The 62372-nt window shown below is 35.8% G+C and overlaps 1 pseudogene across 1 annotated transcript; it reads left to right on the top strand.

The window, feature by feature from the left end:
* The first annotated feature begins 5424 nt into the window (after nucleotides 1-5424).
* On the top strand, nucleotides 5425-20160 carry LOC103253433 (annotated as a pseudogene). Its single transcript, XR_002481577.1, has 4 exons — nucleotides 5425-7229; nucleotides 9283-9297; nucleotides 15832-15834; nucleotides 20150-20160. The product of XR_002481577.1 is annotated as an S-adenosylmethionine synthase pseudogene (transcript).
* Nucleotides 20161-62372: the final 42212 nt, after the last annotated feature.

Here is a 62372-nt window from a genome sequence, read left to right as displayed (position 1 = left end):
GAGTGAGACTCCAACTCAAAAAAAAAAAAAGTTTCCTAGAAATAAATGAAAATGAAAAAACATCTTACAAAATCCTCTGGGATGTCATGAAAGCAGTACTAAGAGGGGATTTTATATCTCTGTGAACACACATCAAGAAAACAGAAAGAGAACAAGTTGACAGCCTAGAAATCACCTAAGGGAGCTGGAAAGGCAAGATAACTAAAACCCTAACTTCAGCAGAAGAATCCAGATCACCAAAGTAAAAGCTCAAATTTGAGACATAGAAGACAAAAATGCCATAGAAGAAAACAACAAAATAAAAAGTTGGTTCTTTGAACAGATAAACAAGATTGATGAATCCCTAGCCAGAATGACTAAGAAAAAGAGAGAAAAAGTACAAATAAACACAATCAGAAATGTGAATGATCAAGTCACAAATGACCTCAAAGATACACAAAAAGATTATCAGTGATTACTATGCACTCCTATATGGAAACAAACTCAATAACCTAAATGAAATGGAGGACTTTCTACATACAACTTCCCAAGGTTGAAATAAGAAGAAATTGGGATCCTAAATAGACCAATCACAACCTAGTAAATTGACTCTATCATGAGAAAACTAACTACAAAAAAAAAAAAAAAAAAAAAGCCCTGGACCAGATGGATTTCCCGCAGAATTTTATGAAACATACAAGGAGGCAGTGATACCAATCCTATTGAAAGTATTCCAGACAACCAAGAAAGATTGAACTCTTCCCAATTCATTTTCTGAAGCTAACATCACACTGATACCCAAACCAGGAAAAGACCCAACAAAGAAATAACTGCAGGCCAATATCCCTGATGAACATAGATGCAAAAATTCTCAACAAGATTCTAGCAAATCAGTATCAACAACATATCTCAAAACTCATCCAGCATGACCAAGTAGGCTTAAAAGAACCACATGATTTTATCATTAGACACAAAAAGCTTTTGACAAAATCCAGCATCCCTTCTCGATAAAAACCCTTGAACATCTAAGCATAGAGGAAAATACCTCAAAATAGTAAGAGCCATCTATGATAAAACCACAGCCAGCATATTGCCAAATGGACAGAAATTGGAGACATTTCCCTTGAAAACTGGAACAAGACAAGACTGCCCACTCTTACCCTTCTTTCAACATAGTGTTGGTAATCCTAGCAAGTGCAATCTGACAAGAGCAGGAAATCAGGGATATCCAAATAGGAAAACTGGAAGGTAAGCTATCCCCCTTTGCTGATGATATGATCCTATACCTGGAAAACCCAAAGGAATCTGTCAAAAATCTTTTTGCACTGATAAAGAACTTTGACAAAGTCTTAGGGCACAAAACCAATGCGCAAAAGACAACTGTATTTTTATACACCAACAATAAACAGGCAGAAAAACAAGTAAAAAGTACAATCCCATTCACAATAGCTGCCCCCCCCCAAAAAAAAGAGGAAAGAAAGAAAGAAAAAGAAGAGAAATGCCTTGGCTTCTTTCTAACCAGAGAAGTGAAAGACCTTTACAATGAAAACTACAAAACACTGCTCAAAGAAATCAAAGAAGACACATATTCCATGCTCATGAATTAGAAGAATCAACATTGATAAGATGTTCATCCTATCAAAGAATCCACAGATTCAATGCAATACCCCTTAAATTACCAACATCATTCTTCTCAGACCTGGAAATGACAATAAAAAATTCATATGGAAACGTAAATGACCATGAATAGTCAAAACAATCCTTAGCAAAATAAACAAAGTGGGAGGTATTATATTTCCAGACTTTAAATTTTATTACAAGGCTACAATAACCAAAACAGCCTGGTATTGGTACAAGAAAAAGCATATAGACCAATGGAACAGGATAGAGATTCTGGAAGCAAAACCTCAATTTCTCAACCAACTCCTCCACCAACAACCACTGGGGAGAGAAGAACCTATTCTGGTAATGGTGCTGGGAAAACTGACTGACCACATGCAGAAGAATTAAACAGGACTCCTACCTATCACCATACACAAAAATAATCTCTAAAAGGATCAAAGACCTAAATATAAAACCTTGAACTATAAAAATCTCAGAAAACACAGGAGACATCCTTATAGATATGGGAATAAGCAACCAATTCCTGATCATAACCCCAAAAGATCATGACATAAGAGATAAGATAGACAAGTGGGACCTCATCAAACTGAAAAGCTTTTGCAAAGCAAAAGAAACCATCAAGAGAGTGGAGAGACAGCTCACAGAATGGGAAATAATATTTGCCAATGGTATATATGACAAAGGTCTAACATCTAAGATTTAAAAGACTCTTAAACATGCCAAAAGGAAAAAAATCAACAGCAGCATTAAAAGTGATTAAAAGACATAAATAGACACTTCTCAAAAGAAGATATGGGTAGCCAACAAACACATGAAAAAGTGCTCAACCTCATTAATCAACAGAGAAATGCTTATTAAAACCACACTGAGATACCATCTAACTCTAGTCAGGATGGCCATCATTAATAACCCAAAACCAACAGATGCTGTGAGGAGGAGAGGATGTGAAGAAAGGGGAATGCTTCTACACTATTGGTAAGAGTGTAAATAAGTACATCCTCTGTGGAAAACAGTATGGTGATTTCTAAAAGATCTAGAAATTTTCCTTTCATATGCTCCAGAAAACCCCCTTCTGGGAATATACCTGGAGGAACTCAAATCATTTTTTAAAATGATACCTGCGTACACAGGTTTATTGCAGTACTATTCACAAGCATGGAACCAACTGTGCTGCCCATTGAAACTGGACTGGATTAAAAACAATTTGGTACATCTAAACAATGGACTATTATGCAGCCAGGAAGAAGGACAAAATTATGAACTTCACAGAAACTTGAATGTTTTTAGAGTCTATCATACTCAGAGATCTATCACAGAAACAAAGAACAGAGTACCACATATTCTCACTCATAAGTGGACCCTGAAAATTTATCAAAATACTACAAGAAAGGGATTGGCAGTAGTGGGACACTGCTAGGGGAGGGAGTAACATAACAGCAATGCGGGTACCTGATCTTAAGCCAGGTGAAATGAGAACTAATGGAAGACTCAAACTTCACCTGGACGATGACCACTTATGTACCTAATCCTGACTTGTACCCTACATCTTTAAAATAAAATAAAAAAAAAATAAATGTTTACAACTTTTCCTATTCAAAGAGAGTAACAGACATTTAGAGTCAGTTACATGAGTTGAAACTATATTTCCTCTAAGAAAGCAAAGCAATCAAGGCACTGAGTGATGTCTGTTGTCATCAGTGATGCCAATTCTTCCTCCAACTCTATTTCTGCTTCTCTTCCTTATTCTTAACCTCTTTTACTAGGCCCATTGAAAGGAAAAATATAAAAAAAACAAGGCAGGCATGTGGGCTCACGCCTGTAATCTCAGCACTTTGGGAGGCACAGGTGAGAGAATCGTCTGAGTCTGGGGATTGGAGACCAATGTGGGTGACTTGGTGAGACCTCCTTTCCACAATAAATAAAAAAATTAGCCAGGTATGGTGGCACCAGCCTGTAATTCTAGCTACTTGGAAGGCTGAGGTGGAAGGATAGTCTGAGCCCAGCAGGTCAATGCTCCATTGGCCGTGAGATTGCCACTGCATTCCAGCCCGGGTGACAGAGTAAGACTCCGACTCAAAAAAAAAAGAACCCAGCAGAATCATCTTTCCTGTGTACATGAAATTTTGGACAGTTATAATTTCTGAGTCAAAATGTAGAAAATCAGGCATTACATATTTAAGATACAACAAATATGTCCATAATTAGAGTCTCTGAAAGTTTAATAAGTGCCAAGACCTTTCTATATTCAAAGCTCTCCAGAGAGTTAAAAAGTTAAGAAATGCTAAATAGCATTTGAAATATTGTGAGCCGTTAAAAGTAAAAATTACAAGGTAAATATCTCTCACCAAATTTTCAGTGTGTGTCTAGGCTTCTCTGGTTATATCTCTGAATATTTTGTTAATATTAAAATCTAAACGTGAGGCACTTCTGGGCCCCTGGCTTTCTCTACACATACACACACACACACACACACACACACACACACACACACACACACACGCACATACACACACACACACACACCCCAACCACAACATACTTACACAACCCTTAAGGGCTCTGCCTACAATGGCACATTTCTAGATAACAGCAATAAAGCTTTTTTTTTTTTCTGTTGTCTCCTTTACTATAGAGCATCTAAATTTTACACCAACTTTATTGAGGCTTTCAGGCTGATTGAGAATACAAAAACAGTCATATATTCCTATATAAGGAAAAATGTGTTGTTTCATAGACAAAGAGAATACAAAAACAATCATATATTCCTATATAAGGAAAAATGTGTTGTTTCATAGACAAAGTTCATTTACCATTGGATTTTGGTGTTCAAATCTAGCCAAAGAGGGAAAAAAATATATATGATGAGGAGAGATATAATTATCTTTGGAAAGTATAAAACTGATTGCAAAAGTTTCTCTGTCAAGAAACAATGACTCCCACAGGTGGGTACAGAGACAGACAGAATTCATTTTTTCCCACTGTGCACCCAACCCTTCATTAAAGAACAAAGCCATGCTTATTACTATGATTACTATGGGAAGCTATGATAAATTACAAGTGCATCCATACCTTCTTTGCCCTTTAATTTGCCAGCACAATCATTGTGAAAAAGGCATTATATGAAAAAGAGTTTACATGTGTGCCTACTGACTTTGAAATCTTGAACAGATTAACCAATTTGGAAATGATTCAGAATCGCCTCTGGTAATAGTCATATTATTAGTTTATTTTCTCTCTTGTTTCTTTGTATTAAGGCAACAACTTGGCAGAAAATCTTGACCAGACATGCAACTGCAAACTATTTCTTTTAGATTACATGTACAGCTTGGGTTGATTCTAATGAAATGGGTGGAGAAGGAAAAATCCAAGAAATATTGTATCTGTGTTTACTTCCTCAGGATAAAATGGAAAACAAGTGAAATAGCTTATAATGACATGCCTCTCTTTATTTATGAAGCAATTGGGCCTACGCCCGATTCTCATCAAGAACATCCAGGCATTTAACGACTAGGCTGCCCAATACTTTTAAAATATGCTCCCAAAATCTGGTTGTAGTCTTATTTGAAATGAAGCTGCAAAGCCATCAGTTGCATTGACCAACTTTAAAATTAAGACTTATAGAATATAACTAGATCAGGGTGATAATGAAAGATTTCATTAAAATATGGCACTGGTGAATGTGGGACTTCATGTAGGTAATTTTAGGGACCTCTCATAATACACCTTTTACTGTGATTCTATCCCGCCCCGAGTGGAACGCAGTCCCCGCTGTCGCGTCTCGCCGCTGCCGCCCTTCCTCCCGCACTGCCCGCCGCCACCAGCATGCACGGCCAGCTCAACGGCTTCCACGAGGCGTTCATCGAGGCGGGCACCTTCCTCTTCACCTCCAAGTTCATGGAGGAAGGCCACCCAAATAAGATCTGTGACCAGATCAGCGATCTGTCCTTGATGCCCACCTTCAGCAGGATCCTGATGCCAAATGGCTTGCGAAACTGTTGCTAAGACCGGAATGATCCTTCTTGCTGGAGAAATTACATCCAGAGCTGCTGTTGACTACCAGAAAGTGGTTCGTGAAGCCATTCAACACATTGGATATGATGATTCATCCAAAGGGTTTGACTACAAGACTTGTAATGTGTTGGTGGCCCTGGAGCAGCAGTCACCAGATATTGCCCAAGGTGTTCATCTTGACCAGAATGAAGAAGACATTGGCGCTGGAGACCAGGGCTTGATGTTTGGCTATACCACTGATGAAACTGAGGAATGTATGCCTTTAACCATTGTCTTGGCACACATGCTCAATGTCAAACTGGCAGAACTGCGCCGCAATGGCACTTTGCCTTGGTTACGCCCTGATTCGAAAACTCAAGTGACCGTGCAGTATATGCAGGATCGAGGTGCTGTGCTTCCTATTAGAGTCCACACAATTGTTATATCTGTTCAGCATGATGAAGAAGTTTGTCTCGATGAGATGAGGGATGCCCTAAAGGAAAGGGTCATCAAAGCTGTGGTGCCTGCAAAATATCTCGATGAGGACACAATCTACCATCTGTAGCCTAGTGGCAGATTTATTATTGGTGGGCCTCAGGGTGATGCTGGTTTGGCCAGAAAATCACTGTGGACACTTATGGCGGCTGGGGAGCTCATAGAGGAGGTGCCTTTTCGGAAAAGGATTATACCAAGGTGGACCTTTTCGCTGCTTATGCTGCTCGTTGGGTGGCAAAGTCCCTTGTTAAAGAGGTCTGTGCAGGAGGGTTCTTGTTCAGGTCTCTTATGCTATTGGAGTTTCTCATCCATTGTCTATCTCCATTTTCCATTATGGTACAGAAGAGTGAGAGAGAGCTATTATGAAGAAGAATTTTGATCTCCACCCTGGGGTCATTGTCAGGGATCTGGATCTGAAGAAGCCAATTTATCAGAGGACTGCAACCTATGGCCACTTTGGTAGGGACAGCTTCCCATGGGAATTGCCCCAAAAGCTTAAATATTGAAAGTGTTAGCCTTTTTCCCTCAGACTTGTTGGCGTAGGCTACAGAGAAGCCTTTAAGCTCTGAGGGAAGGGGCCCTTCTTGTTAAATTTTCCTGTTCTCTTTCAGCTCCTGATCAGTTGCAGTCACTCTAGTCAATGACATGAATTTTAGCTTTCGTGAGGGACAGTAAGTTGGGCTTGCTATTCTGTCCCTAGGTGTTTTGTTCACCATTATGATGAATTTAGTGAGCATAGGTGATCCATGTAACTGCCTAGAAACAAACAACACTGTAGTAAGTGATGCTTTGAGATTGAACCTTTGTGCCCTATCACCCAATACACCAAAGTCCTAATTACATTGACTTTCCCACCAATGCTGAAAAAATGTCCTTGTAACGTGCATGTAAAGTACTTGTAGTTCCACTATAGCCTGCCTGGCAATGCCACAGCCCTGTCAGCATGAGTTTGTAATGTCTTGAGCTCTATTATGAATGTGAAGCCCTCCCCTTATGCTCCCTGTAACTTGACCCCATTTCTAATTATGTAGCTTTGTCAGGGAGTGTTCCCTATCCAATCAGTCTTGCATGTAGCACAAGTTTCCAGTTGGAGCTCTAGCCTGACATCAAAAAAAGGCAGTTACCATCAAACCACCTCCCTGGTGTTTATGCTCTTAATTACCACCTCTTCAACAGCACCAAATCAATCTCCATTTCCGCTGTCTTTTGGAGGACGTACGTAATAAGGTTTTTATTTAGTAAACCAGTCCTATGCATGGTTTCAGCACTAGCCAAACCTTGCCAACTCCTAGCTCTAGACAAACAGGCACTTGGCACCTTGTGATGTCATACAGAGAAGTCACAGGGCAGTACCTGAGGGTCTGTAGGTTGCACACTTTGGTACCAGATAACTTTTTTTTCCTTATAAGAAAGCATAAGTACTCCACGCTGCACAATAACTCCTCTCAGGGTCTTAACTTTGTTTTATTTTCAAAACCAAGTCCAATGAGCTTTCTGAACAGCTGGTGTAGCTACAGAGAAACCAGCTTCCTTCAGAGAGCAGCGCTTTTGGCGGGGAGGAGAAAACCCCTTCATACTTGAATGTTTTCTAATTGCTTATTTATTGTAATCTGGGGTATGGCGTAAGTACAGAGAAGCCGTCACCTCAGATGGCAGCTTTTAAAAGATTTCTTTTCTCTCAAAACCATGATTCCTTTAATAACATGCTTCCAGCATTCCCAGGTAGGTCAAGGTGTCCTACAGAAAAGTCTTGGGTTAGACCTACTGGGGGTCTGGCTGGTGTTCACAGAAGGGAGGGTAGAGTGGGTGTGGCTGACCGTGGAGAAAGCTGACTTGGCTGGTGTAGTACAGAGAAGCCAGCTTGTTTACACGCTTATTCCATGACTGCTCACCCTACGCAGAAAGTGCCTTTCAGGATCTATTTTTGGAGGTTTATTACGTATGTCTGGTTCTCACTTCCAACGGTTTAATGAAGATCTAAATAAAATGCTAGGTCTACCTTAAAAAAAAAAAATACAACTCAACCGGGCTCGGTGGCTCAGCCTGTAATCCCGTGCTTTGGGAGGCTGAGGTGAGCGGATTGTCTGAGCCCGCAGGTTTGAGACCTGCCCGGGCAACTTGGCGATACCTCATCTCTACAATAAATCAAAAATTAGCCGGGCGTGGTAGTGCGCACCTGTAATTCCAGGTACTCGGAAGACTGAGGTGGAAGGATCGCCGGAGCCCGGCAGGTCGAGGCTGCCGGGTCGAGGCTGCGGTGGCCAGGAGCGGCCACTTCACTCCAGTCTGGGCGACAGAGTGAGACTCCAACTCAAAAAAAAAAAAAAAAGAAAAAGAAAAAATACAACTCGGAGGTCTAACGAATAAAGAGAGTTTTAAAAAAGCTAGTAGGGCAGACTCTAGCAGACTGAATTTCCTCAAACTTCCCATTTCCCAAGCTTCTTCTACATCCTAACCACTTTCAGAGAAACTCCATGACGCTGTGAAGTGGGTCCAAAAAGGCACAAATCTCTGCAATTTAAAGATGAAAGAACTATGAGAGTGTCTTCAAAATTTTCAGATCATACATTTTTTATCAGTAAAAACATTATGAGTATATATTCCAAAGTATATCTATATACTACTAATATAGTATGCTGTTATAAAACATATATGCAAAATAATATGTACACAAAAGTGTATAATGATTTGAAAATAATGAAGTTATGTTTTTCTCTCCTACCCCAATAGATCATCTTGTGTACCTTATATTCTCCATATGAAGAGCACAACCCAGATATTGGGGACTGACATCCTTAAACCCCATGACTGATTGCAGTAAAACTAGGGTGCAGAATGTGGTCATCTGCTTAGTGGCCCAATGTTCTTCTTACTCTACAAATGTTCACTCCAGTTCAGAGCCTAATGCTCTAGTTTTGAGTAAAGCATAACTTTCTTTATATAACAACATTTAAATGTCTTACTCTTCTGGTTCTTATTAAAAAAAAAAAAGAAACCAAAAGCTAATTCACAAATAAAATATAATACAAATTGAATAAACCGCAAAGGTGCCAGAGTGAATTGATTGAGATAGATCTTGTGCTTTGATGAAATTGATTTACTAATTGAATCATCCAGGAATGATTTCACATGTATATAATAGCAAACAAGATTTACAAGGGTTTAGAAAAATAGTGCTTTATTTTTCACTCATAGCGCTATGATCTGAATGTGACCCTCCAAAATTCATGTTGAAAGCTTATCTCCATTGTGGTGGCATTAAGAGGTGGGGTTTTTTGGGAAGTGATTAAGTCATGGAAGCTCTCCTTTCATGAATGGCATTAATGCCATTTATGAAAGCAGTTAAAGGGAGCTGCCTTGACCCTTTCACCATGTGAAGACACAGTGCTTCCCCCATCCATCTTGTGAGGGTGCAGTGAGAAAAGCACCATCTCTGAAGCAGAGAGTGAGCTCTTTACAGACACCAGATCTGCCAGTGCTTTGATCTTGGACTTCCTGGCCTTCAGAACTGTGAGAAATAAATTTCTATTGTTTATATGGGGGAAATTCCCCCAAACTTGTAATTTATTTATAAAAAAGTGTGTGTTCTTATATGTTTCAACTTCAGTCTCCATCAAAGTACTCTACATTTGATGTAATACACCTATCAAGATGCTTTTTCCACTGCTCAAAACAATTTTTGAATTTGTCAATTTTGATGCCTTTTAGTGCTTCTGCTGTTTTTTTGTTTTACCTCTTCCACACTGAAAAAGGTTTCCTTTTGAGGATTTTTTCATCCTGGGAAACAAAACAAAACAAAACAAAACTCAGCACAGTGTGGGAAGGTTGTTCTTGTAAATCACCCATTATGAAGTGGGCAAATACATTGAAAGAATCTCCAAATCAAAAAAATTAACTGAAACCAAATGCAACCACTCAGAACAATGCTAGCTGGTACACTGAAGCTGATGGGTTCCTAGAAAACATACCTAGCAGGGAAAGCCTGTACTACGGGAGGGCTGCCCTCCAAAAAATAATTCTGGTTTTTTTTGGAATCCTTCCTTGTAAATTACCCAGTCTAAGGTGTTTTGTTATAGCAGCCTAATAAACTAAGACACAAATAGTCACAAGTCTGTAGATAGACAATTACTGGCATTAGTGCATTAGTTTAGGGGTTCAGCAACATCAAAGCTGCTGAATCTAGAAAATCTTACGGATCTTTTCTTCACAGTTGTAAAGTAACTAATGTAGTCACTTCTTGCTTTTAATAGCATATTTAAATGATTGACTGATTAAGGAGTTATTCAATATAATAATATACAATACATTGCAAAACCAGAAAAATTAAAATTCTGTTTTAAAAAGAAGTTTTTTTAAAAAAATGTATTTACAACTATCTTTTCTGATCATTGATTCAAGCTGATGCATCTAGGTAGCCACCACTGACATTTTCATTATGTCCAATCAGTGACCACATTTATTACTCAAATCTGAGCGCCTGAGGAATGAGATTGTTGACAGTAACATTAAAGAGCATTGCATACACAATTCTCCTGGTGCACAATGTGCTGTTGGTAATATCCCAGTTTAGGATTCATTATTGTTAAGTGTCTTTGCAGGGTCAATAGACACCTGGTGTTATCTTCACATGTTAGTAGCAATTAAATGAATATTTAGAAAGCACTGCATAATTGTTTATGGATGGGTTGGACTGTCATTGGAAAGAGGGAAAGAAAGCATTCAGGCTCAAGGAAGAACATGTACAAGTGCCTAAGATGAAAGGTGCAGGAAGCGACCAGAGGGGCGGCTCCCAAAATGGTGCCGACACACCTGACAACAAAGGCCCTGGGTCCTGGCCTTTGCTAGCACAATTCCCCGAGCACGCACACACACACACACACACACACACACACTCTCTCTCTCTCTCTCTCTCTCTCTCTCTCTCTCTCTCTCGGTCTCTCTCTCTCTCTCTGTCTCTATTTCTCTCTCTCGGTTTCTTCTTGTCTCTCTCTTGGTCTCTGTTTCTCTCTCTTGGTCTCTGTTTCTCTCTCTTTTTCTTTTTTCCCGTTACAGCTTTAATAAATCTCTTGGTCCTGGCCGGGTGTGGAGTCATGGGACAGGATCATTTCAAACTCATGAGCAATTTTAAAGACTTTGAATTTTATTGTCAGTGGAATGAAGAGTCTTTGAAGGGTTTTTAATAGGGTAGGTGACATGACCTGAAATAGATTTGGAGAATTTACCTAAATTTCCCAGGGTGAAACTGCTTATAAGTGGTGAATAAGTGATTCAAACCCAGGCTTTTTCTCCTCCAAAGACTGAGTTTGTAACAATCTGTACTTCTCAGTATTGCCTTACTTCTGATATTACCCCAATCAAATTCTAAACTCAAAGTTTGAATTTGTATCAAAGTTTACTTAAAGAGAGTCTGTTATATCAGTAATGACATATTTTCACTCTCTGAAATATATTATGAAATATGAAGACACAGAAAAGAGATGTAATGAAAAACAACCCTGTACTGAAAAAAATGGGAAAACTTTACTATATTGAAAACATTTAGCAAAATAACATGACAGAGTAATACAGACAGTGATTTATGTTAGTTACATTTATACACTGTGATTTACAATGTGAATTATTACATCAAAATAATCTTTGTTTTAAAAATTTTGTATAAAATAGAAATTGAACTGAGCATACTATGTACATAAATTCTTTATGAATTTTTCATGTTTCTTCTCTTCTAGATTGCCAACAGATATATGATTAGATATGTTGAAATCCATGAGAAAAGCTCGTGTTATATTTTCTTCCTGATTGGAAGAAAACTCATGAGAGAAACTATTCCCTATTCCTGCACAATTTGCAGTCTCAAGAAGATTGGGTAGTTCAAAGTAAGGCTTCATTCTGTTTTGAAATTCTTCTAGTATTTATTTATTCTGAAGTCATATTGTTGCATTCTTCTTTTTATTTTTCTTCTGAGGGTGCTCAGACAGGGCGGTTTTATGGAAAAAAGGATCTCCTAACAAAATTGCACATTTATTTATTCAACCAAATGATTTTTGTATTGATGATCCCTAATTTCCTGTGCTTCTTTATTCTTCTATGGAGCAATAAAAATCAAACTTCCAAACTGGGTCTGCTAATACATTAGAGCTGCACAGATTATTAGTTTGTTTTATGTTGCCTTTTTGAAAAGTTCACAAATTAGCTCAATAACTGCCAAGTTTATTCTTTCTTGTGATCCAGACCTGCATTTGTCCCCTATTTTATGAAAGCTATATTTTGTCATGAGAACCATGCCATTCTGAGATTTAAAACATGATATTTTATCGTCAAATGCTTTCTTCCTTTAATATATTGAGGCCAATTATTCATGCCAATAGATAAACTTCTAAGTATTATAATTTTTACCAAATTCAAAATATTTTACTGTGTGAACATACTAAAATCCATTTAAATAAATAAACATTGTATAGTTGGGCTATTTTACATTTTTCATTATTGTAAACATTACTGTAAGAACATAATATAATAATCCATTCTTTTAATAAATACTTCAGGATCTACTTTCCTCCACACAGTTGAATTGATCTTTTTAAAAGACATTTCTGTCCAAACTAAAATCTTTTAAGTTTTTTTTTTTTTTTTCATTAATCAGTATTTTTTATTATGGTTTTGTGGGGTACAGTTAAGGGTTAGGTGTACAATGACGTTTCATTCAGGCACCCTGTAGATAAGAAGTGTTTTCCCATCCCCCGACAGATATTTGCTACTGTTAATTCTTTTAAGTTTTTAAAAGAAAAATTAGTATTTGAGAATAAGAAAAAAACTCTGAAAAAAAAAAAGAAGAAAAGAAAAAAGAAATTGAACTCTGGTACTTTCTTATGCCTCCTGTCTCATCGCATATCACATTTTTCCTTTCACTGCTATTCTAGTCACAATGGTCTCCTGTCAGATTCTTATACCCATCATGGTTCTTCCCACCTTAAAAACTTTGCATATACCACATCTCTGCTTAAAAACTGCTTTCTCCCCTCTTCTGGTTAGTTCCTGTCCATCATTCAGCTTTCAGCCCTTCCTGAGTTATTTTTGATCTCTTTGACCATGCTAACTCCTCTATTAAAGGTGTGATCACATGGCACTCCCTTACACATGGCACTTGTCAAGTTATTCCATGTTTATATGATTTTTAATACATCTTCATGACTAAACTGTGAGCAGACTTTTTTGTGAGCAGAGACTTGTCATCATTTTATACCCAGCACCTAGCACACTGACTGACACAAGTACCTGCATGGTGTGTGTGTGTGTATGTATAAACAATTATCAAGTACATACTATGTGCTAAGCACTATGCTAATTGATGTATCCATGTGAATTTTATTAAGTATGTTCTCAGGATATGTTTCTAGAAGTGGAAGCAATTTAGTCAAAGGATATACATATTTTTGTGTTTTTAATACACTTGATTGATTTGCTTTCAAGAAATGTTGAACCTACTTAAAATCCCAAGAGCAGTGTACAAAGGTAACAACATTTTCCCCTGAACCCCTTCAATACTAATAATTATCACCTGCTCTAATTTTCATTTTTTTGCTACCTAGTGAGAAAAAATAATTATATTTATCGGTCATTTGTATATATTACATAAATTATTCTTATTGCATAAAATCCTCTAGTGACATGTTACAAATAGAAATTCATAGATTTCTGAGGTTCCAAAAATTTCTCCTTAGAGGTCTACAATACTTTTCAAATATTATGCTTTCATTTTGGTAAAATTATACTAAATAAATTAATACAGGCATATTCTGGCCATCTGGAAAACCATCATAAAATCAAGGTCTTCTAAATGATTTTAGTGCCAACATTTTCACTATAGTAAAAAAGAAACCACATAACACAAATTTACTCATCAATAATGAGAAAGGAACAAAGACAGATTTAATAATGAAGCAATGTTTTCATACCAAATGAAGGCCAAAGATGCCACGCTGTGCTCTATGAAAATAAAGCTGCTATTTATTATTTATTTATTTACTTATTTGCCCTAGAGATAGGTCTTGCTCTGTTACCCAGACTGGAGTACAGTGGTGCCATCAGAGCTCACTGTATCTTCAAAGTCTTGAAATCAAAGACTTCTCCTGCCTCAGTTTCCTGAATAGCTTGGACTACCTGCTGTCTAATTAAAAAAAAAAAAAAAAAGATTTATAGAGATAGGGTTCGCTATATTACCCAGACTGGGTTTGAACTCCTGACCTCAAGCATTTCTCCTGCCTCAGCCTTTCAAAGTGCTGGGATTACAGGTATGAACTACTGGATCCAACCATCGTGGTTATTTAAAAACAGATAGTGACCAGGCATGGTGGCTTAGTCTGTAATCCCAGCACTTTGGGAGGCCAAGGTAAGAGAATTGTCTAAGCCCCAGAGGTTCAAGATCAGCCTGGACAGCTTGTTGAGACTTCGTCTTTACAATAAATGGCAAAAAACTAGTGGGGCATGGTGGCAAGCTTCTGTAGCTCCAGCTACTTGGAAAGCTGAGGCAGAAGTATCGCCTGAGCTCAGCAGGTCAAGGTTGCGGTGGCCGTGAGTGTGCCACTGCACTCCAGCCTGGGCAACAAAGTGAAAGACTCCAACTCAAAAAAAAAAGACAATAGTTTCTGGGAAAACCAAGCAAAACTGCCTAAGTAGTATAGTTATATTCTGAAAAGATATTTAATTTCTGCAAAACATCATCATTTTTCATATTAAATCATTATTGTTACATTAAATTTTATGCTTTTGTAGGGCTTTTTAACATTTAATTTTAAAACATGTCTTTGTTATATGGTTAATAAGACTTTTTTATTGAATTTCATATTTGTTTCCGTTTGCCAATATATAATTAATTTTAATGAACATTAGGAGCACTTAAGAATACTTATTCTTTAAAAATGACTTTTTTTATTCAACTGTGTGTGACACAATCATAGAACAATGTTGTGTCAATTAACATAAACAGCTGGCACTAAAATAGTGAAACTGTGGATAAATATCTACTATTTATAACACAGCCATAAAAGTCGTTGCTCAAACCCCCAGTACACTTTAGAAAGTGAAAAGGAGTGCTATTAATAATTATTCCAGGACAATAGTTATAAACCTTAACAGACCTGTTCAAACTGTTGTTTGGTGACCTATGTATATATTTGGCTTTGTAGCAACTTTTGTCATATAATAAACAGGACAGAGAGAAATGAGGCTTTAGCTAGTCCAGTAGTAGGGTACTCAGTACTGGGCACAATAGTTGCATAATTTGGGACCTCGAGATTTGACTCAGTGAATTTAAAAAAGACAAGCAGTAGGAGTAATTGTGGAAGAACTATATCTAGAAGTGAGTAGAAAGTACTAAATGAGTCACAATGTACAAAACCAAGTAAGGTGAGAAAAAAGCAGATAAAACTCGTTGAGAATTTTTTAAGTAATTAGAAAGCAAGCACAACTTACTGATTCCATTTAAACACAAAGCAGACTTAAGCAATGTCCTTTCAAGTTGGTTTTTTTAAAAAAATTTTATTTTAGATTTATTTATTTATTTGAACTCTCATTCTGTCGCCTAGCTAAAATGCAGTGCACAATCATGGCTACTACAGTTTAACCTGCAGGACTCAGGTGATCCCTCTACCTCAGCCTTCCAAGTAGCTGGGACTACAGGCATACCACCACATCCGGCTAATTTTTTGGTTTATTTTAGTGATGAAGTCTCACCATATTGCCCAGGCAGTCCTCTCACTTCAGCCTCCAAAAGTGCTGGTATTGCAAGTTTGAGCCATTGTGCCCGGCTCAAGATGGTTTCAAATGCTATCTGTAATGACTTATGACTACCACACTTGTAATAGACCCAACTCTTCCCTGAACTCCAGAATCATACACTCAACTTTCTACTTAATGTATAGAAGACACCTCAAACTGGGTGCAGTGGCTCATGCCCGTAATCCCAGTACTTTGGAAGGTAGAGGTGAGAGGATTGCATGAGTCCAGGGGTATAAGAGCAGCCTGGGCAACTTGGTCAGACCTCGTCTCCACAATAAATAAAAAAAGTGGATTGTCATAGTGGTGCATGCCTGTAGTTTTAGCTACTTGGAAGACTGAGGTAGAAGGATCGTCTGAGCCCAGCAGGTTGAAGCTCCAGTGGCTGTGAGCATTCCACTGAACTCCAGTTTGGGCAAGAGTGAAACTCTGACTCAAAAAAAAAAAAAAAAAAAAAAAAGATACCTCAAATTTAACATATGTTGTATTAGTTTACTTAGGCTCCTATAACAAAATGCCATAGACTCGGTGGCTTAAATAATAGAAATGTATTTTCTCACAGTTTTAAATGTGGGAAGTCCAAGATTAAAGTGTTGGTTGATTCAGTTCCCAGAAAGGACTCTCTTCCTCGTTTATAGACAGCTACCTACTTGTGTCCTCTCACAGTGGAGTGGGGGTATCAGAACACAGCTCTCTGTTGTTTTTTTTCTTATAAGAGCACAAATCTTTTCCTGCGGGCCCCATCCTTATGACTTCATCTAACCCTAATTACCTACTAAAGACCCCATGTCCAAATACCATCACATTGAGGATATGGCTTCAATATATGAATTTGTAAGAGACAAACATTCAGGCTATAATATACACCAAATTTCTTTTACATAACCCTCAATCTAAACTGGTTTATCTCCTAGGTTTCCTCATTTTAGTAAGTGGCACTCCATTCAAAATTGTCTAAACCAAACATTTGCGGTCATTTTTTATCTCTCTTTTTTCTCCCATTCCTAACAAACTAAAAATTCTTTTAGCTCTTATAGCAAAGTAATGCCTTCACTAGATTACAAGAACCTCTGAGATCTGGCTAACTCTTTGATTTTCTCTATGTTTTTGGTTAAGAGTAATCACATTTTATCCTACAATCAAAATGTTCATAATTGTTTAGCTTTATTTCTGTATTTTAGTGAATTCAATATTCATTTCCAATTTTTTTTCTTGTTTTCTCTAGTCAACTATCAAGAGGTCAAATGTCATTGTCCTGATAGTATCATTATTGTTGTGCGTTCTTGTATATTTGAAACTATTTTCTTTTTACCTTTATTCTTAAGCAATGACTTGATTTAATATAAAATTATTGAATCTTATTTTCATTGCTGGATTCTTGTTTAACAGTGCATTACCATCTTCTAATAATGAATGTTGATATTGAAAAGTTCAAAAGCAGCTTCATTTTTAGGCTCCGTATGTAGCTTTGAAAAAAAAATTGGATTTTTAAAAAATTCAAATCTCAGGAATTTTACAAATATGTAACTAAATGTTGATTATTCTGTGTCACTTATTTCTCAGCTATAATGTACCCTTTGGTACTCAGATTTTGTTGTATCACATTTTCAGTTCCAATGTTTTCTATTTTCAGTTGCAATATATAAGTGAATTTTCATATCCTGTATCTGTCCTCCATATCTATTCTTTTTTTTCTAATCCCTTTAAACTTTTATAAACTCGGCATTTTATTTTGCTTTAAGATTAGCTTGCCTCCTCCATGTTCCCAAATGTGTTTTTAGTATTGTCTATTTTAATTTTTGGTTGCATTTCTAAAATGTATCTAAATTGATCTGCCAATTTACATTCATCTCTTTATTTATTTTTGCATATATATCTTCTTTGATCTTGTTATTCAAATAAACCGGGTTTTTAATTAGTTCTTTGAGATCATGAATATGTCTTTGTTTGTTGCCTGGCATAATTGTTTTGATGTAGAGATGTTTTGCTCCTGACTTTATATATTCTTTTTCATCACTTCCCTTTCCTCTCTTCCCTTCTTCTCTTCTTAGTTTTTATTCATTTTTGCCTAGCTCCTAGACTGTTTTCTTCTAGTTGTTTTCTAGAATTCCTTAAATTTGGTCAATTCTACCCAAATCAGCTTATTAGTCAAAAAAAAGATAAAGAGGGTTGAGAAGGTGATTGAGCAAGAAGATCAAGCAAATCCATTCTAGAAAAGACATCTCAGAATCTTCAGAAGGCTATGCCTTCAAATTATGTCTACTCACTCTTCTGAGCTGTCGTTCAGAGAAAGTAGAATATTTGTAAGGATCGCAGCAAAATCTCTAATTGTGTGAGGTTTTCCATTCATTGATTTATTTTTAGCTGCCTAAGATCAACACCTTCAGAGAAAATTGTCCCAACTCTTATAAATCCTGGCAAATGTTACCACTTTGATCTTAAAGAGATGATACACATTTGTTGTTTCCCTTCATCTCTACCTTGTTATGTGCACTGAATTTGGAGATACTGCTTCAAACCATCCCTTCCCAAATATTTCTGCATCAAATGTAGGAACACTGAGTGAACCCTTCTACTTTAGGAACTTAAAAAAAAAAAGCCTTATAGTGATACAATTGCAACACCTACCAAATAGAGTTGTCAATGAATAAATCATTTGAGCACATGTGTAAACACCAAAAATGGATTGAATCACTTATCTAAGCCTAATTGAATTTGTTTTATGCCTTGAGTTTAGTCAAGTAAAAAAGTTTGCATATTATTCAGATTTTCTCAGAAAGAGGGTATAATTAATTACCTGTAGTTTCAAAGACTTCACAATAGTAACTCTTGTGTATGAGTTGACCTCATGCAGGTTCAGTGATTAATTTTGTGAAAGATGAGGAGGAGAATAAACACATAACTAAACAGGCCGGAAAGCGTGCACAACTTGAAGAGCACTTAAGGAAGTTGTAGGAAGGTATATGTGATCTTAGGTTTTATTTGAACAGGAAAGCCTGACAATTTTCTGCTTATAATTGATCAAGTGCCAAAATATTTACTTTTTCAAGTTTCCTGTGTATATACATTTCCTTATCTCATCTTATGGAAAGAAAAAAAAAAAGAGTAATGTGGTACTTTTAGTGGGTATAAAAATCCTATAAGTTCCTTTTTTTCAATCACTAGGGAATACCTTATACTTTTTTTTTAAATTAGAGGCAAATTTCACCCACACTTCTTCCTCCCATCCTATATCTGGTCTTCATAGTCACAGCTCCATTAAATCTTGGCCTTGGATTTAGATTACTTTCTTTCAAAGAATAATGCTCAGTTTCCTATAATCTTAAATCTTACCATTTTAAAAATAGTGGCATGTTTAAAAAACACATACGTAAAATGTTTTTGTTATAGACAGTTACTTTTATTTGGGCGTCTATAAGTAGTTTTGTACTCCAGGAATGTACTCATTAATCTACAGGAACACAAAAGAGTAAATTACATGCTTAGTCTTCAGAAATGAAAATGTAGCAATGTTATAATTGTTTTGTGCTAATATGAATGTCCAAATACTTGGTCAAGCGAAAACCTGTTCGAAAAAATAAGTCATCTAAGTAGAGTTGAAAACTCTAGATAAGTTGAAAACTAGTAATCTTTAACAGAAAGCAAGAGGAGTGACTCATTTCAGTTTTGTGTGAAATTGCTTTAGCTATAAATGACAACAGCAGAGCAAGTGCCTGGAAAACTAACAGTAAGACAGGAATTCCTACTGTTGTCCAACAGTAAACATATGCCAGTTCTTCCTTGATCAGACAAAAACAGTCACAGAAACTACGGGACCTGATGGTAGCCATACTTTTTCAAAAAGTATGTGATTGTAGTTTGTAGTAAATGAGAGGCAGATTGAAAAGATCTGGCTGCAGATTTTTCCTCAAAATTGACAGTCAACAACTGAAGAGGTTAAGAGAAATAAACTAGTTTATCTAATTAAAGCCTTCGATAACTTGCATGGCTCACTTAGTAATAACTAACTTGGAATTTACAGTTTGTGAAATGTTTTCACATTAAAATATTTCTAAACAAAGTGCTTGAACACTATGGACACTCAACTAGAATACTGTATTGAGCATTTAGAAATTGGCATGGGTGTTTATTCTCTCCACTTCATTAAAAGCAAAACAACAACAAACTTTTTGAGAACAATAGAAAATCTCACAGTAAAAACTTTTGGTAATTAATAGAGAAAAGAAATTCTAGTCTCAATGGGATTAAACAGATTAACATGAGAACAAATATATTTTGAGGATATAAGCTTAAAGCCAAGACATTAAAATTGGATTTATTCAACCTCACAAAGTTTCCCAGCTGTCTCAGTGGCCCAGTATACTTCCAGTGTTCCCTAACAATCAGACAAAAGGAGAAGGATGGTAAAACAGTCACTTAAATAGAGCAGTTTGCTATACAAGGCAGTTGACTATCCATTTTATGTTTCTGTTTAATATTCAAACTGGTCTCTTTACGAGTTATGAAAATATAGAGAACTCAAAGTAAGCTAAAGAAATACATTTAGTGTGACTCTTGTGGTCTGAGAGTCACAGACTTCAGGGCCCAGTCTGTCTCTCACGGCACTGTCCTTTGCAATGTTATATATAGGAAATACAGGGAGTCTCCAAAGTTAGGTGGCTTCTGTGATTCACTCCTTATTCTTCAGGTTCCACTGACATCAGACAAAATTAGAGAGAGTTGACCAGCATCAGCTTTGAAGCAAGAGCACAACTGGCCAGATCTACAACAGTTAGTCTGAAAGCAATTCTGACCCAAAGAACACTTCAGTATACATCTGGCAGAAGGGGTGTTAACAGAGTCAAGGGAGCTTAAAGTTCATTTTAGTAACTGACCTGCCAAGTTATGTTCTCCTACTTAACTCCTGGTTTTAAAATTGTAGCTCATGTCTCATAATCTTCCTTATGGTATATAAATAGATTGAGTAATATTTATTCATATATTCTTAAAATAAATATGTACTGTGTGCCTACTACATGCACAGCACTGTTTCAGTCATAGAAGTACAGCAGTGAACACAAACAACAAACATTGTTCTTATAAAGCTATCCTAGTAGGGGAAGAAAAACAGTAAGCCATTGATTCACATAATTTCATATAGGGGTAAATTATGCTGAGATAATAATGGAATAGAGAGTATTTGGGGGTTGGAGGTGGGAGAGCATAGTTAAAATTATCAGATAAGGCTTCTTGAGGAGGTGGTGTTTGAATTGGAGTTTGACCAAGAAGAGGCCAGTCGTGCAAAAATCTGAGGCAAGAATATTTCATGCAGAGTGAATGGTGGATGCAAAGGCCCTAAATCGAGAATAAGATTATTGCACTGCAGGAAGAGAAAGAAGACCAATGTGGTTTGAGCACAAAAAACTGGGGAGTACAGTCTGCGATAAGATTAAAGAGATAAGCAAATGATGGGGGGGGACTACACTGCAAAAACATGTAGAAACCATTTAGGAATTTTAAGCAGGGCAGCAACAGCATTTCATAGTAGATGCTGTGTAAAAAGTAGATTGGGCAGGTAAGAATAGAATCTGGGACACCAGCTGGGGAATACTGCAGTAGTTTGGGTGAAAAATGATGCTAGATAAGACAAAAGTGGGGGGATATTAAAGAGAAGAGGATCTATTTGTGATCAATGCATCTATCAATCACAAATCTATCCCTTTCCTATATATATATGTATATATATATGTGTGTGTATATATATATATGTGTGTATATATATATGAACTATATATATATATATTCCCCAAGGCCTTCCTGGTATACAGGGTATGATGGTGTGAGGTACAAAGATGAAATCAAAATTACATTAAACTCAGGTTTCTGGACTAAGTAACTGAATAAATTACTTACATAGAAAAGACTAAAGGATGAGATTGGGGACATAGGGTAAGAATTGACAATTGTGTTGTGAATATGTTAGGTTGGGTATTTATGTTAGATATGCACGTGGTAGATATTAACTGATAACTATATGAGCTTGGACTTCAAAGGATACATCAAAATCTGGGGTGGTAGGGTAGTCAGTAGGTAGGTGCTATTTAATATTGCTGAACAAGATGAGATAATGTAAAGTAGGACTGTAGATAGAAAAGAGAAGAACTAAGACTGAAGTCTGAACATGTGGACGTTTAGAGGTTGAGAGGAATATAGGTCAGCAAAGGTAATTGAGAAGGAACAGGTAGTGAGGGAATTAAAAAACAAACAAACAAACAAAGCAACAAGACTTTATTCACTTCTCTTTTCAAAATAGATCCAGGCTTTTACCACTTGTCAATCCATTCATTGCTTCCACTCTTGTCCAAGCCTCCTCCATCTCTTGCCTGAGTTGCTAGAATAGCTTCCCTGTTTCTACCCTCTCTGATCAAGGGGCCAGGTGATTCTGAAACACAACAGACAAATGATGTATGTTCTCTGCTCAAAATCTTGCTAGTGGTCTCTATCTCATATGGATTTAAAATCAACCTCTTTCTATGCCCCCAGGTCTTTGACAGTTCGTGCCTTTCTCTCTCTCTCTGGTCTTACTGTTTCTCTTTCCCTTATTCACTCTGCTTCTGCCACCCTGGACTTGTTGCTGTCCCCCAAGCACGTCTGGCCCTCTCCCTCTTCAGTATGGTCTGCTGACTGCTTCCTCTGCTGAAATGCTCATCACCCATAATTAACATGTTTCTTCACTTTCAGGTTCTTTGCTGGAATACCACCCCACTAGTGAGGTCTTCCCTGAACAACTTATTTAAAATGGCAGTCCCTCTCTCTCCCAACTTTCCTTATTTCCCTTTCCTGCTTCATTTTTCCATAGCATGTAGCAATATCTGATGCACTATAAATTTTATTTATTCACTTATTTGACAATATTATTGCCTGTGTTCCCAATGAGGCCTTTTTTTGGGGGGGGAGGGATAACCTGGAACAGTTCCTGGCACAAAGGCAACCGATAAATATTAGTTAAAATCAATCAATCAATTAATAATGTCATATAAATCAAGAGATAAATGTATTACAGGAAAGAAGGATTGAACTCTGCTGAATATTGCTGAGACATCAATTACAATGCTGCCATTTTATTTGACAAGACAGAGGCCAATGATGACCTTAACTGGAACCATTTCATGAAGGGTGGAGTTTGAATCCCAACTGGAGATGGTTGAAGATAACCAGAGGTGAAAAAAAGGAGAATCTGAATTTACACAGCTCTTTTGAGCAGTTTTGCTTTAAAAGGGAGCAGAGAACGTAGTCGTAACTAGAGAGGTATGGAAACAACAATGTATGTTTCTGGCAGGAAGATTGAGGAGAGGAGAGAAGTTGATAATGCAGAAGAGTGTAGTGGCAAAAGCAAAGCCCCTGATTAGGCAAACAGAGGTAGGATCCCAAGGACAATTTGAGAAAAACTTGTGTGCATCTTCCATTGTAACTGGAGAGAAAGCATCTGTAGAGAGGTTGGTAAGATTTTTGTGTAAATGTCACTATAATTGTGTGTGTGTATTCTTTACACTGACTACTTCAAAGCAGATAAATAATAAATATAGGATCATATAGGTGCATATTGTTTGGTGTTAGTTCAAATATTATCTACACTACTCACACCAGGGTATAACTGATACATGCATGGAATCTAGCACACTGTTTGGTGTATTATAGATCCTTAATAAATAGTAGTTTTTAATCATTGTTATTATATTTGCATATGTCTCAAACATTCCCTGAAGGTACGCTTCTGTATAGTGGGAATGATACCTAGCTCATAAGTTTTTAGTGAGGATTGAATTATTTTTTAAAAAATGTAAATGTTAATACAAAGATAAAATGTCAGCACCAAATCTCAGCAGAGCTATCACAACAAAAACAAGAAATTGTGCCATCTGCAACAGATGAGAGTGGGCTGTTTGAGCTTTACTCTTCTAAACTCAGAAACATAATGATTTCAACCCAGAATTGTGGGTTCAGGAGTGTTTGTAATACAACTAATAATTATAGCTACAAAATGTAGAGCTTTGGCGTTAGGACTGAAAACTTTGAAAGACAAGTTTGATTAAAGTTCATCAGTTAACCTTTGAATTTTTTCCTAACATTGTCATAGTGCATCTGTTTACTCTTCACAATTATGAAACTATTTTATTCTTGATGTTTTCATCGTTCTATTTTTGGTTATATCTTGAGAAAAAGATTTGTTCTGAATACGACTGCCTGCAAAAAGAAAACTATCAACTCTCAGTGGCTGATTAAAACAAAATGTGGAAAGCCCTTTGTTTATAATGAAAAATATTTCATTCTGTGTACTCTTATATCTATAGTCCTTACAGAAGCCTTTGACCAAAAATCAGAACAATTCTGAAGTACATGGCACGTGTTATTCTTTCTTTTATCTGTTTCTTTCTCAATAGGTATCTTCTATGGTTTAACTTTCTGAATCAACTAGTCAATTCCATTTAATAAAGTTTAGTTGTAATATCCTGAACTGGATTCTCTGGAAAGAAAAAAAAATTGATATGTCATTTCTATGGAGTTTTAAATTTTATTAAGATAAAATATTGCATATAAAATTGTATGTAACATATAAGTTTTTAAATGCAAGACAAAATCTCATATATAAAATGTTATATACAAGATCTTAGTGGTGATGCAAGTTGCAAATTATTGTATTGTGTGCTAAAAGAAAATGCACTCAGATAGTGATAGTGACTTTGGGATATTCCCTGTACCTCCACAATATCATATGCTGATGATTCTCAAATCTATATTTATAGTTTGTAGGATAACCAACTCATCCCTGTTTGCCCAAAGTTTTTTTATTTCAGAACTGAAAGTCCTGCAGGAAAACCCATTATGGCAGATCAAGAAGTTTGGTCACCTTATAGCCTGCTCTTTCCTGAGATTCAGCTTCCTTCTGGACAACTCCTTAGGCACAATCCCACAGATGTCTTGCTCTCAGGAGGCCCGAACTGAACTTATCTTTACTTTGCATAAAACTGTTCTTCTGCTTGTGTTTCCCATCTCAGTAAATTCTGCTGCCCTTTACCCTGAACATCATGCTAGACATCAGGCTTCATCCTCAACTTCTGTTCTCCCTCATGCCTCATCTGATCTGTTAACAAGTTACGTTAATTTCATCTCCTAAAAACTTGAATCCTTCTCCTTGAATTCCTCTAATACAATGAAATCAAAACTCCTAACTGGATTTTCTGCCTCTTTCTTGTCTCATTCAATCTATTTTTCACACTGCATTCAGAGCAGTTAGTGTCTAAATTTCTAATTTATCACTTTACTTCTTTGATAAACACTCTTCACTGTTTCCTTTCTTTGCTATTAGTATAAAGTCCACATTATTTAACATGTGACATATTATATGTCCTTGCTGCTTTGTTCACACAATCATTTTGACATTGGAAAGGTTTAAACAAGCCAAAAAACAAAGAAAAAAACAACAAAAAGCCTTCTCTTTTTACTATTAAAATAGTTTTTTTAAAATATAAAACCAATATAGGAGAAGAATAAGATTCAAACAATATAAAATTTTGTTAATTAAAGTAAAAATCTTTGATAATTTTCACAAACAACAGCACATCTAATCTCCTTTACGTGACTCAATTCTTATTACTACACTTTTTTGTTTCTAGTTCTGTAATCCTTACATAAAATATGAAGACCCAGTCATATCCAAATCCCTTTGCACTTGGCCTAGATTTACCATTGTGTGATCCACATCACAACCATAAACTGGGAAGGCTTCCTTTACACTCCAAGGAAGGGTGTCTTTCAGAAAAGTTTGTGCATATTCCTTTAGCAAGCATAGAAGAGACTGCTGCTAATTGTTCCCCCAATCTCTTTTATTTTCTTTTTTTACCATTAATCTCAGACACTGGACTGCCCAGAATAAAGATTACATTTTTTCTTGCAGCTGCATTTGGCCACATGACTAGGTTTTGGTCAATGGGAGGCAAGATGATGTGTTCAACTTCTAAGAAGTGCTTATAAAAACAAGGAATCTACTTTCTCTTTTTCTCTTCTCCCTGCTGTGGTGGACCATTGAGAAACTATAGTGGTGGGCTAGGACTGTTGAGGATGGAAAAACAAGCCATTAATAGACTGGTGATCATTAAACAAGATGTTGTATATATATATATATATATAATGAGATGTTATTGAATTCTTAAAAAGGAAGGAAATTCTGGCACATGCTACAATATGGATGAACTCTGAGGACACGCCAAGTGAAAAAAAGTCAGTCATAAAAGAACAAATTCTGTACGGTTATACTTATATGAGGTAACTAGTATAGTCAAATTCACAGAGGCAGAAAACCAGTGGTGATTACAATGGGCTGGGAGGAAGATTGAGCCGGGAGTTACTGTTTAATAGACACAGAGTTTCAGTTTTGCAAGATGAAAAGAGTTCTGTGGATGGATAGTTGTGAAGATATCACAATGTGAAGATATCACAACAGTGTAAATGTACTTAGTTCTACAGAACTACACACTTAGGATGGCTAAATAGCAAACTATGTTACATGCATTTTACTATGATTTGATCATTGTTAGTTAAAAAAACAAAAAAATCCCATAATTTTAGACTCATCATGCCAACTGAATTTAATTAAAGTAAAAATGTTACTGAAAGTAAAAATCTTTGATAATTTTCACACACAACAACAACAAATCTAATCTCCTTTACGTGACTCAATTCTTATTACTAAACTTTTTTATTTATAGTTCTGTAATCCTTACATACAATATGAAGACCCAGTCATATCCAAATCCCTTTGCACTTGGCCTAGATTTACCATTGTGTGGTCCATATCACAATCATAAACTGGGAAGGCTTCCTTTACACTCTTTATGTGGCACCAAAACAAATTTCTCTGTTGTTTAATCTACCTTCCTCTCCCATCAGAAGTTATTATACATCTTTACCTTTCCCAACTGACTGAGAGATTTGGATTACTTTTCCTTTTGAAACTCCTTTTCAAAGTTTATAGGTAATGACTAATATCTTCAGTATATTTCTGAGTATTGCTGATGAGACTAAATGATTCAAAGGTTAATTTCTCAGGAGTAGATTCTCTCTAGCACGAGTTCCTAGAAATGTTCACGTATAATTTCTAAAATGCAGAAATAATATTAGGATTATGATTTTGTAGATTCTGGTTTCTGCTTTCTACATTGTTAGTGTTGTAGGGTATCTTAGTCAGGTCAGGCTGCTATCACAGAATACCTGAGGTGGCTCAAACAACAGAATTGTATCTTTAATAGCTATGGAGATTGAAAAGTCCAAGATCAAAGTGTGAGCAGATCTGGTCTCTAGGGAGAGCATAGTTCCCAGTTCGCAGACAACCCATTACCATTAATTCCAGTTTTGCCTCAAGAATGATTTGAAAATATTGCTTATAGCTATGGACTGATGTTTGTGCAGATTATAAGGTTTAAGTTATTTATATAAAAACACATACACATATATGGTTTTTTTTTCCTGTAACCATCTAAAATGTGGAAACAAGTATATTAAAACAAAGACATTGTGAGAGCATAACTCCCAAATTTATCTTCCTTAATGAGAAAGAGGTCTGTCAAGTTAAGGCTAGTGTGGTTCGTGGGGGCTGAGGAGGACATTCACAAGGACAATGCCCCTTCTGATATAAGTGAGAGCTGTGACTGCTTGTGTCACAATGAGGCACCTCAAGAGGAACAGCTACACAAATAGCTTTTGCCTTATAGTTCTGTGAAGATGGCACCTTGACTCCTGGCTGATGTGCCCCACACTTTGGAACACCCTGAATCTGTTCCCCATCCTTTGTACAGCTTCCTCCATAAAAATTAAGGCAGAACTTATGGAGTGAGACAACGTGAACCAGCCAGCATGAGCCAGCTGAGCACACTCCTTCCCTTTTCTCTGCTTGCTTTCTCCCATGTGTTCACTACATGGAAAGACAGAAATAGGTACAAAAAGTAGCTTAGAGATGACTTTGATTTTTCTAACTGCCCTTGGGTTAAAGTAGTTTACTAAGGATCAAAACTAAGGAAACTTGATTAAGGCTTTGAAGTTTGTACCTAATGCTTGTATAAAATGGGTATCTTTTTGGTAAGATAGGACGCTCAGGATTTGATTATTGCTAAGGAAGAACCAAGTCCATGTGAATCAAGCTAAGACCATACTGAAAATTTTATTAACACTCTGGTTTAAAATATTAAAATACACATCACATAAAATTTTCACAAAGAACAACAGAACTGGGGTAAATTTCAGATCCCATGAGCTTTATAAAGGATATTCAAGGTCTTTTAACAGCTTGAAACATTATACCACTTGACAAAAATCTTAAAAAGCAGAGAAATTTTATTTCACTTTTGTAGGTCCCATGACACTGTTTCAAAAATCAACAGCAACCCATTTCTTTTATGAGTCAGGGTAGGCCTATATTACAAACCAGTAATCTGAGTAATTCTTGTATGTCAACCAAAAAATTATGAAAATAAATTTCTTCTCAACCAAAAAATACAGTTGCTGCAGTTGTCTTTATGTCTTAAAGTGACCTCCTGAGGTGAAAATTCTAAAAAGCACCCCTGAAAAATTGATGGTGCACTTGTTAGTTGTTGCTATATAACAATCTATCCCCACATTTGGTAGCTTAAAGCGGTCGTTTTATTTACTTCATATTTTTGTGTGTCGTTAATTTAGACTGAGCTCGATTGTGCTATTCTTTTTTGGCTGCTGCCAGGCAAATGAGGTCAGTTAATGGGTCAGTTGGTGGCTGGAAGATCTGCTCAGCTGGGGAAGCCGTTCCTGTGGTTTCTGATCATCCAGGAGACAAACTTAAACTCTACATATGGAGTCTCAGAATTCTAAAATGCAGTGAGACGCGCAATCCCCTATGCATGGCAACTTTTCAAGTCTTTACTTGTGTCTCACTTGCTGCATCCCATTGGCAAAGCAAGTCACAAGCCCAAGTACAGATTTAGAATGGAGAGACAGATTTCACCTACTAGGAGAGGAACTGGGAGCTGAAAACTAGTACTAGTATTTGCTTACTTATTTGCTTTTTTATTTATTCACTTAAGTCCATAATACACAGTTCCATTTAAACAAAACTGGATTCATTGCATGATATAGGCAAGACTGTTCTGTACAAAATAAAAAATTACATAGGACATCTTTGTCTTCAGGAATTCTGTGGACTAGAAAGACAGATTTGCCTAATCATACTGCAAGACTGAAAAATTATTTAGTGCTATATGTGAGCACAAGCTATGTTTTGTGGGAACCCAAAGCCTCATTTATTCTGACTGTGATAACCAAAGGAAATTTCATGTGTCAAATAACAAATTACTGGACCTAACTAGTTGGCATTTTAGGTAAAGAGATAAAGAGAAGGCATATGAGACAGAGGGTATTCAACATACCAAATCATAGAAATAAAAATGGCACATCATGATTACTAAAATTATATTTTCCATATTTTCCAACCCTTCACCAGGTTGATTTCTTTTCTTATTGGTTGAAGATAGAGCTGTCTGAGTTGTAAGGCAATAATGACAGTGGCTTAAACAAATAAAGACTATTTTAATCCCTAAATAGCTGAGGTTGTTTTTGTATTTTTTCTTTCTGTTCTACGGTTTTTAGTATAATAACTTCTTCTTTTCAGGTTTGTTGTCTCATGGTTGAAGATGGCTGTTATACCTTCAGACACTCTCTATATTTAAGGAAGACAGCAGGAGAAAGGTGAACTTTTGCTAGCTCCATTTGTTCCCTTATGTTAGAAAAACAATAGCTTCCCCAAAACATTCCCAAAAGATTTCACTTATCTCATTGGCTTGCTGGGTCACATGACCTCCCCTCACTCCATAGAAAGCTGGGAAATTAGAGAATGAAATTTTTATATTTGGTGTGATATAATGATCACTCATCTCTTCAGCTTGGCAAATTACTTTGGCCAACAACAAAAAGATAATATTAGTGAAAAAGGGGAAAGTAATATCTGCCTTATTATCCCATAATGTGCTCAGTTCTGTCTCTATCTCTTTATCGATGCTATTTCTCTAGAACTAAATGTCTTTACTCTTTTCCATCACTCTTCAAAGACTGGCTAAAGTACCAACTCCTTTGTGAATCACGTCTCTTTAGTCTATTCCTAATCGACTGATATCTTTTTGACCCATATTATATAAAGTAGCCATTAATTATATTCTGTCTTCAATTGCTTGCTAATTGTTGTGTGCATAAAATATCTCTCCTCAATTAAAATATAAATCTTGTGAAGAGAGACTATAAATTCTACTTTTATATTCCCTTTAATGAACAGAACAATACTGACACAAGCAATATATGCCAATTGATTTTTTTTTTTTTTTTTGAGTTGGAGTCTCACTCTGTCGCCCAGACTGGAGTGCAGTGGCCGCTCCCGGCCACCGCAGCCTCGACCTGCTGGGCTCCAGTGATCCTTCCGCCTCAGCCTTCCGAGTAGCCGGAATTACAGGCATGCGCTACCACGCCCGGCTGATTTTTTTGATTTATTGTAGAGATGAGGTCTCGCTGCCCAGGCGGGTCTCGAACCCGCGGGCTCAGGCAATCCACTCACCTCAGCCTCCCAAAGACGCGGGATTACAGGCTGAGCCACCAAGCCCGGCTCCAATTGATTTTTTAAAAATGTATACTTCCATTATTGTTTCATTTCAGTTTTGCTTCATAAATGTTTAGCTTCTTAAGATTGATGAATCCATCTTTTCTTCACTTCACTTATGTAATAACAAAATTCATTAGAAAAAGGCACTTTTGTCAACATGGTAGATATTTATTGTTCATTCTGCATTCTTTTTTTTTGAGTTGGAGTCTCACTCTGTCGCCCAGACGAGTGCAGTGGCTGCTCCCGGCCACCGCAGCCTCGACCTGCTGGGCTCAGGCGATCCTTCTGCCTCAGCCTTCCAAGTAGCTGGAACTACAGGTGCGCGCTACCACACCCGGCTAATTTTTTTATTTATTGTAGAGATGAGGTCTCGCCAAGTTGCCCTGGTGGGTCTCGAACCCTCAGGCTCAGGCAATCCACTCACCTCAGCCTCCCAAAGGCACGGGATTACAGGCTGAGCCACCGAGCCCGGCCATTCTGCATTCTTAAAGCCACATTTCTTTCACCCGAGTTTGGATGGTAGTCTATCCCCTACCAGATTTCTGGAAAGAACACAGGTGGAAATAATGAACAATCATCCCTTGATCTCAATTTTTTTTAACTTTTATGTTTTCAGCTGCAAATAATAATTGTATACATATATGGGTACAATGTTATGTTTTGATATATGTATACATTGTGAAATGATTAATATAAAGTTAATTAACCTATTCATCACCTCACATACCTATTTATTTATTTGTAGTGAGAACTATTTATTTATTTATTTTTAAAATTTTAAGTTGGAGTCTTACTCTGTTGCCCAGGCTGGAGTACAGTGACACACTCACGGCCACCACAGCCTCGACCTGCTGGGCTCAGGTGATCCTTCTACCACAACTTTCCATGTAGCTGGAAACACAAGTGTGTGCTGCCAAACCCGGTTAATTTTTTTGTACTTATTGTAGAGCGGACATCTTGCCAAGTTGTCCAGGCTGGTCTCAAACCCCTGGGTTCAGGTAATCATCTTGCCTTGGCCTCCCAAAGTGCTGGGATTATAAGCATGAGCCACTGAACCCCGCCTGTAGTGAGAACGCCTAAAATCTACTTTTTCAGTAGTCTGGAAATATACAATACACTATTATTAACTATGGCTACTGTATTTTACAATAAATTCTAAAAACTTAAGTTTCTTGTCTGATACCTTGTACACTGTGATCAATGTCTCCTATTCTCTGCCTTTACCCCATCCCCAGCTTCTGATAACTGCTATTCTACTCTCTACTTCTTTAAGTTTAACTTTTTTCAATTCCACATGCAAGTAAGATCATGCAGGATTTGTCTTTCTGCGTCTTGACCTCAACTATTGCCCCAGCTATCGGCATCTAACCTGAGTCAGGTCAACGAGGTTCAGTTCCAAGGCTTTTGTTAAAAATACTGAGACATATTTTATTTCTGTAGGAATTAAATTTGTAGGCTATAGGTCTAAAATTATGTCTTCCGTGGAAGAATTTATGCCTTCAGGATTTAAATTTTTTCAGTCTTTCTACTTCATCATTTTTAGAAGAAAAGAATAAAGCCAATCCAGAGGGATGCAGAACCAAGGAAGAAAAAAAAAGAAAATTAAGTCCTGATAATACCATTTGCATCCCAGGATCTAGACAGTCTCGAAATCTGAGCATTTCAACTAAGCAATATTTATTTATTTCAACAACGAATTCCTATTTGGCAATGTATGGGCCAAGTTAGCACAACAGAATGGAAGCAGTATTGAACTCATAAGAACCTACCTTCGTTTTGCCACTTCCTAGATACATGGCCTTAGATCAATATGTTGAACAGTGTGTTATCAAATTGGCACTGCTACTCCTATTTAAGGATGGATATTATATTTTCTGAACCCGTATCCCTGCATGGCTCTGAATTTGAGTTGCTGAGAAAAGTTTTTGCATGAGATTTGGACGGTAAAAGCAAAAAAGCTGTTACTCTTGGAAGGCCATGGCAGTCAGATATGAGAAGCAACTTGTCATTGTTCTCCCCTACTCCATGCCCAATTTGTCTTTCTGACTACTGGCCCAGCTGACCCACTGTGGCCCCAAGCCCACCGTTAAATTCTGTGAGATTGCAGCTATGCTGGAGCTCAGAACACAATACTCCAAAATGCAGCACCTTAGTAATTGAGAAAAGAAGCGAGAAGGTCACTCTGACCCTCCTCTGCCTTTCTTTGTGAGAGCTGGCCATAAAGAAATTCTCTGACCTGCCTCACCTGAAAGTGGGTAATTCCAGAGATGTCCTGTCCTGTCTCAGAGACCAAGATATATCTAGACAGATAGACTTTGCTGGTTACCCCCTTCCCCATAAACACATACTAGTTCATTACCATTAAGCCATATACTTTTTATCCAATTATACTTCTACACAATTTCATCGAACCTAAGCATAAAAATACACTGGATTTTTTTTCTGGGTCTTTGTTTCGGAATGTTCCTGTGTTACATAAGAATTTCATAAATAATTGTACTATATTGTTCTTTTGTTAATCTGTCTTTTGTTATAGGGGTGTTAGCCATGACCCTTGCAATGAGCAAAGAAATTACTGTTTTCTCCCCTAGAGAGACAATATGTTCTCCAGAGGGAACAGTCTCCACAGACACATCTATAAGCTCCCCAGTCGGAGTACAACACTGCAACCAGATGAACATAGTTTCTCAAGTTTTTTGCAAAGTTTCTTGTGTTTCCCTGGGCCAGTGTGTCACATGAACCTGGTATTGACTATATCTCTGATGCTCTGCTCAGACTTTCACTTAAATAACTTTTCCCTCATTTATAAAATATCTGATTTCTATCCTTAAAAGTCTTGTTACCAAAGTGCTTATTCTAGCTTTGTTTTCTTTATGGATCCCAAGTAATATGACCTGTTACTCTCTCTCTTAAACCTTTGTCTCTTTACCTATTAGTCATGGGTTGTCCAGCCTGACTTACAACTATGGTGAGAATCCAGGGCTAGTGGGTTTGGTGTGTAAACTGTACATGGATGATATTATTGGAGCCTGAAGGCTGGTTTTCCAGTGCAAATGCCTTTGCTTTAGCATGCAGACCTTTACCACCTTTTTTCCATAAACAAACCCTCAAAAGACAAAAAGAAAGTCATATCTAATTTCAAGACAGTGAGTATATGCCTTAGGAGTAAAAAATAAAAAGACAATTTCAGTTGAAGCTCTATCTCAAGAATGTGCCTATTTCTTAGCCCTTTAATTTTTTTTTCTCCTTTTCATTTCTGAAAAAATATTGAAGTTTCCTTATTAATCACTGATTAACATTTAAAAATTTATCTTTTCTTCTGTTATTCATTAGTAGGTCTAACAATTCTACTTCCTTCCATTTTGAAGCTTTTTGACTCCAAGCTTATCTCTTTGCATGGAAGGTACAAGAAACTTCCATCAGATAGGACTCAATTTTGCTGTTTTAATTTACATGAAGTCCATCTATATAGCTAAGAAAAGATTGTACATTTATATGTATATGTAGGTATGCATATGTGTGTGTGTGTGTGTGTTTCTTTTTTAAAGCTACTACCCAGTTTTATTTCTTAACAAGAACTCTTTCATTAGTTGAGAAGTATTCAACTGAACAGTAGCATTATGGATAAAAATATATTTTAATGTGAGATTTTGCTCAGGATTGAGAATTACTGTTCTGATGCAAGCACCTCTTTTCATTTGTAATAAAGTATATAATGGGCATTCTATAGTGAATGCACCCTTCCTACACAGTGATTTCCATCAATGTATAATTAAAAGTGGATTTCCTTTTCCTTTTTGGATGGTGGGAGGGAGGGGCTGGTAAACCTGGTTAAAAAAGAGAGAACAAAGAGAACTTTCATGAGTTCCTCTGCAAACAGTCTATCAGTTACAATTCGTAGTGTTCGAATAGCAGCACCATTCTAAAGAAGTTCTGGAATAAAAAAAGTCAAGCAGGGGGTCCAAGGAAAATCCAACCCGCATGCCAACTAAGGGAAAGAAAGAAAAAGGCAAGGGGAAAAACCCTATCTTTTGTTGTAAAAAGAACTAATGAAGCTGCTGTTAGAACTGTCCATAGTGACACAACAAGGCTGTACACCCACACACATTGTTAAATTGCCAGTCATCCCTCGTAATGGAAAAAGGAAATGCTGTGATTTAAAGGAGGTAGTGGCACACACTGCTTTTAGAGTTTAACTTTGAAAATCTTAGTAAAGGCACACTTGGCCAGTGTTAACTCCCAGAAGTTGGTGTAAAAATGCATAAGGTGGTCTACTTCTATCTTAAAGAACGGATGGACTAGTGGGGGGTAAAATCCCATTGTCATTATAAATTGCTAATTAAATAATTATCAATTAGTTGGGCAGACAGAACTCATTCCAGTGTATCCCTTAGAGAGCTGTCAATAAAGAAAAACAGTAATTTTGATTTTTCCCTTTATAATATTCTTGCCTAGAGGTGCTAAATAAAGATAATATGTGATATATTCTATGTTAGATGTTTCACATAAGCTATAATGCATTATTGATCAACGACAAATACTAATTATAGCAAAGAAACATGGATTTTTGTTATTTTATAATAAAATAGCACACTATTATATTATTCTAGAAAAATATTATTCTACATTATTCAGCATAAAACTAATTGACTGGATCATTTTTCAATGAATATGACAATATGGTATATATTTTTCAGTACAGAAAACTAATCCCAACACTAAATTTTATAAAATATCATGTAGAAAATATTATTCAGCATAAAACTAATTAGCTGGATCATTTTTCAATGAATATGACAATATGGTATATATTTTTCAGTAAAGAAAAATAATCCCAATACTAAATTTTATAAAATATCATGTAGAAAATAATTTAGGAAACACAAATTTCAGCCACTATTTTTTTTTAAAATCAGAGACTGTCTGAATTTTTAACTGCAGAAGTGTTTTATTCAAAACTTTTAGGTATATGCATTCACTAGCAATCTATGATAATTTTAAATAACTAGTCATTTTAAAAGGTAATTAAGAGCAAGTAGAAACATTCAGAAGTAAAGATATATCTATATAATATATATGTAAATAATTTATAAAGTAAGTATATAATATATAAATTAGAATGTTATATATTTATGTATATTATTTATTGTGAATATAGGATTTTTAAGACTTAAATGTAAGAACTGGTAAGATCCTCATGTTTTACAAGGGCTGAAAGTTTTCAAAAGTGTTTGGTTTTCAGGGGATGAGATTTCTTTTTCTGAATCCCTGATTAGAGCCCTGTGTATAAACAAGACCCAAAGAATATAAATTCTGGAAAGATGGAAATTGAATTTCTAAGGAATCCAGTTGCATTTCAATATGAATGCGTTTATAGCAGTCCTGTTATATATGGAGATCATTTCTGCCTTTGTAGAGAAATATGGAGCTCTGAACCTCCCCAGTTGTCTTTTTGTTAACTATGAATTTGAAAAGAGTTGTAAGTTTACTAAAAACTTTAGAAAATTCAGCACCATGTTATGGAAAACAATAAATAAATAAATTTATTTTAGTAGCTAGTAAGAAAAACATTTTTTCTTTCTGTGACAATACTTTCTACTGTAAATCTGCATAAAGTTCAATTTGTTATGAAAATAATGAAAACATTTAAAACTTTAAAACCACCTATTTACACATGACAGCCATCTTGAATACACAAACAGAGCACTCATTATATTCAGTTAATTACCTCACAACAGATAAAAAGTGTGTCTCTTAATACCCTGATGCCTCTTCTAGACAATAGTTTACTTTTGGGGACTTGGAATCAATTGACATCTCAAAAATCTTAAAAGAACTTCATTATGGCAAGGTCCTTAATTTGATTTACTTTAAGGAATACTTAATGGTTAAAGGTCCTTACTGTGTTGTTTTATTGAATTCTTGTCCATGGTTCAGGATTGATCCACTTCAACCTTTCAGCAGGGAGTAGTTTTCCAGTGAGGCCCAGCAGGACTCCAAATCAATAAGGTTAATAGATGTGGGGCCACGCAGTCAGAGGTGATATGGCTGGCATTTCTGATGCCAATGAAGACAAGTTCTGATGTCAGTTTTGTGCTGGCAACAATGTCACCCTGATTACTTGGAACATACAGTTGAATGGCCCATTAATCTGAATTATTTTAAGATAACTAGTTTTACTCTTCTTTAAATGACTGGTTTCCATGATTTCTGAAATATCAACTGCTCCCTTCCTGTAGAAAACAGTGATGTTCAGTTTTGTATTTTAGTGCCCCCAGCAACAGATTGTGACCATAAGATGTTAGCCAAAAAAAAGACTTGAAGGCATTTTGTCTGAAAAAAATGAAAGTATTTTATGAAAGGAACCCCATGTAAATAGGGAGTCTAAAAATAACAAAATCAGGCGAGAACTCATTCTAGAAAATTCTACATTTATTAAGTAATCTATATAAAGCAAGCTGAAACACAAACTAGTTACAGAAAGAATGGATAGTCAAGTTTCATTTCTACTGTAACCTAATAGTTTATCTTCTCTTCAAGAAGCCAGTGGAAAGTTAGCCACCCCTTCCAAAGTCTATAGAAGTGTACCATTTATAGTTAGTCTGCAGGGACTAAAGCGCCACTCCAAAGCAAACATTCGTTTCTCCCAATGTTTCAAATAAATATGTAAATAAATAAATAAACATAATATAGACATATAAATAAGCAGTTGTTTGGAAAATTAGCCCATCATCCTCAAAAATAACAGTAGTACATAATTTTTCAAATAATTGATATTGAGTTTATGGTACAAATTAAAGAAACCTTTTTGCCACGACATCATTCACAGAAGGATCTGTTTCACTGTATCCTACTATTACAAATCCTTATTTTTTTTTTAAGAAAACTAATAAAACCCAGTGAATAATCTTTAAAGTTCTAATACTTTAAGAATTTCCTTGACAAGCTCTATGCTGTTCATCCATCCTGGATGTCGTCAGTCTTATGTTTTATTATTGAGTGATTTGCTACATTCTTAAAATAAAGATTTATGATTGCTAAAAACTTGGAAACATTAGACAATAATCATTATTCTCTTTAGACAAATTTTGCCAGCATAGACAGAATGTACATTAGCAAGGTGAAGCAGCATATTGAATTACGATATTCTTTTCATTGTCACCCATACTCATTAAACCTGCTAAATAGTAAAACATATTAGGTTAACATGAAAACGCTTCAAGTCTGAAAGAAACTACATTTTTTTTTTTAATTGCACTGGGAGTCTCTGTTAATTGAGTTGTAATCAGTCAGTATTGATCATTAGTCCTTTCTTTTACGATGAGGATGTTAATGATGATGCTGGTGATGATGATGTAATGTGCACACAAAATGGAAATGTGTTCTATTAATCTGAAGAAAATTCGTGTTTATGCCAAATGTACATAGGTTTACATGGCGTCCTTGTAACACCAAAGAAAAAGGTAGGAGCAAACATTCTGGACTTTTAGCTAATCTAAAAGGGGGGATTTATTTCATCTTAAAACTGCCTTTTCTTTTTACTTCTAAAATGCTAGCCCAGCCTGTCCTGAAATTGCAATTGTTTGCTGAGGATAAATACTATTGTTTTCTTTTTAAGTGTCTATTGTACTTACCTTTCAGGAGGAAAGCAGCTCTTTTGCCAGTTGCACGTTTTTAAAAATCATGTCTAATTTGAATAAATTAACATATTTTGTCTACAAAAATTAATTCTAAAAAGGAATGATAACTATAAAAGCAATTTAAATTGAGTATTTCATAAGAAGAGAGAGAAAAACTTCGTCATGCATAGGGCAGCTCAGTTAATTTGATGTGCTTTGATGTAAATTTGGGAGTTGCTTTAATTTCAAAACATATTTTTTCAGTTAATAAGGGAGACAAAAGAAACTTTCAACCAGCATCTCCAGTTTGTTATCTTGGGATGTTTTGGCTTCTCAAATGTGAGAACATGATTGTTTTTATTTCCAGGAGGAGATAATAACATTGAAGCAATAAAAAAGAGTCAAGGCAGCTTGCACAGCACAGGAAGTTCACAGCCAGAGACTTAATTTCTCACACAATGTACTGTGCAATGGGCCCATTAACATAGATGAATAGGCTCTTTAGAGGTTTTTTTCTTCTTCTTCTTCTTCCAGATATGCAGCTGCCGCTAAATGGTGATATGTTAATAAGGTACTCACTCGCCTATTCTTCAGGTACTCTGGCATTCTCTACCTAGGTAATCTCCATCTAGGAAAAGCTATTAGGGGGCTGTATCTGCTACCACACCTTCAATTATATTAACACCTGCACTGATAATCCACGTAAGGTAAACTAGTAGGGGGCCTATGGCCTTAGTCCACCCCTTTTCTCCCCACAACGTTACATCTAAGGGAGGAAAAAGGAAGAAGCAGAAGAAAAAAAAAGGAAAGTCACTTTTATTACACATCAGTGGGAACCTTCTGAAAAAGCTTTCATGCCTAGGAAATTGTTATTTCTTCAAACAGCTGACAGCCTGCAGAGGAAACTCTTAATGGAAATCCAGCTCCTGCATTGTTATGCATGGCCCTCATGTAGATTCAGGGGGGTGGATTAAGTTAGCTTCCAAAGGGTCTATTGTGTGTAGTATTAATTTGCTGGGCTCTTGATATTTGAGTTTGAAGGTTTATAACCTCAGTGTTTACTTAGATGAACTACATCCTCGGCTTGTTTATTTCCGTCTGCAGTCTCTTATTTCCTAGTAAATGTTACATTTATATTTGTTAACAGCAAGAATGTTGTTATAAATCTGAAAGAAATAATTACACATGCTTACAATCATTCTAAAGCCTTGATCCAGGTTCTTCAGCGTCACCCTTCACTGTTATGTTTGTAGACGATTATACAGATAAATTCATTTCTCAAGACTGTTTTTGCCACCCAGTTAAACAACAACATGAAGACAATATAGTTTGAAGTGAGTGTTTAAATATAAGTATATCATATCCCACATACATAGTATGGACTAGAAGATAATTAATTTCAATTTCCATGAAATTAATATAATTATCCCTTATTTCTTTCATGCAGCAATATTATAAAGATATCGCTTCCTCCAAAACCTGTGCCTTTAACTTCCAGATGCACAAATCTACTACAGAATTGGTCATCCTTTTCTTCTATTACTGTGTGATTGGTCACTTGTAAAGGATCAGTTGCAATTTTTCAATTGTTAATTTTTTAAGTTTCTAAGTTTTTACTCACAAGCAACTCTGTGGTGTTTTAGATATAGGAATCCCTCAAAAGTCTCATCTTCTGAGATTAAATGGTAAACTTTGATTCAGAAACTTTTTCAGCACCACCCCTATTCATGTTCTTTCCTTCTTTTCCTTTCTGGATTGTAGAGACAGTTGCTAACATGAATTTAAGATTCAATATGAATGGCTGGGGGAGAAAAGGAATGCCCATTGGAACCAACTCTGGTCTTAATCTGGATTTAGGGGCTCAAATGAATAGAAGTACATTATGCTTGAACAACTGAAGTTTCTATTATTTTAAGACCTTTTTATAGAAAACAATACCCATAGTGTGTTGGATATTTTATTGTCCATTTTCTGCTTTTGGTTAATATTTTTGAATATTTTACAGATAACTCAAAGTATAGCTATTGATGGAGTTATCTATGTTACCATTTATATTTAATAGGTCTTGTGATACATTGGTGAGATCATTTATTTTTTTAGTCATAGACAAGGACTCCAAGTGACTTTGGATTGGTCTCCAATCTCTTTTGGGTCTTTTTCGTCTCTAAAAATTAGAATCCAATTTCTAAGCAAAAAAGGTTCTATGATTCTCACTTAAGTATACTATTTCTTTCTTAGAGACTCCCCAATAAACTTGGTATACTTGGTCCTCCTCTACTCCCAATAGTCAGATTTGCCTAACTTTGTAAAATTGCAAAGGTTGTGTATTTATTATGGTTGATTATAACTATCACTATTTTTTCCACCTACTATCCTTTTTTAAAAAAATTTATTTCAGGGTAAAACTGTTAATTGGAAAAACTGTTGTAAGAAAAACTCCGACACAGGCAGTTGAAAACATCCTGGCTCACAAGTAGTATAACTTTGAAGTAAACTCCAGATCTGATTACTCATAACCTGGCAAATAATTGTGAAAGATGGATCTTATTAACACTGAGTGGTTTGTTGCTTTTGTTTTCATCCTGCAGTTCTCCAGCTATTCCTATGTATCCTGAAAGGTAATCCATCCAAAAATAAAATGTAATTGATTGATTCAGACAAATATTCACTGAACACCTATTCTATGTCAGGTACTGTGCGAAGTATGCAGATATCTATGTCTATATATATGTGCACATGTGTGTGTGTATTTATGAAATAAATGAGTCCTGCCCTTCGTAGCTTATTTTGGGGGCAGTATCCATCACACCATAGACACATAATAGCTACTTATTAAATGAATGAAGGCATAATGTATGTATAGGTACGTGAATGAAGTATACCTTTGATGCAAGGCATCTGCATTAAGCAGATATGATATATGGGCTCAGTACAGCTAATTTTGACAATAATTTATGAAACATCTATGTGGCATTGGCTAGGCAATGGGTTTAGCACTAGAAGTTTTTATTAGGGAAATAAAATACCAGTAAAAGTTGATATTTCAAGAAGTGAGCTGTTATATGGTTTGTGTTCTGAAGTATTTCTCAGTGAACATAAATTCCAAGTGCTATACGTGCTAAAGAGTTGGCTCTTGTACCTTCATTTAGTACAAATTTGATCTTGACCTTAAAGTTATTATGGGAGTGGTATATTATAAAGTTGTTAGAGTGTGAGGAGAACAACCAAAACAAGAAAATACTAGAACCTCAAATGCTACTCATAAGCTGCATAAAGGACTCTGTAGCTCAGTACATCATGCCAAAAGAAAACAGGAGAGACCAATTTTTATTTATTACATAGACGATAATAGTGGCAATGATGATGATGACAATTGTCTTTCATACTAGACTTAATAAATAACAAAATATATCTTGAATGCTTGATATTTTTACCTGATTAAATTTTCCCAAAAGCCCTCTGAGTTGGGCGTTATCTCCATTTTACATACAAAGACAAAGAAACTAGAAGAATACGTCCAATTAGAAGAAGGCGGTAACTTGCTCACATCACAGAGGTGGTAAATAGTTGAAGTTTGAAGTCAAGATTTCTTTACTTTTTAGTCTCTCCTATTAGTCACTACATTACTGTTATTCTATCCTTGTGGTCAAAGCTCTCTATCTATTTCAGGCCTGCTAGTTGCTAACTTTGTTCTTCTCCAATTCCTTAGGACACTGCTGGGTACAAGCATTAATTGCCATTTAATATAAGAACAACTTTCAGGACTGCAATTCATCAAAGAGAATTTTGTTAAGCTCTTTTCCAAAGTCTAGATATAACTTTTTTCCCACCAAAATAGCTGCAGCAATTTTAGAGACATCTAATAGAATATCAAATATAAGCATCTGCTTCTTAAAAGTAAATACGTATGTATGTGTGTGTATATACATATTCTTGCAATGACATTTTTATATATACACATGTATATATAAAATATCATTGCAAGAATAAGATGAAGAAAGTGGAAACAATTAGAAAGTGGGTTTTTTAAACTTGCAAAGTGACCTGCTTAGAGAATGACAACTACATGTTGTCATCATAACAAGAAGTATGAAAGTATGTTCTCAATCTGAACAAGGAACATAAGGCAACACGTAGTTTTCTTATTTTCCCAAAAGGCAAATATACAGGGCAGAAAGCATGAGGAAAAGCAGCTGCAAGCAAACTGGATTAGGTGTCCAATCCACTACTTTGACAACTGTAAAAACATAGTTGATGACTGATGTCATTATTGGAAAGGTTGATATAGTGCTATGAGGTTTGCAGGCAACACAGTCTTCATGATTTTAGAGTTGTCATTTCTTGTTTGTTATACTAGTAGGAACTTGCAAATACAGTTTGTGTACTTTTACAACCATATATCAGTAGATTGATATGTGTATGAAGAAAAACTGGATGCTTCATTTAGAGGGTTTTTTCTTAATCACAAATAAAGCTAAAGCTGGTAAATGTTATTAAAAGGAAGATATAGAGAGAGATTTCCATTAAATAATTTTAGGTACATGAGTATACTAAGACTGAAATGAATATCTATCTGTGAAGTGTAACAAGTGAACATATTTTTCCCCTCTACATAACAAAATTTTAAAACCTACTTTTGATTTTGGGCCTTGATATAGTTTAGTTGAAAGAGGGGGTGATAGGAGGCCAGACACCTCTGGGAACAAATCCTTGCTATCATAGTCATTGTGTGGTTTTAAGGCAGTACCTTAATCACTGGGCCCTTGTCTCATCCTATGTTCAAATGAGGATGAGAAAGTTTGTTTACCTTTCAGATTTGTAGTAAGGGTTTAAGAGAATATATATGAAGCACTGAACACAGTGCTTATTCTAAGTATTGAATAAATGATGGTCACATTCTAGTAATGACCAGATGCCTGGGAAATAAAAACATCAAGGACATAAGAAAAAGAGAAGACTGTTAGTAATGAAAAAGGCAATGAATTGATGAAAAGATTATTAAAAATGGCCAGAACCAGGAAAGGGAATAAACAAGTCAAAAACTAAAATATTAAGAGATAAGGACGAAGGACACTCAAAAAAAAAAAAAAATTGTCCATGCAGTACTGTGCTGACTTTTGAAATTGTGTTTTCACAAATAGACACAATGCCCCAACAAAAGAGGAAAAAGGAAGCAACAATATAAAACTATGGGGAAAATGAAACAAAAACAAGAAAATTAAATTAAATGTGGAACGTAAGTCAAAGAGCAGTTGAACAATGCTAAGAGAACAATATGATAAAACAAAAGCCATGGGAAGTCTTGAGAAGAAGACAAAAGGAAAACAAAGAAACCTGGGAAAGACAGAAAAGAAAGCAAACACAAGCAGAGAATAAAGGGCGGAAGCATACATTTGTTCAAGCCAGTAGAATGCACACAACATTAAACTCTGCTTAATTCTGCTAACAAAAAAATATTCAAGTTGAGAAAAGAGCATATAATATGTTAGAAAGCAATGATTCTTAAAATTCTCAAGTTAAAACCAGAATGCTTTGTTTAAGCATGATGTATGTGTCTGTGTTCTAAAAAAAACAAGGGATTTGGGGTTTTTGGCATGGAGAAACCGCTTGATTTCATTATAAATTTACCCGTCTGGATGCTAGAAATTGGAAACTTGATTGTTTTCTCATTTACCCAATCAGAGAAAATAAGTTTTTCAAACTGCAGTTATATCAACAGATACAATAGAGATCTTATCTATTAAAAACATCCATAAGCATCACTTTGCTGACAAAACCAAAAATATTTCCAGCCACATATCAAGCCACCTAAAATTTCTTTGGAGATCCATTTCTTCCTTACTGCAGCAAAGTAACGTGAATATCAATTACAAATCTTAAGGCAAATAGACTTGTTTCTATTCACTTGTCATTGCAATGAAGTATCTGCTGCTCACTATTTTTTGTTATTATTATTTTTTTTTTGGTTGCTCCATTTCAAAGACATCATCCTACTACCTTTTTTAGTTGTTAAATATCCTTGTGCTTGTGTCTACATTTCTTTGCGCTGGAGAAATGATCTCATTAACAAACTAGTTCTGGGCGTCCTTAACACTGAGGCCCCTCGCCTGCAGCTGGAGGCAGCTTTCTGCTCAGCCCTGTTGCAGAGTGACACTGGCAGGCGACAGCGTTACTGAGCACCAACTTCTATTCCACCGAGGCAGGCGGCAAAAACCATTTCAGAACCGCAGCAAGACATGGCAAAGGCACAGGTAATCCTTCTATTTCTGTGTTTAATTTTGGCAAGAATCAAGTATATCCATCTGGAAGAGACAACTGAGCAAAAGGGGGACTGGGTGGGGGTGGGGGTCCTGTGTTAAAACTGTTAAGCCAGGAAATAAATTCAGCAATTAACTAGGAAGTAAAATACAAACCCAGACAGAAGAAAGCCTCTGAGATACACACACACATATTTTTTAAATGGAAGTCTCATGCAAAATGAAATACATCTAGGATAGATATGAAAAGGGGGTGTGCTGGTGAAGGTTTTGCTACATGGGAAATAAACTGTAGCCTAGTAGCTCAAAGTGGGAGGAGGAGTTTTCCTCCTAAAGTCTCCAAGTTGGAAAGGACTTTAGAAAACATATAGTCTGTCATGAATGATCACATCTAATACTTTTCTTTTTTTAAAGGGGTAGCTACAAAGTTTTGGACAAGACCTCTGCAGCAACTGGAAGCACAGTGTACCCAGGTGGTGGGTCTCGTCTGTGGCAATATATTTTTGTCTGTCCAACTGCATATGGCTGTAAAGGGAATAAAACCCCATGTAATCTCCAGCAGTGACAATTTAATCAGTTGTATGAGGGGAAAAGAAAGAGTTCCCTCATTTTCATATTTGCATATTTAATTTTTGCATTGGGGAATAGAGATTTTCTTTTTCTATTGCTTTCCATTCAATTTTAATATTTAACTTTTTTATGAGCAATTTTTTTAACAGTGTTAGAAAATACTGAGTCACACAGGTCTAAAAGAGAAAGGAAAGATTCCATTTCTGAAATGAAGCACTTGATGCAATATGCTTTGTGAAACATTTGTCCTTGGAAAGAGTGTGTGTGCCCAATATGGCTGGCTTGTTCCCATCTCCTCCACGTGATGCATCCACTAATAACACTCAGAGATACACCCTGAAAATGAAGGCAACTATTTGGAGAACAATGCAAAATGATGAGGAATATACCATAATATGACCTCTTTGTGTTAATATTTCCTAAAACAGTAAATCTTATTGACTGCATCTATTTCTAAAGAAGTAGGGTTTTTGAAATGCTTTATATACATAGGGGCCAGTTTTTATGTGGCTATAAAAGAGTATTAAATACAGCTAGATTAATAAAAATTTCTTGTTTTTATTATTGGCAGAATGATAATATTGACTTTAATGTAATAACATTATAGCAAAGAGTTTAAGATGAATAAGATGCAAATAATCTGAACTCATCATCAATTACCTTTTTGTTACTCCCGTGGGTATATTAAAAATCTTGTCAAAATGGTGTTGGATTTGAATTACTGGAACATGGATGGCTACTTCTTTATGCATCAATGCATGTTAGCCTTCACTTGTGAAAGCCCCAAAAGTATGTTGGGTAATTAAAAAGAATAAGGGTAGTATTACACTTGCTTGATGATTTAGAATTTCTTTGTAAAAAGTAAACTCTTAAGTCAACACTTCACTGGAGAGGGAAAGAATAATAATCTTAATTCTATGTGCTTTTTAAAAAAGATACAAGATAAAACAAGTTTTGAAATGCTTTATGTATTCAATTTAATTCATGTATATATTTACATACACACATATGTACATTTGTGAATGTATCTGTGCCTATATATATAAAAATGTGGACTAAATGTTGCTAATTAAATTCCATGAGAAATAATTAAATCTGAAATTATGAAAAGAGAAGCCATAGCATTATTACAAAACAGAACAGATTGTCTTTTTAATTTATATCCAAGAAAAACCTACCAGTAACAGTATATTGACATTATTAGGTGACAAGTATAAAATCTCTTGGGGGTGAGCATAGATTCACATTAAATTCATGCACATAATATGTCAAGGTTTGAGTATGTTCTTGTTTATTTAAATCTGCATTCTGATGATCACCCTTTCAGAGAGGTTGCATATATATATGAATATGTGATCTAGTGATTACATATTCAAATTAACCCGGTTTCTTTGAATATGGTCTAATGATTGAATGATCCCCCAAACACTGGGACTCCTCCGGGAAATATGCTGATGTCTCAGCACATTTTCTCAAGACTTGGAGAGTACTAGATATGCCAAGGAGTGCCTTGCAGCATGGACGCTCTGCTCTACCTAAACACAAGTCCTAGGCTTTAATCACAATGGCTAGGTTCACTCTAAAGCAATTAACCATATGATTGCTTTCACAGGAGCCCAACCTCATCAGTATCTTTCCTACGGGCAAACTGACAATGCTGGATCTAATCAATGACTCAAGTGGATTTGATTACCTAGGAGGTACAAGTCTCCCAATGCACAGGCGCAAATGCAGACTAGGAATATTCATCTCCAATCTATTTTTTAGAAGTTGCCATTTCACAACTAACATTTTACACTTAAATTATTAAGGTAAAAAAATTGTTCCATGAAACAAGAGTTGCAAGTATTTGGAGGAAGGTGGAGAGACTAAATCCAAATGATAATAATCTAATTTATTGATTATTTATTTATTGTTATGGTTTGTTTTGTTACTTGGGGGGGAGGAGTAGGTTATGAGATTTTAAAATAAGATTTACTTAGAGAACTTGAAAATTTTTAAAATGCCACAAGAATATATGTAGTTAAATAGGTAATTTAGAAATATCTGTGCATGTGTGTGTACATACAAATACATCTATGCATATGTGCATGTGTACTTTTTAAACTTTATTTAACCTTGTGACTTTGCTAGTCATTGCTGGACTTGATGACATATTGTAGGGGCAGAAAGAGTGTGATATCTTTCCTTTCCATCCTAAGGGTCACAGCTGGCACTCTTATCACAAAAGACAGGTTAACAAGACAAAAGCATAACAAATTTTTGTAACCAAAGTTTAAGTGACACAGGAGACTTCAGAAATGAATACCCAAATACTCAAGGGAAGACTGTCCATTTTCGGACTTAGTATCAGTAAAGAGTAGACAGCCATGCAGAAATATTATTAGATGAAAAGGGAAATGAACTAATAATGATAGATTGGGAAAAACCAGCAAGACCTGTCTGTTTGGACGCTTTTTGGCTTCTCTTTGTGTGATGTTCCTTCCTTCTGGGCATAGTGCAGAAACTCTTCCAGAATTAGGGTTTCAGATTAGGTACGTCACAGAGAAGTTCTTTACAGACAGCTCTTACACAGAAAAGCAGGAGAGGGTTAGAGTAATAATTCTAGACTTTATGACTTGATTTGGGGAAAAGGGGTTCTAGTTTCTATGACTCACCTTAGGGAGGAGGAATTCTAATTACTATGACTCATTTCAGGAGAGAGTGAAAGATGCAAGACAGGAGGGAAGGAGAAGGTCAGAGAGACCTTGGTTTTAAGGCTGCTTCTGAGGCCTTCCAATGTTCTTTAGTTCAATGTACTCAGCATGCCAAAGTGCCACACTTTGGGAGATATATTTTTCTGATTCCTAGCGATATAAAATGTGAGCTTGAAACTTTCTAGCATTCTCTTCTTGGTATCCTAATGAGGACATTTCTGCCGGCATGTTAATAGCATTTTTGTTTACTATCCATTAAAGTTATTTCTCCAAAAGTAAGCAGTTAAAAAAAAGTTTGGGCCAGACATGGTGGCTAATGCCTGTAATCCTAACACTTTGGGAAGACAAGGCAGAAGGATTGCTTGAGGTCAGGAATTAGAGACCAGACCAGGCAATATAGCAGGGGAAAAAAAAAATTAGCCAGGCTTGGTAGTGTACACCTGTAGTCCCAGCTACTCAGGAAACTGAAGCAGAAGGATCACCTGAGAAGATCAGGCTGCAGTGAGCTGTGATGCGCCACTGCACTCCAGCCCTGGTGACAATGAGACCCAACTCAAAAGAGAGAGAGAAGTTTAAGAGCTGAATGTGAATAGATGATCTGAGCAATACCATTTTCCAATGAAATTGCCATTTCTCAGCATTTTTCCATACTATCCTGAATTTTTCTCAAATGCAATTAAAATGCAAAAGACAGCAAGGTACATATCCCCTCTAAATGCTTCTATTATACAGAAATCTGAGAGAGTGTGTGATGCTGATGAGCTGAGCCATGTCCCATTCTGAAATGCCAATGTACATACTGTTTTGAAAAACTTTTTGAAATCATGGGATTGGCTCCAATACAGATTTCTGTGATTTGGAATCCAACAGTTATTTTCATCATCTTCATTTAATAAAATAAATTGTGCCAATGATATCTTAGTCTTGATGATGTTGGGAACCTTTTTAAGAAAAGGACTTATATAAATGAAGTTTTCTTATTTTCTTTTTAGAGGTGTTAGGATGATTTGTTTTGAATCAGAGAAGAATTTTTACAAAGTTGACAAAAACTTTTTTTCTGGATCTTATTTTCAAGCACCGGATTCCAATGCTTTTTTAAGTGTTCAAATCTTCAGGTGAATGACAAAACAGTTTTTCCAGTGACTTGGCAAATGGTGTCCCAGCCAAAGTTCACAACTGTCCTGATTCCTTGTGTTCAAAGTAGAATATTCCAAGAATCTAGATCCACTAAGAGTATCTGCTAAGACACTTAGGGACCTGAAGGGAAAAATAGTGCTGAGAGGACCAAATTCTTTCACAGTTCCTAACAGAACAACCCTGATGGAGAGCAAACATATTTGTCCTTGTATTCTACAGCACCCATCTGTCTATTTCTTTTCTATTTTTTTGTTCTTAAAGAAAAATAGACATATATAAATAAATCGAAAGTCACTCCTTATGAAAGAAAAACTTCTGGAGCTACGGAGTATAATTGCAGCCTGTTTGAGAAATGATGAAAAGATCAGCGTGTATGTACCACCCTCCTCCTTGCTGCTGGTTGCAGCAGCAAAGTCTGTGTCTCCTCACAGCCTGGTGCTCGCAGCTCACTCTCCTCCTCCAGTCTATTCTTGGTTGAGGATTCCCCTGTGCTCTTTGTGCACTTTAAGTTTAATTTTGCATTTAAAAACTCAATTGGCTCATCTGTTAAGCATTAAGCAGCTCCCTTTTGAGCCACAGGGGGAGCCCTGGGAAAACCCACAGCTGCTGGAACATGGAAAATGGGTTTAAAAAAACAAAACCATTTCGAAACTTTAAAGCATTTTAGCAGCCGTGGATTTCCCAATCCTAACCCCCCAAATGGTTCATCTGTTTAACTTTTATCTAGTATTGGAAAACACAAACCAGAGCATTAAATAGCCCTCAAATGACTTTTTGTTTAATACAAAATGAAAGTAAAAGCTAAGCAAGCCATGTGGGAAGATCTTTGAGAGAGCTATGGCCTGGAATACCTGCAAGTATATTCTCTCTACGGTTACAGAAACAATTCTGAAATCCAGTCATGCTTGCTGGAATCACAACTTTTCCCCTACTCATTTAGACACTCTCCCCCCTCCCCATTGCCCCCCCCCAAAAGGAGCAAAAACAAGTCTCAAACAAGTTCAAATCCCAGTTTACAAAATGACAATAAAAAAGTTAATAGACTGAGGATTTTAATGAAATGTTCAATCAAGATTTTAACTTTCATAATGAGTTGTCATTGACTAAAAATTCATGTTTGATTTCAGTTGGATAGGCTCTAGAAAAATCTAAGTTATTCTTTTTTTCCATGATCCTGAATATTCTCCTAACTAGCCTAAAGTCTCTCTGTGGTAGGGCCCCCACTCCTCTGAATCATGGTAGTAAGACATATTAAAATGAAAATATCCTTTGGAAGGGTGACAACTCACTTGCTAAGAATCATAGACTTTTAAATTTAAAAGTAATGTCTTATCTCACTGAAATTTTCCATTTTGATTATGAGAACCACCCCACGGACTAATGCTACAGTTTGTTCTATACTTCCTGCCTCCGCGTGAATATTCAACTTTGCCTTCTCACTCAAGTATCTTTTGGAATGGCACATGTGCTAGCTCTTTGAGACCTATTCTAGGATCTGCAATGAACAGAAAATGACACTGGATAATTTCAATAGAAAGGGAATACCATGTCATTCGATGGATGGAAAGACTGAGGAACCATGCTCTGACAATTAGTGGGAATCAAGCAAGCCCAGACACCTGAGAACACAACTAAAGTTGCAGTGTCACTTGAGTCTGATTAGAGCATTCCTGCTCTCCCTATGCCTTTGACAGCACCACCAGCAGTACCTCACCACTGTGAGGCCATTCCCTACTATGAGTATTCTCTTTGCATCTTTGTCTTCCATTTTCTCCCTTCTCTTTCTGAGAAGACTTTTAGTAATATGATCATTTGTGTCTTTTTGTTGTTTCTGTTGCCTCCTTGTCCTACATTTTGGGACAATTCTTCAGTTTTATTTCATAACCCTTTAGGTACAGTTTTGTAAAATTACATTTTCAATATCCAAGAACTTTCTCATTCTATATTCCCTTTGTATACCATCCTGTTCTTGCTTTGGGGGTGTAGAATTATCTCAAATAGAGATACTAACTAGATACTAGTTAGCAAGCTGTTTACTCTGAATCGTTTCTTTGCTTTATGGCTACCACGTCTATTTATTTTGTTTTGTTTCTTTTATGCTGCTGGCTACCCTTTTGGTGCCAGGTGATCCTTAGTTGCTGATTTATATTTAAATACATGACAAGAAAAACTCTGAGCACATGTTGGGTTCATAAGTGGGGCTCTTCAATGAGTAGTATTTTCTTTTGGGTGAGTGGGCTGAGACCTAGCAATTATGCTGTGGGACTTCTAAATCTCTTAATTCATCACACACATTTTTTAAAATTTCTTTACAAAAGAGCTTGAACTTTCCTTTCTTGGGATAAGGATCTGATTGATGAAGGGGAATGATCATTCAGTGCACAGCATTCCCTGCTTTCAGCCTAGTTCCTTACTCCCTCGCTGTGTACGAGATTTCTTTAAGCCTGGTACCCCACTGTAGTTCTATCAGGCTGATCTGATCTACTCCATTCTAGATAATAGCCCCAACACATGTATTCCAAATTGTGTTTTGCTCTGCTCTGGCTAATTGGTAAACACTTCACCAACTGTCCACTTTCCAACAATTTTTTTGAAGTTTCTGATATGTGCTTCTCTTATATGCCATTATGTTTTTAAATTTCTTACTCTTATTTTTAGTGTGTTTTAAGAGGATAAATAATTAGATTTGTAAAACAGGTTTCTAAAGAAGAATATTTTAAAGTGTGCAAATTGAACATTTAAAAAAATCATGTATACAACTTACATTGGTTTAATGTATCTATTTGCTTGTGATCTTGGAAAGTAATTAACAGTTACTTTGTATTTGTGAATTAAATCCAAATAATAAAATCATATTTTAAGCACTTAACTCAGGTATTTTTTACTTAATTTCATTTTTTATTATGAAATATGGTAAAAAAAAAATATGGGAAACAACAGTGAATAATACACCAAACACCTTTGTATCATTATCATGAAAAAATGACTTTCAAATTATTATTATTATTTTTTTAGTTGCATCATTGAAATTTATGAGGGTATTGTGAACAACTTTATAATAATTATTTGCAAATTTAAATGAAATTGATATATTTCTAGAAAAAAGCAAAATAAGCAAAACTACAGTAAGCTCATATAACGAACAATGAAATGATGGAAATATCACCTTTGAGACTGGTAATGAGAAGAGAATGCTGATTATAACCACTTTGAATCTAATTGTATAGGACCCTGTATCCAGCAAACTGGCCAAATTCACCTATCAATTTTAGTAAGTTATATGTACATTCTTTTGGATTTTCTATATATGTAATTATGTCAATTGTAAATAATGGTAATTTTGTTTCTTCCTTTCCAATATGCATGCTTTCTGTATACTTTTCTTACCTTCTTTTACTGGCTAGTATTGCTTCTATCCTTTAGCCCAATCTCAAGGTTTATTTTTGCCTAGAATGTTTTTTTTATTTTATTATTATATTTTTCTTTCTATTTTCTTTTAATTTTTTTTATTTGTTTGTTTTAAAGATGGAGGGTACAATTCAGGGTTAGTTATACAAATGTTCATTATGCAGGTACCCTTGTTGATGAGGTGTGCCCCCCTCCCCCGGCAGATTCCCACTACTGCCAATCCTGCTTTCCGGCTCCCCTCTCCCCTCCCAGCAATTTCCTGCTACTGCCAATCCTTTTCTTATAGTATTACGATAATTGTACAAGGTCTGCTTATGAGTGACAACATGTGATACTCAGTCCTTTGTTTCGGTGAAAGATCATTCAGTATTATAGACTCTAGGTCCATACACGTTGCTGTGAAGTTCATGATTTTGATCTTTATGGCTTGTGTAATATTCTGTCATTTATATGCACCCATTTTTTAAATCCAGTCCTCTTTTGATGGGCAGCACGGTTGCTTCCACTTTCAAATTATTTTAAGGAATAAAATATTTTCTATCTAGCTGAATTTGCACTCTAAACATCCTCCCTTGCTAGAGATAATCATTTTCTTAAGTCTGTTGTTTATCACTTTCATTCATGTTTTTCTATAATTATTATGAGACCATAATAATGTTATAATGTTAATATATACAAAATCATTTTAGTAATTATGATTTCTAAGATTTACAGCATATCTTTTTCATTTACTTAGACCTTGATACTACTTCATGGCATGAGTAAGCAAAAATAAAATTAAAAATATATTTTCTTCTCCTGATGGATATTCAGATTGTTTCTATTTGTTGTTAAACTCTTCAGTGGGTTGTTTTTCTTTCTTTCTTTCTTTCTTTTTTTTTTTGTGAGTACATACAAGAGTCTCTAGAGTAAAGATGTAGAAGAGGAATTTCTTTTTTTTTTGAGTTGAAGTCTCTGTCTCCCAGACTGGAGTGCAGTGTCACACTCACTACCACCTCGGTGTCGACCTGCTGGGCTCTGGCGATCCTTCCGCCTCAGCTTTCCAAGTAACCAGAACTACAGGCATGTACTACCACACCCAGGTAATTTTATTATTATTATTATTATTATTATGTATTGTAGAGATAAGGTCTTGCCAAGTTGCCCGGGCTGGTCTAGAACCCGCAGGCTCAGGCAATCCACTTACCTCTGACTCCCAAATTGCTGGGATTACAGGCTGGTCCACTGAGCCCAGCCAGAAGAGAAATTTCTTAGTGAACTTTATAAATTTTCTTGAAAATACCTTAACAAAGAAAAAAAAAATACTGAACATACACAAAGCAACAATTGCACCTCTGGGCATTTATCCCAAAGATATGAACATGTATATTTACACAAGAACCTGTTCAGACTGTTTGTATCAGCTCTGCTTATAATAGCCCCAAACTGAAAGTAACCAAAATATCCCTCAGTAGGTAAATGATTAAACACACTGTAGTAGTGCATCCATATCATAAGAGGACTATTCAGCAATAGAAAAGAACAAACTGTTGACACATGCAATAGTTTAGGTAGATCTCAAGGACATTATGCTGAGTGAAAAAAGGCAATCTCAAGGGGGTCACATACTGAATGATTTCATTTATATAATATTATCAAAATGACAACATGATAGCAATAAAAAATCAGTTATAGATTGGCAGGAGTTAGAGATAGGTTAGGGGAAGGGTGGTGTGACTATATAGGGTAGCACAGGGCAATCTTTGTGATGGTGGAATAGCTCTGTATCTCAATTGCAGTGGCAGTTACACAGACGTACATGTGACAAAGCAGCATAGAACTAAACACACGTCATAGCAGTGCCAATTTTCTGATTTTGCTTATGTACTATAGTTTGTAAAATGTAGCCATTTTGAGAAACAAAGTGAATGGCACAGGAAATTTCTCTATACTATTTCTGTGACTTTCTGAACCTATAATTATTTCAAAATAGAAAGCTTAAAAATACTGCGATGAGTGTCCTTGTGCTCACACACAAAAGTTACTCTAAAGCAAATATGTTCAAAAGGAATTTTTAGGCAAGCTTTAAAAATTCTCCAAAGTAGTGACGTCGCTTTATACTCATATTAAAATTGAGTGAAATGTTCTGTTTCTAGAAATTCTTGCCAAAATGTATCCTTGTTAAACCTTTTTCAGTTCTGACAATCTGATAGATATTTGGTGGCATTTCGTTATGTTTTACTTGTGTTTTCTTAAATGCTAGTGAGTATGAACATCTTTTCACTTGATTATTAGACATTTGGATTCTTAATAATTTTCATACCTTTTGGCCAGTTTTTTCCCCTTCCACTCCATGTCCCCCTCTGGCCTATTTTTGATGGATTATTTTCTTTTTCTTATTAATTCTAATGATCCTTTTCTAGTTTTTATGAGGTGAAAATATGTTTTCTATTCTGTGGTATTGTTTTTTAATTTTTCTTAAAGATGAGCTTATTTTTAGGTAGGCCAACTTACCATTTTCCATCTGTTACTATTAATACAGATACTTTCCTAAAATTCATTTTTTAGAAGTGCTGAGTTTTGCTCTTTATTATAGATCATTAATTATGTGTGATGTGAATTAGAACTATAACCCTATCTTCCTATCTCCATCATTCATTCTGTTGTCCCAGCACCATTTTGTTAGTAGTTCATACTTTCTCTTCCGACTTGTCATATATAACATTCTTTATCACATGCAAAGTTTTCATATGTACAATTGTGTGCTACAAGATTTTCTGTTCTTTTCCTTTGTTTTAGTTGTCATCTTCAAGCACAAATATCACATTGCATTAGCTTCTCTAGTTTTATAATGACTATTGATAGCTGAGTAGACAAGTTTTCCACTTTTTCTTTTTAGATTTTCTGTCTCTTCTTTGTCCTTTGCTTTTTCAATATCATTATATGGTCAAATATCTTAACCTCTGTTGGAATTTTGATTGAACTTATATCAAATTCATAGATTATCTTTTGTATAATTGCCATTGTGAAAGAAATAAACATTATATTCTGCTATTAGAAAGTGTTAGAAACTTTTATTTCTAAATAATTAGAAAAGGAAGGAACATACTAATCTGCATGTAAAATACCGTAAAAGATAGGGTCTTTTTGTTTTTGTTTTGTTTTGCTTTGTTTTGAGTTGGAATCTCACTGTTGCCCAGGCTGGAGTGCAGTGGCACGCTCACAGGCACCCCAGCATCGACCTGCTGGGTTCCGGCTATCCTCCCTCCTCAGCCTTCCAAGTAGCCAGAACTACAGGTGAGCACTACCACGCCTGGCTAATTTTTGATTTATTGTAGAGACAAGGTCTCACCAAGTTGCCCAGTCTGGTCGAACCTACGGGCTCAGGCAATCCACTCACCTCAGCCTCCCAAAGTTCTAGGATTACAGGCTGAGCCACCAAGCCCGACCGATACTTTAGTTCTTATAGTGTTGGTGTAAAAATATCTTAGCTCAGGTAAAAAAAATAATACATTAAAAAATTTGGTTGTTTTATGCAAATTTATTTACTTCGGAGGTGATTTAAAATAAATGTAATCTATTAATAATCAATATCTCCTAACACTCCTAAAAATGTAAATACATTAAATGGTTAAAGGCCAGCTCTGTTAGAAAACAATTTGACAAAAAAAGCCTTAACTTTTTAAATTAAACATGAGGAAATACAGCACAGTAAATCTGTTATTTATGAGAAAAAGTAGGAAATAGTTATTAAAGCTTATTTGGACCATTCACCTTAGATGAAATACTTTGCTTCATAAGATTGCCTTATCAAAGATGAATATTTTATTACAGGAAGATTTGTGTGTCTGATTTAGTATTTCCCTTCTCAAAGAGGAGTTTATATTATTGTTTCCATAGCATCTTTGTAATAGTGAGAATTTCCATACTTGTAAATTTCATACTTCTTTTATGTCTTTCAATAATGTCTTGAAAATTTCTCCATAAGAGAATTGAACATTTGTTTAGATTTATTTCTAGGTAATATTTGTTTTGTTTTTTGTTTTGTATAACTAGGATTGTGGAAAAAAATATGAAGTCAAACCCTTTCCTAATGACAATTGCTAGTATAAAAATAACATTGATTCTTGCATCTAAAAAACTTGATGAATTTGTTTATTGGTATCAATAGTATATAAGTTCTTTAAAATTGTTTTGGTAGACAATTATGTAGTTTCCAGGTAGAGACAGTTATGTAACTTGGAAATATTTCATAATTTGTTCTATAAATATTTTGAAACCTAAATTCCAAGCATATAATGGTATTATCTGTGTATCTTCTGAGTGTATTTTCAATTTTATTATTATGAGGTTCCATTTTTATCCTTATTCATTGTTTCTGACTTGGTAATCAGATAATAACTAGTATATATCAACCTTTTATCAGACATTGTTCTAGGCTCTATAAATGTATTAACCACTTAATTCTCACCACAGACCCATTAGATAAATACTCATTATCCTATGCTTATTTAAAAAAAAATAATAAAAGCACAGAAAGGTAGTTTGCTCAAGGGGACACACTTAACATCTATCCAGCAGGACTGGGATTCAAACCAAGGACATCTTTTTTCAGAATCTGTGCTAATACACTTACTATTAATATTGCTATTAAAGAGTGACTTTAAAAAATAAATAGCCCTGTCTCTGATATCTTTTTTCAAGTTCTTTATTTTCTGTGTGATTTTGGAATAAAGTCATTGTGATCACACAACATGGTGGAACTGCACCAACCACCTTGAGCTATTAAGGGGATGCACTACCAAATGCTGAAGTATAGACATCACTTGTGTGCTTATGACATTGTCATACCTTTGAATTAGTCACCCTTACAACTGTTACTTTTTAACTTCTTGTCATATGAGATAATAACTTTCTCATTTTTTTTTGAGTTGGAGTCTTACTCTGTCACCCAACCTGGAGTGCGGTGACATGCTTAGGGCCACAGTAGCCTCAACCTGCAGGGCTTAGGCAATCCCTCCACCTCATCCTTCCAAGTAGATGGAACTACAGACGCATGCTCCCACACCTGGCTACTTTGTGTGACTTATTGTAAAGACAAGGTCTCACCAAGTTGCCCAGGCTTGTCTCAAATCCCGGGGTCAGGTAATCCTCTCGCCTCAGCCTCCCAAAGTACTGGGATTACAGGCGTAGCCACTGTGCCTGGCCAACTTTCTCATTGTTAAACTACTTTGGTTAGTTGTTCTGTTATTTGTAACTATAAACATTCTAATTGGTACATGGCTATAAACTGTGTTTTCTCTTAATAGTTGATCTTGAATAAGTCCAAGGTTTGTAGAACAATTCAGTAGGAGGTAGCACTCAGCTACCCTGAAATAAGGGACTTTAGGAGAGAATGTGTTTTGTGGTGTGAGGTAATTGTCTGAACATAGACTTTATTTCCCCTATACCTGACTTCTGCTGGATATGCATATACCCAGTAACAGTCACAGGGTGCAGGTTGAAAACCTTGTGGGCAGTTCCCTTATTCATTGTGATTGTAACCACCGTGTAGCAAGTTGAATAATTAATTTGCTTGACTATAAAACTGCTGTACTGTCCCATGGTGTGGATTCATTTTTCTCTGACTGACCACCATTGGTGCTTCCTGTAAGTTCTAATAAACCAATGTCTCTACCTGCTGGACTTCCGGGTGACTTCTTTGGAGTCAGATTTGGGTTACTGCGTTACAGGGGGGAAAAAGAAAGGAGATGTGCAATAGAAGTGATGAGTTTTGTTTTGAACTTGGTAATATTGTTTATACATTTAAGGGGATGAAAGAGGGAAAGGAAGGCGAGGGAAAGGAGTGAAGAGAATAAATCAGTCACTGGAGAAGTTTGTGGGAAAGAAGAAAGTCAGGTAGGAGCTGGAGGTGCTGTGGAGATAGGACAAGATTGGTGATCGTTTTGAAATGAATGAGACTGGTGTGTGTTTGAGAGCTGGAAAGGACCAACTTTGACTACATAGAAGAGAAAAGAAGGAAATGCTCAGAGCATGTTTCCAAATGAAACAGCAGGGAACAGCATCTGAAACACAGGAGGAGGGATTGCCATAGATCGTTTGAAGATATTCTGGATCAAAATATTTAGGAGAGAAAGAGAGGAGCATGGACAAAGATAATATACTTATTGTTTCCCAGATTTTATAAATTTAAGAATGTTACAGTTCATTTTGGTTCCTGACTTTTTTTCCTTATACCTGTTCTTACATATAAGAAAATCCATTGAAAATTCTGATGTATGATTAAAAAGAAAGGATTGTCATTCCAATGTTTTTATATGACATGGAAAATAATAGTTCAACTAATTATTTGCTATAATAATAAAGACCAGAAGCGAAAACCAAAGGCCAAGATCTTAGAGTCTTTCATGTTGACCTCTGTTCTATTATGAACTTTAAAATCTGTTTTACATCAGACACTGCAGGAAATAGGGTAGGAGAACATGGGAAAGGAATATATCCTGCTAAGGTTGCCTAGGTCCAGGGGAATTGGTGATGTTACCAAAGAGAAACAAACAGCAGTTGATGAGGGTTTTCAATATGAGTAAAAACGCTTTGATGTCAGTTGACTTTCAAAAAGCGAGAGATGCAGATTTTAGCAAGAAAATATCAAAACAAAACCCAGAACGACCAAGGTAATGTCCAAGAAGGAAAGCTGCAAGGAAGTGAGTATGGGTAAAAATCACAAAGTATAAAAGCCTCAGTGTTTTACTAGAATTCATGGCAATCATTAAAAGAATTTTCTTTAGTCATATACAATTTTTAATTAAACATTTAGGAGAATAGGCTTTAAATATAACAAATTATTCAGAACCCACTTTTGGGTGAATATTCTGTATTTTATTAAATTTTCAAATAAATATTTTGCTTTGTGGAAAGCATCTTAGTATATTAAGGCTTTTTTTAAATTCCTATCTCCCCTTCCACTCCTGTCACTGATTTCAAAACTGTTATTAGTGTGATGTTATTTACCCTTTCCTGACAAGGTTAAAGGCATTGTTAATTGACATTAGTTTCAATGAATGTGGTATGGTAATAATTACAGTTATAATTGAACAACTATATGCCACAAATACAATGTCCATAGAATCTATCTGAATGAATTAACATTTTACACTCTAGAGAAAACTATTCCCTTACATGATGCTCTACTCAACATAAGAATTATATCTGAGAGGTCAATGCACATGCCTAAACTAAGCAACTCTACCTGATATATGGGGTTTTTTTTGTTTGCTTCTGTAACTTGATTCCTCCCTCTATTACTAGCGAGGATAAAGGTGGTGAAAAGGAATACAAGCGTATACAGTCTTATTGCCCACCTGTTAAATTTCACCAAATCATTCAAGATTCTTTCCAAGTCTTATGCATTCTATGTGATCTTTTTGAACCTCCTTCCCCAGAGTAAAACTAATTTTGTTCTTCCTTGCATGTTCAAACTGGGGAGAAGAAAAAGAATAAATCTAAACTACTGCTTTTATTATTAATTGAATTGCTTATTATACATAAGTATGATTTTTAAATATTTATATTTTTATTCTTTGGCAGGATAAGACATTTGTCTGCATTTCAGTGATATACTAATCAATGTTGCATTTGGAAGAATATAAAAATCAATAATCAAAATCTGAACAGAGTCTGAGAGTGTGTGTGTGTGTGTGTGTGTGTGTGTGTTGGGGTCCCCCTTTGTCACCCAGGCTGGAGTGCAGTGGCGTGTCATGGCTCACCATAGCCTCAACCTTCTGGACTCAGGCAATCTTTCTGTCTCAGCTACCCTAGTAGCTGGTGGGAATAATTACTAGAAACAATTACTGGAAAAATTACTAGGCTAATTTTTTTTTTTTTTTTTAAGAGATGAAGTCTCACTATCTGCTATGTTGCCTAAGCTGGTCTGGAACTTCTGGGCTCAAGCAATCCTCCCACTCTGGCCTCCCAAAGTGCTGGAATTACTGTTGTGAGCCTGACATTATGTTTTAAAGTTGTGACTAGGACAGAATTAAAATCAGGATAATATAGATCTAAACATTTTTTAATAACTCAAATATTAACTTGACATGAATCTCAAAAAAGTATACATTGGCTTTGTTTCCCTGAAATTATCCTAATTTTCTACTAAGTGGAAAATAAGGAGAAGAAAATAAACAATATTTTTGAAAAATTATTTTATTTCTTTTAACTGATTTAAATCTTTAAAAAATTCTGATGCTGAGCTTATTTTGAAAACTAATCATCTTTCATGTTAGAAAAGTTTAAATTGCCAGTTTAAGCGTGCTAAAAATATTTTTATTGCTTTCTTAGTAATTTCCCTTGGAAGCATTTCCAAAGGCTCAGGAAAACATTTACAATTTTATAAAACCTTTTAAATTAATTTATAAGTTAGCTGTGAGCTTCTTTTTGGGAGACTCAAAACAGTGGGTGACCTTATATCCATAATGTGTATGCTTAAATGTTTTATTACAACCAAGCGAATTAAGATGGAATTATTTAACTTTAGATATCCCATTTCATTTAACTGCAATCTGTTTGGCCTTTTACTTAAACCAATTTAATTCCATTTTAAACAATTGCAAGTTCACTTTTGCATGTTCTGTTTTGCTTTATTCTTAACTGTACAATGGCTTCAAATAGGAAACATGAGAAAATGTTGACCAAATTTAGTCATCATCATTGGCATTTATCCCATCAGATATTTAAGAAAATTGGTATTTCCTAGTCATCTTAATTAGTGAGATATAATGTTTTGACCTCCTGGTGTACCTGGTGTCACATTCTTTTGGTCCACCTTAAAAACAAAACAAAACAAAACTCACTGTTGCTATGGCAACCAACTGTGTGCAGGTATAGCCTGGCAGCACATTGCCACAGCCATAGCTATCTTTTACCTTCTGTCCCAAGGATCTGTACATTTATTTTTGTTCTGTTTGTTTTCTGATAAATGCTATAAGGACTATACATTTTTCTCTGTGTAGAATTTCAATCACAGTTACATGATAAGCTAGATAGTATTCTTAATGCTCATTTTAAAATACAATTTAACTTCTTGTTTGGTTTCCCAAGTTAACCCCAGTGTTACTTTAAAAAGTCATCTTAATATCTGGGTAAATATTTGTTTTTATTTCCAACATTTACTGCCTGAAGATGTAGCCCGAGTGATTTCTGCTTTGAATTCTTCATTGAGATTTTTCTTGTGTAAAAGATTACAGGGTCCTTTTTATGAAATGTTTATGGATATGGAAAAATTTATGTGTAACTGGGTGTTACATTGGAACCCTTTCTAGCACAGGTTTGACTGAGGTTTCAAAAAAATCATAGCCGAGTACACTCACATTCCACTGTAAAGGGTCCTACCAAGTTGTACACCTTGCAAAGGAAGTCCTGAAAATCAGTTTTCAGCCCTTGCCCAGCATATGTAAACTACAGATTCAGACTTCAGCCAAAGATAAATTAATAAACTGAGAGAGGCCTTTTCTGGAAAGTACTGCTCATGAGCATTGAATACCATTAAACTCTCTGTGGAAAAATGAAAAGTATTTCAAATTCACTTCAAGTATCTTGTGGAAGACAATTTACTGAGACCATCAGACAGCTTGATATGTGTCCCCTAGAGTATCAGCCACACTCTTGAGAAATTTAAAGAATGCAAACTGTATGAAGCTCCTGTGGCATCAGAGTAGATGGCTATGGTGAATTGTAAGAGCATTTCCACTGACTGAGGGCCAGAGAGTGCAATTCCCATTGTCAAGGCTATGTTGGTGGGGAGTGGTCTAAACCTGATGTTCACTCCACAGAATCTGTCACAATTTGTGAAAACTGATCAAAGATAACCTTTCCAAACTACTTACATTTCTTAAAAGCCAAACAAGAGTTTAAATATACAATCATTCAATCAATTCAGACTAAATGTTCACATTAATACACATGCTGCATCCATATTACTTTAGTAATAAAAGTTTCTTTAACTTTTATTTCTTTTATCCTTTTAGTGATAAAAGTTCCTTTAACCTTTAAGGGGTTGTCCTCTCTCCCCAGCAGCAGTTTAGGTCATCATCCCAAATTGGATCCAGTACAATGATTCTTGTCAGAACTAGATCTGCAGCATTTGACAAGATTCTTCAAGTGTTGGGAGAACAGTGTGCAGTGGGAGAAACTGCTCTTG

The sequence above is a fragment of the Carlito syrichta genome, unplaced genomic scaffold, assembly GCF_000164805.1.
Source record: "Carlito syrichta isolate Samal-C Ts95f unplaced genomic scaffold, Tarsius_syrichta-2.0.1 Scaffold230041, whole genome shotgun sequence".
Classification (NCBI taxonomy): Eukaryota; Metazoa; Chordata; class Mammalia; order Primates; family Tarsiidae; genus Carlito; species Carlito syrichta.
The sequence above is the reverse complement of the archived record's forward strand: the minus strand, read 5'-3'. Positions and strand labels throughout refer to the sequence as shown.